Here is a 72,089-nt window from a genome sequence, read left to right on the forward strand (position 1 = left end):
CTGGATCAGAAACAGGTAATTTTCTACTTACAGCATATTTTATTGTCAATTATTCATGCCCATTTTACCTCAAATGTTGACCTGGTATGAATCAGTTGAGCTGTGCATGTTCAGGGTCAGTATGCTAAAAGATGATGCTGTGAAAGGGCTGCACTCAATATGCCAGAAAATCTGGAAAACTCAGCAGGGGCCATGGGAGTGGAAAAGGTGAGTTTTCATTCCAATCACAAAGAAAGGCAATGACAAAAATGTTCATACTACTGCACAATTGCACTCATCTCACACACTAGCAAAGACTAATGCTCAAAATTCTCCAAAACAGGCTTCAACAGTATGTGAACCGTGAACTTCCAGATGTTCAAGTTGGATTTAGAAGAAACAGGGAACCGGAGATCAAATTACCATCATCCACTGGATCATCAAAAAAGCAAGAGAGTTCCAGAAAAACACTTTTGCATTATTGACTTCACCAAAGCCTTTGACTGCGTGGCTCACAACAAACTGCAAAAAATTCTTCAAGAGATGGGACTATCAGACCACCTGACCTGCCTCCTGAGAAGTCTGAATGTAGGTCAAGAAACAATAGTTAAAACTGGTCATGAAAGAACAGACCGGCTCCAAATTGGGAAAGGAGTAGATCAGGGCTGCATATTGTCACCCTGCTTATTTAACTTATCTGCAGAGTACATCCTGTGAAATTCCAGGCTGGATGAAGCACAAGCTGGAATCAGGATTGCTGGGAGAAATATCAATAACTTCAGATACACAGATGGCACCACCCTTATGACAGAAAGCGAAGAAGAACTAAAGAGCCTCTTGATGAAAATGAAAGAGGAGTGTGAAAAAGTTGGTTTAAAAAACTGAACATTCAGAAATCTATGGTCGTGGCATCTGGTCCCATCAATCCATGGCAAATATATGGGGAAATAGTGGAAACAGTGTCAGACTTTATTTTTTGGGCTCCAAAATCACTGCAGATGATGACTGCAGCCATGAAATTAAAAGACTCTTACTCCTTGGAAGGAAAGTTATGACCAACCTAGATAGCATATTGAAAAGCAGAGACATTACTTTGCCAACAAAGGTCCATCTAGTCAAAGCTATGGTTTTTCCAGAAGTCACGTATGGATGTGAGATTTGGACTATATCTCAGAAAGCTGAGCGCCAAAGAATTGATGCTTTTGAATTGTGGTGTTGGAGAAGACTCTTGAGAGTCCCTTGGACTGCAAGGAGATCCAACCAGTCAATCCTAAAGGAAATAAGTCCTGAATATTCATTGGAAGCATTGTTGCTGAAGCTGAAACTCCAATACTTCGGCCACATGATGCGAAGAATCAACTCATTTGAAAAGACCCTGATGCTGGCAAAGATTGAAGGTGGGAGAAGAAGGAGACTATAGAAAATGAGATGGTTGGATGGCATCACCAAGATGGACATGAGTTTGAGTAGGCTCCTGCAGTTGGTCATGGACTGGGAAGCCTGGTGTGCTGCAGTCCATGCAGTCACAAAGAATCAGACACAACTGAGTGACTGAACTGAAAGCTGTATGGGAGAGGAACCTCAGTATTATGAAAGCTGAAGCTCATAATTCTGAATATATGACAGCTTGTACAGCTACACCTTCTCCCCTAAAGAGAAAAGGAGAGAGAAAGAGAGACTGAGAAAGAGTGAGCTTGCAAGGGATCATGGTCACTCATCTTTCCAAGATCTACAGGGTCTCTCTAAGAATAGGAAAGAAACACACACACACACACACACACACACACACACACACACAAGCTTTAATCAATTACCCTTTGAAATGTAAATAAATGGCTCCAGGGGAGATTAACCTGCAAATTTTTCTGACTTTATTCACTGTCTCTATTCCCCAAGGTTTATTTTCCCATTCAAGTGTCCTTTAAGCCATGTAGTCAGTAATTTTGCTCTGAAAGTTCTGACCATGAGAAGACTTGGAAGAATTTACATTGAACCTCAAGAGGTATAGCTATAGATTTGCTTTTAGATTTTCTTTTTACACAGAGCTTTATTTCTTCTATTTCAGTCTGACACTTTTAAAAGGATTTTTTCCCTTATTGCACTGCTTTAGACTTCCTGTATAATATTTTATAGAAGGGGCATAATTTTCTCATTTATCATCTGAGAAAAGTGTTTAATATTTCACCATATAGTATGATGCTTGCTGTAAGACTTTTAGAGTTATTTTTTCATGTGTTTTCATGAGGTACTTTTTATTTTTCATTTGTTAAGGATTTATATATCACAAATGAGAGGTGTGTGTGTGCTAAGTCTCTTCAGTTATGTCTGATGTTTGCGACCCTATGGACTGTAGATTGCCAGGTTCCTCTGTCCATGAGATTCTTCAGGCAAGGATACTGGAGTGAGTTGACATTCCCTGATTCAGGGGATCCTCCAGACCCATAGATTGAACCCTCATCTCCCATGGTTCCTGCACTATAGGGAGATTCTATACAGCTGAGCCAGCAAGGAAGGCCCAAATGAGTGTTAAATTTTGTTAAATTAAGTATATTTTTGGACTTCCTTGGTGTTCTAGTGGTAAAGAATCCAGATGCCAATGCACAGGACATAAGTTTGATCCCTGGTCCAGAAAGATTCAACATGCCATGGGATAACTAAGGCTATGCACCCTAATTTCTGAGCCCATGTTATACAGCCTGTGCTCTGCAAAAGAACCAGTGCAATGAGAAGCCCATACACCACAACTAGAGAGTAGACTTTGCTTGCCACAACTAGAGAACAACCAAAGTGCAGCAGTGAAGACCCAGCACAGCCAAAGTAAATAAAGAAACACAATGAATAAACTTTTAAAAAATCAAATATTTTTGTTTTCATCTTTAAATTCATATTGTTTCCAAATTTATTTGAGAATACAATAATTAATACTGTCCGTTAATATTTGAATGTTAACTACACTTGAATTTCTACAATAAACCCCCCTTGGTCAACATTATTTTATATATTGCCAGATTTAATGAGTTTATATTTTGTTTAAGATATCTATATGCAATCAATTAGAGACTCCAATTTTCTTTTCTTGTGACACTTTTGTGTATATTATTGTTATTGTCATTATTATTATTATTCAAGGATGTGATGGACTCTGAAGAGCATCTGGGAAATGTTGCTTCTGTTAATAGTTTCTGGATGAGTTCATGTAAGATTGATGCTATTCTCCACTAGAGAAGAGAATGACAAGCCACCTCAGTATTCTTTCCTTGAGAACCCCATGAACAGTAGGAAATGCCAAAACGATATGACACTGAAAGATGAACTCCCAAAATATGTAGGTGTCCAATATGCTACTGGAAACAATGGGAAATTTAGCTCCAGAAAGAATAAAGAGACAGACCCAAAGCAACAATAATGGTGATGGAAGTAAAATTCGATGCTGTAAAGAACAATATTGCCATAGTAACATGGAATATTAGGTCCATGAATCAAGATAAATTGGGAGTGGTCATACAGGAGATGAAAAGAGTGAACATGGACATTTTAGGAATCAGTGAACTCTAATGGACCAGAATGGGTGAATTTAATTCAGATGTTTGACATCTTCCAGATGTTCAAGCTGGATTTAGAAAAGGCAGAAGAACCAAAGACCAAATTGTCAACATCCATTGGATCATAGGAAAAGCAAGAGAAGTCCAGAAAAACATTTTCTTCTGCTTCACTGACTTTGCAAAACCTTTGACTATGTGGATCACAACAAAGTGTGGAGAATTCTTCAAGAGACGGGAATACCAAACCACCTGACCTACTTCCTGAGAAATCTGTATACAGGTCAAGAAGCAACCGTTTAAACCAGACATGGAGCAATGGATTAGTTCCAAATTGGGAAAGGAGTACATCAAGGCTGTATATTATCATCTTGCTTATTTAAATTATATGGAGAGTACACTCTGCAAAATGCCAGGGTGGATGAAACACAAGCTGGAATCAAGACTGCCAACAGAAATATTAGTAACTTCAGATATGCAGATGATATCACCCTTATGGCAGAAAGTGAAGAGGAACTGAAGAGTCTCTTGATGATAGCGAGAGAGGAGAGTGAAAAGTCCGGCTTAAAACTCAACATTCAAAAAATGAATATCATGGCATGCAGTCTTATCAATTCATGGCAGACAGATGGGTAAACAGTGACTGACTTTATATTTTTGGGCTCCAAAATCACTGCAGATGGTGACTGCAGTCATAAAATTAAAAGATGCTTGCTCCTTGGAAGAAAAAAACTATAACCAACCTAGATAGCATATTAAAAACCAGAGACATTATTGACAAAGATCCATCTAGTCAAAGCTATTGCTTTTCCAGTAGTCACGTATGGATGTGAAAGTTGGACTATAAAGAAAGCTGAGTGACAAAGAATTGATGCTTTTGAATTGAGAGTGAAACCAGTGAAAAAAGGTGAAACCATGGAAATCAGTCCTGAATATTCATTGGAAGGACTGATGCTAAAGCTGGAGCTCCAATATTCTGGCCACCTGATGTGAAGAACTGACTCCTTAGAAAAGATTCTGATGCTGGGAAAGATTGAAGGCAGGAGGAGAAGGGGACGACAGCAGATGAGATGGTTGGATGGCATCACTGACTCAGTGGACATGAGTTTGAACAAACTCCAGGATTTGTTGATCTATAGGGAAGCCTGGCAAGCTGCAGCTTATGGAGTCACAAAGATTCAGACACAACTGAGCAACTAAAGTGAGCTGAACTGATGTTATTCTTCCATAGATATTCAGAAGAAATTATTAGTGAAACTATGAAGATCTAGATAGTTTCTGCTGCTACTTTGATTTTGTTTATTTGAGTTTAAGGCTATCCTTTTTTTCAGGATATCTTTGAGATATAAATTAGTTCATTATATTTCAGTGTTTCTTTTTTATCCGTAATATTTAAAGCTATGCATTTCCTTGATGTTTAGCTATATTTGTCCAAGCTTTGATACTTTGCATCTTTAATCATGTTAAAATATTTTCTGATTGTTTTAAATACTTTTTTAATTACCTGATGGTTGAAAATTTTAGTTATCTTTTCAACATTTTTACTAGTTTAATTATACTACGTTTAGAGAGACTATCTGAAGTGATTTAAACTCATAAAATCTGTTGATGTTTTGTATCATTAGTGATTATTTGTGTATCAATACACAGGGTGTAGTTTTTTCTGTTTTGTATTTTTTTTCTTTATTATATTCAGTAATGGAGAACAAATCATAATGATCTGATTTATTATCAGAAAATATTGTCAGTGAATACCAATAACATATCTGATAGTTACTGATATAGAAAAATGAAAAAGAATTGAAAATCAAGAAGAAAAAAATTTTTAAAGTATCACTATTTGGAAGTGATACCAAAGTAGTCATTTATGAAAAATGCCTAAGCACTTTTTACCATAATACTTATTATTTAACGGGTTTTATATTACCATTGGGGCTTCCCAGTGGCACTAGTAAAGAACCTGCCTGCCAATGCAAGAACTGTAACAAGTGCGGGCTCAATCCTTGGGTCAGGAAGATCCCTTGGAGGAGGTCATGGCAACTCACTCCAGTATTCTTGCCTGAAGAATCCCATGTACAGAGTAGCCTGGACGGTTACAGTCCATAGGGTTGCAATGAGTCTGACACAGTTGAAGCGTCTTAGCACAGCACAGAACAGTGTATTATCATTATTGTAAGTTTGATGAGAATGAAAGTTATGTGTTCATTTGTTGTTTTTCACAAATCTTGTACTTTCATTCATGATTTTAAACATTATTATTATGATTATGATCTATATAATATGACAGTTCAATATAAGCTTTTATTTACTTACATTTTCAAAATACTTCAAAAAAATAACAATCAACACAGTTTATAACCTAAATAAAAGAAACATGAACATTAAAATTTGATGTTCTTAACCCAGGTTAAAAAAAGTTTCAAGAGAGTAACTGCCCCATTGGTAGAGTTTCTGTTGAGAATGTAGAAGAGAACAAATCTCTGAAACTCATTATTACTGAGGCATTCATTTTACTGCAAATTAATAATATCTTAAGGTTGTAATACTTTTCAATTCACAAAAATGGTTTTACTTGTATTTCTGGATTTTACTTAAGCTGCACAACAATACTCAGTTTGGAAAGGCTAGTTGGAAGAAGCTGGTGATTTCAGTATTTTCTTATAGTTCCTCACCTAAAAAGTGCTAGAGTTAGAATCTGATGAATATATCTGAAGTAAATGCATGTTCCAGTTTGCTATTCCTGCTTACTGCTGAATTGATATTCTGATGATTAATATTCAAGTTTATGTTCATTCACATCATGAATATTTATTAAATGCTGATTATGTGCATAAACAAAGTTTTAATATTAGTTACTGATCGTTATTTGTAACTTCATGAATGTGTATATGCACATTAAGAGCTGGCAGTTACTTCCACTTTACTAATTTTCATCATTTGGTTACATTTCCACATGTTAGTTTTGACTCAAACACATCTTATGTTGCTAATCCATGTTCATTGTAATATGATTAATAAGTTACTCATGTAATTTCTTCTTTGGTAGGATAGGAAATGTAAATGTTATTCTTGTCTTAAAAATGAAATTTCTATACATTTCCTTTTGGATTGTATCTGGGTTTTTTAGTGGGCCTGGAATAAGAATAAATTATCTGATTTTTACTTCACTTCCTTCCTTTGGAAAGATTTAGGGTAGTTTTTTGCTTGGGAAATAAGGATCACATGGCAGCAAGATTAGAGGCCAAAGAAAGGGAACCATTCTTTTTGGTACTGTCCTGGTCACTGAATTAAACTCGTGATTAAAAAAAAAAAAAAAGGCTAGCTTTAAGCTCCACACATTATTCAAATTATTTTACTAAGGATATAAAGGAAAGTTTCTAGAATGAAGCCAAACTAAGTAACAAAACAGGTTCCTTATCCTTAAATACAATTCTAATATTAAGTAGTTAGGAAATTAGGATTTGTAACAAGCTAAAATCTAGACTGATGGTTTCCAACCTGGCTCCACATTAAAATCATTGATCAGTTAGTTCTGGTCAGTCGCTCAGTTGTGTCTGACTCCTTGCAACCCCATGGACTGCAGCACACCAGGCCTCCCTGTCCATCACCAACTCCCAGAGTTTACTCAAATTCATGTCCATTGAGTCAGTGATGACATCCAACCACCTCATCTTCTGTTGTCCCCTTCTCCTCCTGCCTTCAATCTTTCCCAGCATTAGGGTCTTTTCAAAAGAGTCTGCTCTTCGCATCAGGTGGCCAAAGTATTGGAGTTTCAGCTTCAGCATCAGTCCTTCCAATGAATATTCTGCACTGAATTCCTTCAGGATGGACTGTTCTTCAACACCACAGTTCAAAAGCATCAATTATTTGGCATTCAGCTTTTTTATAGTCCAACTCCCACACCCATACAAGACTACTGGGAAAACCATAGCTTTGATTAGATGGACCTTTTTTGACAATGTAATGCCTCTGCTTTTTAATATGCTGTATAGGTTGATCATAACTTTTCTTCCAAGGAGAAAGTTTTTTTTTTTTTTTTTTTTAATTTCATGGCTACAGTCACCATCTGTGGTGATTTTGGAGCCCCCAAAAATAAAGCATTTCACTGTTTCCATTGCTTCCCCATCTATTTGCCATGAAGTGATAGGACCAGATGCCATGATCTTAGTTTTCTGAATATTGAGTTTTAAGCCAACTTCTTCATACTCCTCTTTTCACTTTCATCAAGAAGCTCTTTAGTTCTTCTTCCCTTTCTGCCATAAAGGTGGTGTCATCTGCATATCTGAGGTTCTTGATATTTCTCCCAGCAATCTTGATTCCAGCTTGTGGTTCATCCAGCCAGCATTTCTCATGGTGTTCTCTCCATATAAGTTAAATAAGCAGAATGACAATATACAGCCTTGGTGTACTCCGTTTCCTATTCGGAACCAGTCTGTTTTTCCATGTCCAGTTCTAACTGTTGCTTCCTGACCTCATACAGTTTTCTCAAGAGGCAGGTCTGGTGGTCTGGTATTCCCATCTCTTTCAGAATTTTCCAGTTCGTTGTGGTCCACACAGTCAACGGCTTTGGCATAGTCAATAAAGCAGAAATAGATGTTTTTCTGGAACTCTCTTGCTTTTTTGATGATCCAGTGGATGCTTTCAATTTGATCTCTGGTTCCTCTGCCTTTTCTAAATCCAGCTTGAACATCTGGAAATGCATGGTTCATGTGCTGTTGAAGCCTGGCTTGGAGAATTTTGAGCATTACTTTACAGCGTGTGAGATGAGTGCATCTGTGTGGTAGTTTGAACATCCTTTGGCATTGCCTTTCTTTGTGATTGGAATGAAAGCTCACCTTTTCCAGTCCTGTGGTCATTGTTGAGTTTTCCAAATTTGCTGGCATATTGAGTGCAGCACTTTAATATCATCATCTTTTTGGATTTTAAATAGTTCAACTGGAATTCCATCACCTCCACTAGGTTTGTTCATAGTGATGCTTCCTCAGGCCCACTTGTAGTGGTGCTTTCCTAAGGCCCAAATCATTGAGAATCTGTCTTAAAAATATTCTTTACCAATTCCTGAGTCCCCCCACAGACCAACCTAAACCAGCTTTCTGAGGATAGGGCCCAAGCAATTATGGTTTTTAGATGTTTCCCAAATGATAAAAATCACTATCCTACTCAATATATAAGAAAACACAGGGACCTCAAATCAGGTGCTCTATGACAACCTAGAGGGGTGAGAGAAGGTGGGAGGTGGGAGGGAGATTCAGGAGGGAGGGGACATATGTATACCTATGGCTGATTGATGTCGATGTATGGCAGAGACCAACACAATATTGTAAAACAATTATCCTCTAGTTAAAAATAAATAAATTTTTTAAAAAAGTTGAGCACTCTCCCACCCAACAAAAATAAAATCTAACAGTCTTGTGCACATGGCAACTCTAATACTAGCAGAAACAATGAAAATAAATAGGCTATTGGTTGAAGGCAGGGCATTTTGTGTGTGTGTGTGTGTGTGTGTGTATGCATATATTATATGCTTATAGAACAGCTCTGTACAATTACAGATAAACATTTATGGCCTTTCAAGATCAAAGGACATTGGTAGTTTAAAGAGGTTTAGTACTGTTGTAACACAAGTGTCAGGGTACTTCTCATATTTATTAGAAAAGCAAACAAAACAATGAAGCAATTCCTATGTATTTAAAAAAATTCAGTTTCTGTGAATTTTGCTTAGATGATTTTTAAAAGCAAAGAAAGGTGCTTTTCACTTGGAAAGACGCTCATTTATTCTATTTAGCTAAATGTCAGCTCAAAATACCTAATGGTTTTGAATGGGCCTAAATTGGCCTTTGAATTAAATATATGCATGAAGCTGTTTTTCTAATACAGAAAATCTAAGGAGAAATTTCTTTTATTCATCAAATGCTGTGCTATCTGCTTAACTACTTAAAAGTCAGAATGTGAGAAAAAACAGTTTAGTGACACAAGCTAGCAAGCTATTCAGAAATTTACTGTGATATCTGCAACTAAGTATATAAGAGACTATAGAATTTTCTTCTGTAAATGGAAAATAGAAAGAGAAATCAAGTTTTTTTTTGTTGTTTTTGTTGCTGTTGTTGTTGTTCCTATGATCTATAATTTAAAACAGCATGGGCTTTTTGATAGAACTTCTTAATCTAAAACTATCTAAAAGAATGAAACAAAGGATTTGCCAACCAACTGATGCTGTGACTTTGCCCCAGCAGTCTTTGAGAGATTTTGTAAAGAACTCCAGATTTTTTGACTAGCAGCATGATTTTCTAAACATTCATCATTTCCCATTTAGACTCTGGAAAATATTGTTTCAATGTATTTGGGAAACAGACAATTTTAGGTGATTAGATAACTTAAAATCTAAAATGGAAAAATGTATTACCATTTGCAGTCCTTAAAAATATTTAGTAACAACATAAAAGCATATTTGTAAAACAAAGCTATAAAACGGTCACCATGCTCATTTATATCCTGATGTACTATTAAGAAAAAGTTCATTCACTATTAATATTTCTATCAAAAGTATTTCTCTGAAATTCTTTCTGAAAGTTCAGATTCATTGAACTATGAAACTGAAGAATAAATTTGAATGATGTTTAATTCATGAGTTCACTTGTTTTACATGTATTACTGCCTTTCCTGTAATTTTAATTTTGTTAAAATGTATTTTTATATTTTTCCAGTATATTTTAAAGGATTATATGCAAAAAGCACATAAAGCTAAAAGATTTTTGAAGTCAATTTTCACATTTATCATAATAAATTAAATCAGGACCACCTGTACCCTTATGAAAGTGAAAAAGAAGTCGCTCAATCATGTCTGACTCTTTGCGAACCCATGGACTGTAGCCTACCAGGCTCCTCTGCCCATGGGATTTACCAGGAAAGTGTACTGGAGTGGGTTGCCATTTCCTTCTTCAGGGGCTCTTCGTGACCCAGGGATCAAACCTGAGTCTCCCTCATTGTAGACAGACTTTTTACCATATGAACCACCAGGGAAGTCCCTTGCCCCTATCCTCCTTCTTTAATATTTTCACTCAAATTATAAACAACTCTTTTTTCCTTGACTCTTTTTTCTTTGACTAGGGGTCTTCTCTTCCCTGGTGGATCAAATGGTAAAGTGTCTGCCTACTATGCGGGAGACCCAGGTTCAATCCCTGGGTTGGGAAGATCTCCTGAAGAAGGAGATGGCAACCCACTCCAGTACTCTTGCCTGGAAAATCCCATGGATGGAGGAAGCTGGTAGGCTACAGTCCATGGGATCGCAAAGAGTCGAACACGACTGAGGGACTTCACTTTCTTTCCTTTCTGTGTGTTGGCCATGCTGACTGAGGCAAATGTGTGGTGGTGTTTCATTGTCAGGTGAAAATCATCATCTAGTGGGAAATTCCACTATTTAGGTCACCGATATGTATTGGTACCAAGTGTGAGACTTGTTATACAACCAAATACAATGAAAAAGACTCTATGAACAAAAGAGGGAACATCAGATGTTTCAGTGTTAGGTTCATGGCAGAAATTTTTTTTAAATCTCCATTTCCTTAAATTCTAGAATTCTAATCCCAACCTTAGTGCTTCTGCCCTATCCAGGCAATACTCAGGATGTCCTAAATCTTGACCAAGGTAAAGGTCAATAAGAATAAAACAAAGTGTCTATTCTCAGATTTTGAATTGCAGCAGATATTTTCAGAGTTGAGACTTCCCATATGGCAGAGTGAGGATCTCAGCAAAACTTCTTCCCCCAAATTAACTATAAATTTAGACAAAGCTGTCAATAAGAACAATTTCAGGGCTCTGAAGTTGATGGAAAATTTACAGTGGTTGAGGCATGTTATTCTGAAAAATCTACTAAACGGTTGATCAGTGGGTGCTCACGGCATTCTTGGCTAAACATCCTCCCACAGTTTGGTGAGAGAAGCTAGAAAAACCAGCCACTTTGCTGATGGATGGAGTTTACTTGACTTAGATTGAAGAAGAATAGCCACCAAGATTTCAGTACCTAACAAACAGGGATGACAAGTGACTCAGCTAGCTTTAGGCTGGAATCTTGATACAAATACTTAAAAGTGAGGAAGTGAGAAATCCATCAAAGGCTGTGAGGAGGTCTCCACACCTTCCTGGCTTTCTGTGAACTCTAAAGACTTGTGCAGAGGAGATGTGAGTCATGCAGAAAACCAAATCTGGGAAAAACTTGAAAATTGCCTGAACTTTGAATCCACACCCCAATCCACACACACAGATCTGTTGGAGTGATAAAAATATTCTAATTTTTTATTGTGGTTTTTACTGTACTAATCAAAGTATTTACTAAAAGTCATAGACTTGCACACTTGCAATGGGTGAATATTATGGCATGTAAATATTTCTTTAATAAAAGCTATAAAATTTGGTGTGATAAAGAGAATGGGAAAAGAAAATATATCTAAACATTTTTTGTCCCTTTAATAAAGCAAACAGGCAAATTCCTTGTTTTACTGGAAATTGAGGTGGAAAAGCAGACACAAAAATGAATATGGTGTATCAATTAGAAAAAGATCCCTGTAGCAGATTTTGAAACTTCTCACAAACTCAAAAACTATATGGACTGCACAAGTGATTTCCAAAAAGTCATGGGTGAGTAGATGCCATAAAACCAGCAGAAATGAGTTATAATTACAAATACCATCAAACATAAACAAGTGGGTTATATACCAAGCATGAACAGTGGATTATAAAGTACTTTGTGTCGCTCACCAACATCTTGACCACATGTAATCCTCCCCAGAATTTAATAGAACTATAATCTAGGGGAAACACTTAATTAAGTTAACTAGTCAATGTATATTCAAATTGAATAATATTAATTTCCAACAATCATTGAAAAAGCACTTAGGTGAAAAATAAGTCCAGAAGTATGAAAGTAGAACATTTATATATCTTGTAGACATTACTTTTAGGCCAAAGATTTATACTGTCTCTATATTAATATGTACACAGGACAACGTTCAAGGAAACAAATAAGTACAGAAAGACCGTCTAGTGAATTAAAAATAGTTTTATGACTCTTCACCACCTCATATTAAATAAGAAAAAAAATGACTAAGCATCATCATCAGGAAATACTTCTGAAATTTTTTATTTTCACATTAATGTGTTTTGTTGAGTGTATAACAGTAAAGTTGTTGTTGTTGTTGCCATTTGCTATTGTCATTTTTTTTTTTTAATATTCAGTGTTGAAATGTCACCGATTTAAGTTAGAAGACTTAGGTTCCGAATGACATTCTGTTACTAACTAAACCTGAAAAAAACAATTAAAATCTCTGAGCCAATGTTTTGTTTTTTTTCCCTCAATTTTGCACATGAGACATGAAGCCAGATGATCTATAATCCTCCATTATGAAATTGTATTACTAGAATATAGGCTATATGCTGCTTCAAATACTTCATGTAGCAAGAATGGATATTTAATTAATTAATCAATTAATTAATCACTCAGCATTGTCAGAGATAACTAAACTGACACTGACAAATTCATAGCTTAATTGGAATGAATTGTTATTTATATTAAATTTATTATATGAATTAAAAGGTATTAATGATATTAAGAGACAATGACATTTTGTGACATGATTCATAATAGTTTAGTCAGGTGATAAGAATCTGAATGCAGGATATGTCACCTATTTTTCTGAATGAAAATATTTATGAGCAATAATCTTGTTAGTAGTTTGGCTTCTTCTAAAAATATTTGTACTCTCCATGAACAGTAAAAAATATGTATATACATTTAGCCTGATATCACCCTTATAAGTAATTTCTGAAAATGTAAAAGGGTCTTTTCCAAAGAAGTGCAAATAAATATGTTTAACAATTTCCAATTAAAAGAAACATTATTGACAGAGGTTACAAATGTGGCCTGAAGCTACTGAGACCACAACTACATTTAGTTATGTTCCAAACAATGAAACACAAATGAAATTAATCTAATGAGGAGACAATCGGATGACTAGGAGAAAGTTCCTAAAAACCTAGTGATTAAGTCTGCAAAAAAAGTATAATAAAATGCTACTCGTACTTACTGAAACACAAAAAGGCAATTATGCAAAAAGACATTTAAAAGCTGTGCTGCCAAGAATATAGTCCTAATCTTTCTTAATGATAATACCTCTTCCTTTCAAGTACAATATTCCCAAAATTTTCTTCATTTTAAATTCCTTTTAGAAATATATGTTATGTTCACTCTCAGGTAGCATTTATTGAATCAATTTTTCTGTCTACTGTAAAATTTAAATAATACTCCTTTCACTGCTCTAAAACTCATACTTGTTTCTTCTGAATAATTATTACTTTTTTTTTTACATATTCTTTCACCTTTTCCCTGTACAGGTACAGGATTTTAGGAATCCATAAAGCAGAAATAGCTGTTCTCTCTTTTAAATTCAATATTCTTGTGGAATTTTGGAAATTTGAAAATAAGGACCTTTCAGGATTCTATTTCATGTCTCACATCTTATTCATGTCTAATATCCATCACATATAATCAGGCCTAACATAAAATGCATGTGTAGGGGAGTATAACGTGCCACCCCTAGACATGTCTAATTTAGGCTGATTATTTTTTAAGAAATAAAACTCAGGAAGTTTTTCTTTTTCCTTCCCCCTTAACTGTCTAAAAGAATTTAGATAAAGGGCCTATTCTTGGAACAGAGCTAACACCAGAGATATGTATAAAGAATATGGGCTTCCCTGATAGCTCAGTAGTAAAGAATCTGCCTGCCAGTGCAGGAGATGCAGGAGACGTGCATTTGATCCCTGAGTTGGGAAGATCTCCTGAGGGAAGAAATGGTAACCCACTTCAGTATTCTTGCCTTGGAGAATATTATAGACAGAGGATCCTGGGAAGCTACAGGGCGTGGGGTCACAAAGCGTCAGACATGACTTAGCAACTAAACAACATGAGATCAGAGTCTATTACATTGTCTCTGCATGGCCCAACAAGCATTTGTTTACCAAATATTTGCTTTTCTGGGGTTTCCTAGGTGATGCTAGCAGTAAAAAACCTGCTTGCTAATGCAAATAAGAGTCACTGCTTCAATCCCAGGGTCAGAAATAACCCCTAGAGGAGGGAATTGTGACCCAATACTGTATTCTTGCCTGAAAAATCCCATAAACAGAGGAATCTGGCAGGCTACAGTCCACATAGTCACAGAATCAGACACGACTGAAGTAACTTAGCATGCATTGTATTTCTACTTCTATATGAATTGCCTTTTCACCTTTGAAGTCTCAACCACTACCTCCAACATTCTTTTTTTGTCTTTAGCTGAAGATGGTACTTAAGGTGAGGGTTTTGGCCATTTTTCAATTTACTCAATTTTCCTAGGTCTCTTCCATATAATCATGTGATTAAACATTTGATTTATGTTAATTTAGTTTGTAACCAGCCAGAACTTAAGAGGGTAGAAGAAAAATTCTTCCTCTCTAGCAAATGCAACCTTAGCATTTATTAATAACAGCTACAATTTTGTCTATTACAGCTTTATGTTAGTCACTAAGTCATGCCTGACTCTTTGCGATCCCATGCCCACCAGGCTCCACTGTCCATGGAATTCTCCAGGCAAGAATACTGAAGTGGGTAGCCATTCCATTCTCCAGAGGATCTTCCTGACTCAGGGACCAAACTCAGGACTTCCACATTAAAAGCAGATTCTTTACTGTTTGAGCCACCAGGGAAGCCCATAATAAATGTAACCAAATGAACACTGCCATAGACAAAACTGAAAGCCAAAGGATTTTACTGAAATGGAATATATTGCTGAGTATCTGAGGGCATCTCAAATGGTATGAGGATGCATAGAGTGAAACTAAGCAGGAACCTGTGGGGTTTCTGGGTATGAAAGCCTTTCTGTTCCCCATTTCTCGTTTGTGGGGATTAGACTCCAGCCTCCATGACCTTCCCTGAGTTTCAAAGAGTAGATAGGAACAGTTGCTAATGAAGGGACAACTGGCCAAGAGACAACCTGAGGCAAGATTAAAGGAGTGTGTCCTTGTAAACACTCCCATCTTTGAACCATAAAGCACCTCATTAAATCTTCCTGTGTTGGGACACATAGTTTTTTGGGAGCAGGAGGCTCTGTGTCCCTCTTTGCCTGTCAAAGCAATAAAGCTATTTTTTTCTACCTCAACCAAAGCTCTTTCAGAGATTTGAATCTGCACAGGCACACAAAGAAGGAGCTTTCAGTATCAAGTCCACTAATTTAAGAGGCCAATACACTGCATAAATCCAACTGGAAAGAAACATGTGCTCAGAGAGGAGAATCGATTTTAGCAATGAAGTATATCACAATTATAGCTTTGTAGCTGGTAGTGCACCTCATTATTTTTCAAATCATCAGCTCAGTAACTTGTTATTTACAGTTTGATTAGAATAACTTCCTTGTAACAAATTAGCAAATGTTTTATTATGTATATATAACATTTTTGATAGATGGTTTTCATTAACTTTGCCCTTGAATCTTTCTACTTGGTTGCTTGATTTACTCTCTTTTGAAGTTTTTAGTTCCTTCACTTAGTAAAGGTCTATCTATGTGGTTTAATAAATATTTTTAATTGTAATTTCCTCTGCCTAAACTTTCAAAAGTGATTATGAAATATAGTTGAATTTAATTAGGAAAAATATTACCTTTTCTTAACTACAATAATATATATTATTACTGATACTTTTGAAAAAACCATTTACCCACCCCTCTCTTATGGTATAAAATCTGTCTCTTATATGACAACTAATTGAGCACCTTATAAGTCTCAGTTTATTTTTTGTTTAATGACATGTTTTTGGGAATAATTATTTTATTCAGTTTTAATGCAGGTTGAGAAATAAGAAAAAAAGAAACATTTATCTCATAGTTTAGCTTTTTGTGAAAAGGAGTATAATGGGCACAAACTGAAGTTAAACTATAGTTTGAGTCTAGGTAAATTGGTTTCCAGCACTGTGACATTCAGGAAGTTACCCAACCTTTGTGTGCTTTAGTATTTACTTCCTTAAAATTGATCTAATAATAAAATTACTTCATATAGTTGTTAAGCTAAAATGGTATATAAAATACCTAAAAGTATCTGACACAGAGAAACTACTGTCAAGTTTCTCCTTACTTCAAATCTAGGTTAATAAAAATATATTTCAAGCTTGCAATGTGAAAAGATTAAAATGAATAAAAATTTGGAAATTTGAAAAACAAAGCTTAGAGTTAAAACAAACAAAAAAAAAGTGAACATGAGAAGATTTTCTCAGTCAGTCAGTACAGTCACTCAGTCCTGTCTGACTCTTTGCAACACCATGGAATGCAGTGTACCCGGCTTCCCTGTCCATCACCAACTCCTGGAGCTAACTCAAACTCATGTCCACTAAGTTGGTGATGATATCCAACCATCTCATCCTCTGTCATCCCCTTCTCTTCCTTCCTGCCTTCAGTCTTTCCCAGCATCAGGGTCTTTTCCAATGAGTCAGTTCTTCGCATCAGGTGGCCAAAGTATCGGAGTTTCAGCTTCAGCATCAGTCCTTCCAATTAATAATCTGGACTGATTTCATTTAACATGGATTGGTTGGTTTTCCTTGCAGTCCAAGGGACTCTCAAGAGTCTTCTCCAACCCCACAGTTCAAAAGCATCAATTCTCCAGTGGTAAGCTTTCTTTATAGTCCAACTCTCACATCCATACATGACTACTGGAAAAACCATAGTTTTGACTAGAAAGATCTTTGTTGGCAAAGTAATGTCTAGGCTCCTACAATTTGAAGAAGCCCAGAAATATTAGACGGAGAAGGCAATGGCACCCTACTCTAGTACTCTAACCTGGAAAATCCCAAGGATGGAGGAGCCTGGAAGGCTGCAGTTCATGGCTTCGCTGAGGGTCAGACACGACTGAGCGACTTCACTCTCACTTTTCACTTTCATGCATTGGAGAAGGAAATGGCAACCCACTCCAGTGTTCTTGCCTGGAGAATCCTAGGGACCGGGGATCCTGGTGGGCTGCCTTCTATGGGGTCACACAGAGTTGCACACGACTGAAGTGACTTAGCAGCAGCAGCAGCAGCAGAAGAAGAAATTTAGAAAACTGAAAAGGAGAAGAGCATGTAGGTGGTTTCTATTTAAAATAGAGAAAAATAGCAAAGATTAAAAATATAATGAGAAAGGAGGGCAAGACAAAGGATAACTACAAGAAGGAAGCAAATCAAGACCTGGATTTGAAACTGGAGAAATGCAGAGTCCAAGATAGAACAATAATAGGCTGATCAAAGAGGAATAGCCAAGTAGTGAACAGGAGATAAATAATGTAAGAAAATAGGAAGTTTACCCATTTCTATGTTCAAATTGCACTTGAAAAGAAAGGAAAAGCAGCCTATAGTGAAGTTTATTTAAAAAAAAATTAATTGTTAGAGTATTTAAGCAAGCTCAAAGATTATTATTAATGAAGGAAAGGAAAAACAAAACATTTAAAAGACTCCCAGATGGTGCAGTGGTAAAGAATTTCCCTGCCAGTGCAGGTGATGTAAGAGACACAGTTCCATCCCTGGGTCAGGAAGATCCCCTGGATAAGGAAATGGCAAACCACTTGAGTATTCTTGCCTGGAAAACTCCATAGACAGAGGAGCCTGACAGATTACAGTCCATGGGGTTGCAAATAGTGAGACATGAGTAAACACACATACACATGGCACACAGACAAGAATTATATAGGCTCTGCTCAAATGTTAAGCAAAAAAGATCAAAAAATAAAAATGCAAAAAAAAAAAGGAGTCCATCAGAGACTAGGTTATGAAAGACATGGAAAATAAAAGCTTTCTATTTGAGTTTTAGAAGATAGTCTCATAAGAATTATTCCCTGTAGGATTTTAAAATATTACCAATTCTGCTTTATTTTTCTTTTCCCTTTTTTACATAACATTTATATTCCATGGGATAATTTTTTTTAAAAGTTACATATAGTGATGAAAAATGTACATTCTTTCATTTGTGCATTTCAAATAGATCAAAATACCTATTCAGATAAAATAGATAATATATGAAAAAATGATAGGCAAGCTAATCAAAATGTTTAGGTGTCTTTTTGCTGATCATCATTTAAATTAAATTTAAAGCTATTTATGTATGCTTTCTTCAAGATAGTAATAAAAAATAAAAAGTCTACCATTTTCTGTGTGTTTATATATTGATTCATTCAATCATTCATTCATTCATCCATCCATGCATTCATTTCAGAAGTTCATAACCAAACACAGGAAAAGAAGCACAAGATAGAAATGGATACAGCATTTATCCTGAGCTGCTTATGATTCAGACATCTCTAGAGCTAAAATTTACCTTTCTCTCACCCTTAGAAAAACATTTAGAAATATATTATCAGAAACAAACCAACATATTTTCATTTGCTTATGTTAAGCTAAACACTCAACAAACACTATTATTAATAACTTATTTATCTGTTCCAGTTACACTCACTCCTGGAAGATAAGTCTGAGAGTAAAATCCCAGTTCCTAGCTTTAACTTTTAAGACTGTATAGTCTGACTCCCATTGATTTATACAATCTTATTTTTCTCTTTGCTCCTCTTTTCCTGTTTTCCATTCCTCAAAAAAGGCCAAATCCTTTACACTATTTTTCCCTACATGTAGAATATTTACCTACTTGTCTTCAATGAGTAATTGATTCATTTTCTATAGGACTCCACTCAAACATTGCTTGTGACTATTTCACTTAAAGTACCTTTTCCTGTATCTTTGTGGACTACATTTTTTAATTTCCTTTTATCAGATGATTTACAGTCTGTAATCATTGTCATTACTTATCTGTTTTGTCTGACCAAGCAGATACAATCTAATGCGTCAGAGATTTTGTCTCTTCTACTGTTTTGCATACAGCATCTACCACACTTGTATGTTATAAAGAATGGAGATCAATAAATATTTATTGAATAGGAGTAAGTGATTAATTGGTACATAATTACCAAGTAGCTCTCTTCCTGTTTTGTGAATTTGCCTGAATTGAATCAGGAGAAACTATATTCAGAGAATGAAGAAGTTTGGAAGTAACAGCACATTTCTTTTATCTTCAACATGTTCGAAATTATATGTGTTTTACATCTCATGCATGAACACATTTATAATCTAAAACTTCCTATAATGAATATGTCTATAGGTCAAAATATTAAAAATTTACTACTCACTCTCCTTATATTTCTTCCTCATTTATGAGTTAGCTTGATTTAAACATGTGACATACACTGTTGGAGTTCGTTGTTTTCATATATAAATATGTATATATACTCAACCATATTGTAAAAATAGCATAAAGCATAGTAAATACATTGTAATTAGTTTAATAAAATGGAAAGAAGATGTGTGTATATCTACCTTTTTGTTATTTATGACTTAGTAGAAATCTATACGAGAATGAAATGAGATTCTCTGTAATATTTCAAAGTCTACACCTTTAAAGAGATTTAGAATAATTATCGTTGTTGCTGCTATGTGTCTTCTTATAAATACTTTAAAAAAATATTACATAAGTTTCAGGTGTGCAACAATATAGTTCAACATTTGTATAAACTACAAAGTGGTTTATACATCCTCTCTGGTAACCCCTTATTTTTCACTATATCAATAAACTTTGTTATTTTTTCTCAAGATTGTTTTGGCTATTTTGGGATCTTTTGTGGATTTGTATGTTAAATATAAGAATTAGGCACAGATGTGTATTTTTTTTAAATTATTGGTTTTTTGTTGGTATGTTTTTGCTAGATTTCTACAAGAATAATTAGACTCTTACCATACTTTACTATTTTCACTTCAACAATAGGAATCTGAGAAGACCTATTTTCCAAAAATTTTGTCTAACATGATATAATATGTCCTATGAAATAGTGTTACTCTGAAAGGCAAGACATTGCTCATTGTACCTTTCTAGTTATAAGATTGCATATCACCTGCTACACATTGACCACCTATCAGTCTTATTTTCCTATGAGATTTGAGTGTTAACAATTTTGATCCAGTTTTTTCAATGTTTTTTTACTTTGGATATTCTCTCTATATTATGGATAATAATTATTTGTCATTGTTCCTTTAATGGGTCAGTGGTTTTATGCTTTGTGAAGTCTTTTTTTCTTTATTTTTAGATCTATGTCATTACTGTTTTAAGAGCACATGAAAATGATAACTTCTCTTCCTTATGCTTTTTCATCTTTAGATTTGACTTTCTGAAATATAACTGACATGCAACTTGTATAAATTTAAAGCATATGATGTGTAGATTTGAAACATTTACACATTAAAATATGATTCCCACCCATCATGGCATTAACTAACACATCTATCAGGTCACATAATTATTATGTTTTTGTGTGTGTGTTGGGAATAATTAAGATCTAGTATCTTATTGCTGTCTATGCTATGCAATAGATTTACAAAGACTTATTCATCTACTTGTTACAAGTGTAACTTTAAAATATATCTCCTCAGTTCCCTCAAACCTCACCCTCTGGTAATCATCATTTTACTGTTTTTATGTGTTAAGCTTTTTTACATCCCACATATAAATAAATGATATAGTACAGTATTTGTCTTTCTCTGCCTGACATTTCATTTAGCATATTATCACAATGGTCAATTTCTTGATCTTTCCCCTATTTGTAGTTCAGTCACTAGGTGTATCCTGCTATTTGCAACACCATGGACTGCAGCACACCAGGCTTTCTTGTCCATCACCAACTCCCAGACATTACTCAAACTCATGTCCATTGAGTCAGTGATGACATCCAACCATCTCATCCTCTGTCGTCCCTCTCTCCTGATGCCTTCAATCTTTCCCAGCAGCAGGGTCTTTTCCAATGAGTCAGTTCTTCACATCAGGTCACCAAAGTATTGGAGTTTCAGCTTCACTATCAGTCCTTCCAATGAATATTCAGGACTGATTTCCTATAGGATGGACTGGTTGGATCCCCTTGCAGTCCAGGGGACTCTCAAGAGTCTTCTCCAACACCACAGTTCAAAAGCATCAATTCTTTGGCGCTCAGCCTTCTTCACAGTCCAACTCTCACATCCATACATGACCATTGGAAAAACCATAGCTATGATTAGACAAACCTTTGTTGGCAAAGTAATGTCTCTGCTTTTTAATATGCTATCTAGGTTGGTCATAGCTTTTCTTCCAAGGAGCAAGCTTATTTTAATTTCATGACTGCAGGCACTATCTACAATGATTTTGTAGTAAGTGACTGAGCTACAAGTGAAGCCCAAATCTAGCTTATTATAATATAAATATATAGTCAGTGTCGCAGAGGTAAAGATTCTGTCTGCCAGTGGAAGAGAAGCAAGAGACGTGTATTCAGTCCTTGCATTGGGAGGATCTCCTGCAGTAGGAAATGACAACTCTCTCAGTGTTCTTGCCTGAACAGGCAGAGGAGCCTAGTGGGCTAAAGTAGTCCATAGGGTCGCAAAGAATCAAACATGACTGAGCAGTTCAGTTCAGTTCACTTCAGTTGCTCAGTTGTGTCCGACTCTTTGCGATCCCATGAATCACAGCACGCCAGGCCTCCCTGTCCATCACCAACTCCCAGAGTCCACCCAAACCCATGTCCATTAAGTCGATGATGCCATCCAACTATCTCATCCTCTGTTGTCCCCTTCTCTTCCTGACCTCAATCTTTCCCATCATTAGGGTCTTTTTCAAATCAGGTGGGCTAAGTATTGGAGTTTCAGCCTCAACATCAGTCCTTCCAATGAACACCCAGGACTGATCTCCTTTAGGATGGACTGGTTGGATCTCCTTGCAGTCCAAAGGACTCACAAGAGTCTTCTCCAACACCACAGTTCAAAAGCATCAATACTTTGGCACTCAGCTTTCTTTATAGTCCAACTGTCACATCCATACATGACTACTGGAAAAACCATAGCCTTGACTAGACAGACCTTTGTTGGCAAAGTAATGTTTCTGCTTTTTAATATGCTGTCTAGTTTGGTCATAACTTTCCTTCCAAGGAGTAAGTGTCTTTTAATTTCATGGATGCAGTCACCGTCTGTAGTGATTTTGGAGCCCAGAAAAATAAAGTCAGTCACTGTTTCGACTGTTTCTGCATCTATGTGCCATGAACTTTAGAGCAAAGTGTTCACCAATTTGCACTTGCTTGTTATCTTTTATATAGCTTATAAGCTTAAATAATGCATTGAAAATAACTTTCTTTGTAAATATGTTAAATTGAGAAGTAATTTTAGGACAATTAAAATTGAATTAAAAATCTGTCAGTGAATTTACTTTAAATAATTTCTGCATATTTATTCCTACATTTAATGGTTTTTTTTTTTTTTCTGGTAGCTTTGTACAGTTTGTGTGTTTTTTGACTGTTTATTACACAAAAGAATGCTGAGTCTTGTTAGATACTTATTTTAACAATATTGATCAGTATTTAAATATTTTTAGTTGTTATTTTTCCTAATTCATTCAGAATTTTCCACATCTTTGTTCATAGTTATAGACTAGTCAGTGCAATGATGTAATGAGAACAGGATCTCTGGGTAAGATGGCCTAGGTTTGAATCCTGGATTCTCCACCTATTAATTTGTCATGTTGAGTTGATAGTCATTCCACTGCACCATAGTTTTCTTGCCTAATAGGATCTATAGTTACTATCAAAAGAATCTGATGAGTATTAAATAGATTAATGCAGATATAATGGTTAGCAAAGGCCTCAAATATAGTAAGAATGCAAGAGATGCTAAGAACGATTGTTTAAATGGACTCTTAATTTTCTTTTCAACATTAATTTTTAAGTTTTTCTTATTAGTTTTTAATACTGGAAATTTTCAGTTTATTTCTTACAATGTTGCTTGTGTCTTTTAGTGTTAGGTCTGACTAATTGCTGATGCTTTTTCTCATTATTACATATCCTTGAGGAAAAATATGATAAAATATTATATTTGCTTGGGAACATTTACTTTATCCAGACATTTAAATACTTTCAGCATAAAGTAATTAATCAAATACACACTTGAATATACAGATTTGTCGCTTCATATAAATAATTTCCAAACCTTCTGGTGAAAACCACCATAGTCTGGTACATTTATGAAGAAAGGAGAAGAAATCACCTCTGGTATTGTGAAATTCTTAATATGATAAAAAGAGGGAGAAAAATTACCACCTTGCACTATGTAGGAAGGGCTTATTTAAGATTTTTCAGTATGGCAATGGTGCATGTGCTGATTACACTCAGGAAAACAATGAACAAAATATATCATTGTAGTGATAATGATAGATGTGAAAATTGCTAGTGCAAGCCAGCTCTGAAAGGAAAGAATTATATAAGGAAACAAACTTGAATCAGATAATAATATGACAGGTTGCAAGAACTACTTCAGAAAATCCATCATCAATCAACAGTCTTCCTGATGTACTAGAAGTCTTAAAGGGCTTCCCTGGTGGCTCAGATGGCAAAGCACCTGACTAAAATGCAGGAGACCTGGGTTCGATCCCTGGGTTGGGAAGATCCCTGGAGAAGGGAAAGGCTACTAACTCCAGTAGTCTGGCCTGGAGAATTCCATGGACTATATAATCCATGAGGTCACAAAGAGTCAGACACAACAGAGCGTTTTTCACAACACATCACACATCTTACTACATAAACTGGGATACACAAGTCTTGTCATGATAATTCATTTTATTAAAATCAAATTAAATCTGACTTTGCTTCTTATCTAATCAAAGTGCAAAAAGTTGTAGAATTAATCATTATTATGACCTTTTAATTTTCTCATGGCTTGTAACATATACCTGTGACATCAGGCAGAACAAGAAAAGTAACCCATACACATACCACACATACATTCTTTGGTTTAGTATGCTTTTTACTCTATGAGCACTTCCAAGTCACCACTGCTTTATGAAGGTCTATGACTTTCCTGGTAGCTCAGATAGTAAAGCATCTGTCTACAATGCGGGAGACCTGGGTTCGATCCCTGGGTAGGGAAGATTCCCTGGAGAAGGAAATGGAAACCCACTCCAGTACTCTTGCCTAAAAATCCCATGGACGGAGGAGCTTGGTGCAGGCTACTGTCCATGGGGTCTCAAAGACTCGGGCATGACTGAGTGACTTCACTTCACTTCACTTCATGACCTTCCAGGATATGCTGGTAACATAAAGCAATGCTTACCAAGTATAATGATTCTGGACTCATGCTTCTCTTGGTGTTTTTACTGCCAATAGTCACCTTTCTCCATTTATGTTTTGATGCTCAAGGTCTTACTCTTGGGGAACCAAGAACACATTTTTCACTTTGATAGAGAACCTGTCACCATGACTTCTCTGACTATTACTAGGGAAGGAGACCAAAAAGTCCCATTTCTTCTGGATACAATGGAATTCTCTGAATCTTAGAGTGTCTCTCTCTCTCTCTCTCTTTTTTTTTTTTTTTCTCCCTGTTTTACCTGTGTCTATTCTTAAGATCATAGTTCCTTAAATGTGATGCAGGTCTACCTCAATCTCCACCAAACTGAGAGGAAAACACATTGTTTTAGAAGAGTTTCTGTTTTGGGCCCTACAACCGAATCATCTTCTGAGGTACAAATGTCTAAGGGGCCTGGCTAATTTCTTTAATATGGCAAGATAACCTTGTTGGGGGGGGTAGGATATAGTGAAAACAAACAAAATATTTATGTAATTACCTGACTTTATATTTAATAAATAGTGTGGTAAATAAATACAAAATTTTAGACTCTAGGCCAGTAGTAATATGGAGAAAAATAGTGAGCTATATGAGAAGATATAAAAAAAAAAAAAAAAAATTCCTAGGCTCAACACAGCTGATTCAAGTTAGTTGATCAGTCGTGTTTGACTCTTTTCGACCCTATAGACTGTCAAGGCTCCTCTGTCCATGGGATTCTCAGGGCAAGAATGATGGAGTGCATATCTTTTGCCTTCTCCAGGGGAATCTTCTCAACACAGAGATCAGACTCAGGTCTCCCACTTTGCAGGCAGATTCTTTACCATCTGAGCTAGGGTGAGTACCAAAGGAAGTGATTGCTGTAAACATTTTACTTGAATTTACTTTAACAAAGTATTTCTAATATTAAATTTGACAAATACCATACAGACCCCATGAAATGAGATGATTAAAATTCAAGTAAGGAAAAGTTTTTTTGATATATTAATTCGATTTATCCACTCCCAAATTAACATGTGAATATATGATAGAAAATATCCTTTCCAGAGGATAACTCAGAAAATTGCCATAAACTGCTAGGACAAAAGCATACCCGTGTTGTCATTGCATCTTTATGATTTTCAGTTTTCACTGCAGTTCATCTTGAATGATGTACTGTGGTTTCTTTCTGTACTAAAGATTTGAGAAACTGTAAATGGTGAATATCTTACTGAAATGTATTTCATTCTTACTTTAATTTTAACACGTCAAGGAAAAATTGGTTCCTTGTTGTTGCTGTTCAGTCACTAAATCATGTCTGACTCTTTCTGACCCCATGGACTGCAGCATACCAAACTTCCCTGTCCTTCATGGAGTTTGCTCAAATTCATGTCAATTGAGTTGGTGATCTTGTCCAACCATCTCATCCTCTGCTGTTCTCCTCTTCTCCTGCCTTCAGTCTTTCCAAGCATCAGGGTCTTTTCTAATGAGTTATTTCTTCACATCATATGGACAAAGTATTGGAGCTTCAGCTTTAGCATCAGTCCTTCAAATAAGTATTCAAGGTTGATTTCCTTTAGGATTGACTGGTTTGATGTCCTTTCTGTCCAAGGGACTCTCAAGACTGTACTCCAGCACCAAAATTCTAAAGCATCAATTCTTAGGCACTCTTACTGTTGATTTTTTAGCCAGACAGTTAGAGAATAATAATGTTTACTTTTTATTCATGCTCCATTCATTTATAATTAGTAATATATTTTCTTATAAAATGAAAGAAATAAATATCCCCTATTGTCTGTTTCTTTATCTTTGTTCTATATACAAGGACACCTGAATTGTGTCCTTGTGTAAATTGTTCATTGATCAAAATGGAAAGTTGGTAATACAGATACTCAACATCATATTTACCATGGCTATCATCCAGTAAAACCATTAGCAAAATATAATAACATCATTCTAAAATATATTAAAAATATTAAAGAAATTTTATGTAACAGCAATAAATACAGTCATGAGAGAGACAATAGAGTCAGTAATATCATTAAAACAGTTTTGTTCAATGAGGGAAAGAAAAAAAATGAACATAATGAGAAAATTTGGTGATATAAAAATCAAACTGACTTCTGAATTGAAGTGTTTAACATATGAAATGAAAACTTGATTATGATTATGTAAGATAAAATAGATGAGAACACAACATAAAAACAGGCCTCCCGGTCCATCACCACCTCCCGGAGTTCGCTCAAACTCATGTCCATTGAGTCGGTGATGACATCCAGCCATCTCATCCTCTGTTGTCCCTTTCTCCTCCTGCCCTCAATCCCTCCCAGCATCAGAGTCTTTTCCAATGAATCAACTCTTCACATGAGGTGGCCAAAGTATTGGAGTTTCAGCTTTAACATCAGTCCTTCCAAAGAACACCCAGGACTGATCTCCTTTAGAATGGACTGGTTGGATCTCCTTGCAGTCCAAGGGAATCTCAAGAGTCTTCTCCAACACCACAGTTCAAAAGCATCAATTCTTTGGCGCTCAGCTTTCTTCACAGTCCAACTCTCACATCCCTACATGACCACAGGAAAAATCATAGCCTTGACTAGACAGACCTTTGTTGGCAAAATAATCTCTCTGATTTTGAATATGCTATCGAGGTTGGTCATAACTTTCTTTCCAAGGAGGAAGCGTCTTTTAATTTCACGGCTGCAGTCACCATCTGTAGTGATTTTGGAGCCCCAAAAAATAAAGTCTGACACTGTTTCCACTGTTTCCCCATCTATTTCCCATGAAGTGATGGGACCAGATGCCATGTCCTTAGTTTTCTGAATGCTGAGCTTTAAACCAAGTTTTTCACTCTCCTCTTTCACTTTCGTCAAGAGGCTTTTTAGTTCCTCTTCACTTTCTGCCATAAGGGTGGTGTTATCTGCATATCTGAGATTACTGATATTTCTCCCGGCAATCTTGATTCCAGCTTGTGCATCTTCCAGCCCAACATTTCTCATGATGTACTCTGCATATAAGTTAAATAAGCAGGGTGACAATATACAGCCTTGACATATTCCTTTTCCTATTTGGAACCAGTCTGTTGTTCCATGTCTAGTTCTAACTATTGCTTACTGTCCTGCATATAGGTTTCTCAAAAGACAGGTCAGGTGGTCTAGTATTCCCATCTCTTCCAGAATTTTCCACAGTTTATTGTGATCCACACAGTCAAAGGCATTGGCATAGTCAATAAAGCAGAAAGAGATGTTTTTCTGGAACTCTCTTACTTTTTTGATGATCCAGCGGATGTTGGCAATTTGATCTCTGGTTCCTCTGCCTTTTCTAAAACCAGCTTGAACATCTGGAAGTTCACGGTTCATGTATTGCCTAAGCCTGGCTTGGTGACTAATGAGCATTACTTTACTAGCATGTGAGATGACTGCAATTGTGCAGTCGTTTGAGCATCCTTTGGCATTGCCTTTCTTTGGGATTGGAATTAAAACTGACCTTTTCCAGTCCTGTGGCCACTTCTGAGTTTTCCAAATTTGCTGGCATATTAAGTGCAGCATTTTCACAGCATCATTTTCCAGGATTTGAAATAGCTCAATTCCTCCCAAATAAAGCTCATAATGCCATTAGGTTTTGTTTCAAAACTGACAAAAAAATTCTAAAATCTATGTAGAAACTCATAAAGACTTAGGAGCACCAAATGAAACTTGAATAATATTCAAATGGATGACTTAAATGGTTTACTTTTAGATTTCTATTTTCCATCAAAACAGTATGAAAATGGTATAAAAATGGACATGTAGGTAAATATAATAGTATTTTGTTCTCTGAATTCATGTGGAGTTACCTCTCTTCTGTCTCTTAATTTTCTTTACAATTATTGTTATGAATTTTGCTTCAATCATTAAATATCTTAATAACAATAAAATGTCTCTGTAAAGACAGAGACAAGAGAAACACAAGTCATCTTATGATAATCCTCCTCAAAGCTGTTCAGTTTTTCTCCAAGAAACAGAATAAAAAATATCATTAAAACAGAGGAAAATAAGGAAGGACGGAAGGAAAAAAGAAAGGGAAATATCAATAGATAGAAGATAAACACATAGGTAAATAGGAGAGAGGCCTATTGAGCATTTCAGTGATTTGGAACTTCTGTTGTCAACATTTTAGCTAAAAACACACATTATTTTCCAAAAGTTCAAATATCTATTTCAGAACAAATCATTAAAAAAATTAGGCAACACTATGTTTTAAAATCTCATTAAACTAGTTTCACCAGAGATTTCACTACTGGTTTTATAGTCACTACTTTAAAAATATAGCTCTTTTACAATATGTGATATTCCTTCTGTTATAGGTTATCATGTATACTTTGGCAAAATTTTATTACAAATGCTGATGTAATATGTTACTTTAAATTTCTCAAATGTCCAAGACTAAAGAGCAGGAAGAATATAAGGTAAAGAAACAGAATGAAGAGCACATAAAGAGGGTGATGTAGGAGGTTTAAAGTTACATGATTAATATCTCAGCATAAATAAAATATTCTGTAGCCTTATTTTCATAATGTAGCATTTCTGATGTAAATAGTTTGCCATAATAAATGTCAGATAACATCGGGTCTGTGTGGGATGGAGTTACACTTGGGTCTAAAATGAGATTTGTCTCTTATAATGAGGGACAGTGAGAAATACCGTATGTTTGTTGCCTTCAAATTAGTAGTTCCATCTGTTGAACTAGTCAGTTTCATCTGAAGAATGTGATATGTATGGTGATCTGCAAGGATTCTGGAATGTGATAAACACCTTCTTTTTCGTATGTGATAACTTCCAGGCCACTGAATCCAGAAAGGAGTTAATGCAAACTGAAGCTAAGGACATATACCATAGAATATACCATAAATCATAATATTTGAATACAAATTCTGACATACTAAATCATACATCAATAATTATGCCAAACATTATAGTCACAACTGTTTCAGTTGTGCTGCCTATTGCAAAATGAAAATAGTTGGCTCTGTATTCATTCTTATTAAAAATTTTAAGGCAGTGACACCAGAATGTCTAATCAAGACTGGGGCACTTTTACACATAGGGTCTTGTGTGACTACGTGTGCTTTGTGTCCAGGAAACCAACCTTGATAGTCCTGCATTTCAAATATGCTATTAAATGTAAGCTTTGACATCAAAACCAAGATGTGACATCAAAAGTAAACAACATTTCAGAGGTTAGTAAAAAGAAATAATAGCTATCGCTGATCCTGTTAGTGACACCAATTGTCTCGGTGTATTGCACTGTCTGTACTGTTCACTGAACCCATGATAGGCAAGGTGCCAGCTAAGAGGCTGGAAGAAAATGTGAGGAGCCTTAGGAACTGCAAACATATGCATTGTCTCCTGGTGGCACAGCAGCTGTAGCAGCAGGCATAACATAACACAACATAACCGCACACAACCCTTCAGGGCTTTTCCAGGTGGAGCTCATACAGGTATACCTCACAAAGTAACCCTTGACCAAGCCAATAACTCGTGACGCACATGCACAGTTCTGTAAGTGAGCTCAGCTGTTACATAATCATTATTTACAAAACATGGGGCAAGAGCTACAGGACATGGAGTGGGAGAGCCTGACCATGCCATCTTAGCTAATTTTCTCTTTACCTACAATGTCCCTCAGTATTCAATATAAAATTAAAATAAAAGAACAAGAATTATACAAATATTAAATGGGGAATTGTACAAAATGCCTCAAATTTAATTGAATGTGAAATTTAACGTAGTTTCTGAAATTTACTTATTAAACCTATCTACATAAAGTAGTAAGTTCTCCTCTTCCCTCTTTTTGCTTCCTTCTACTTACATTTTTTTGCTTTGTAAATCAGATCAAGGTCACATGTATGTTTGCAGAATTGTATCCCTTTATAAACTATTAAGTGGTAAAGAGCTTATTGATGGGACATTTCAAAATCTCATAGGAATATCTGCTAAGTTCCCTCAGGACTTTATGTGCCTTTAGAACATAAAAGGTCAATGCTCTGACCTTCTATTAATTGTTACACTTAGTGTATTCTAGAGTTACATGAAGTGTATTAGTTGCTCAGTTGTGTTCAACTCTCTGCGACCTCATGGAGGAGCTAGCCAGGATCCTCTGTTCATGGAATTTCCCTGGCAAGAATATTGGAGTGGGTTGCCTTTTCCTTCTCCAGGGGATCTTCCTGACTTAGGGATAAGACTTGGATTTCCTGCATTGCAGGTGAATTATTTACTGTCTGAGCCACCAGTAAAAGGAAAGAGTTAGATTGTTTGGATTTCAATCCTAACACAGTCAACATCTGTATCTTTGGATAAGCTACTTGTTACTATTACCATTATCATTTTAGTTGTAAACAATATAGTAAACAATACACTACTACTGGTAAGTGCAAATAACATGGTACTTTTATGCTTACTCATAGACTTCTGAAAATTAAGCAAATTTGTCTTTGTGAATCTATTTAATATCTGTTGAGTAAAGGTAGCTATTATTGTGAGATATAGTATTTTGTATTATTTGTGTGATACCCATAGACCACAAGGACTCACTCCCTTCCACTGTAAATAAAGGGAATAATTACAAAAGTCAATGGCAGTAGACATATGGATGGCAATGGGAAGGAGACAAATCATTGGTAATATTTTTTTTTCAAGAAATAGTGCAAGTTTGGGAAATTCTCACAGAGTAAATAAAGGTGCCATCTATCTTGAAGGATGTGTAAATATAGCTTACTGGGTACCTGAGAATGTTCCTGGCTAAAATATGCTTAGAAAAACTAAGATTTAGACTCTATTGTAACTTTTCTGCAAGAGTAAAATTTAATGAGTTGTAAAATATACAGGTAGGCCTTAGGAGTTGCAAGAGCAAATTGTATGTAATGTTATATCTTTTTTGTCAGAACGGGCTACTCTCCCATCTTCAATATAGCACCACTGCTCCTAACCAACCACCCTTTTCTGAGGGTAAAAATATTTGCAGGACTTCCCTGATAGCTCAGTTTGTAAAGAATTTGCTTGCAATGCAGGAGACCCTGGTTCAATTCTTGAGTTGAGAAGATCTCCTGGAGAAGGGATAGGCTACCCATTCCAGTATTCTTGGGCTTTCTTGGTGGCCCAGCTGGTAAAGAACCCACCTGCAATGCAGGAGACCTGGGTTTTATTCCTGGGTTGGGAAGATACCCTGGAGAAGGAAAAGGCTACCCACTCCAGTAATCTGGCCTGGAGAATTCCATGGACTGTAGAGTCCATGGGGTCACAAAGAGCTGGACACCACTGGGCAATTTTCACTTTCAAGAATATTTGCACTGTTCTGTGGCCCAACATTTTTTCCTTTTATTTCTACCAAGCTACATCTAGAAATAACAGACAATATGCTTTGAAAAAAAAAAAAGACTGCCTTTTTTAGGGACTGACATTAGGGAAATTCATTAGTCTTGTTGGCCGATCCCTGTAATTTCCAATGCTAATCCTTTTAAGTTTTATATACTCCTCATTTCCACATTTGATTAATCTATGCCTTAAGTTGTTCTCAACTAAAAGGATGTCTTCTCTTACCACTAACACTATTTTTAACTGTTGTCATCCTGTCCTTTATTATGCCTGACATAATTTTCTACTTTTCAATGGATTTTCCCTTCTCCCCTCAGGAGAACACATGTCTCCCCTAACACATGTCTATGTGTTAGGGGGCAGATCCTATGGGTCGTGTATTATGCAAATACAAACACATGGGCTTTATTTTCTTGGGCTCCAAAATCACTGCAGATGGTGACTTCAGCCATGAAATTTAAAAACGCTTGCTCCTTGGAAGAAAAGCTATGACCAACCTAGACAGCATGTTAAAAAGCAGAGACGTTAATTTGCCAACAAAGATCCATCTAGACAAAGCTAAGGTTTTCCCAGCAGTCACGTAGGGATGTGAGAGTTGGATCATAAAGCGGAGCACTGAAGAATTAGTGTCGGAGAAGACTCTTGAATGTCCTTTGGACTGTAAGGAGATCAAACCAGTCCATCCTAGAGGAAATCAGTCCTGAATATTCATTGGAAGGACTGATGCTGAAGCTGGAGCTCCAATACTTTGGCCACCTGATGTGAAGAACTGACTCTTTAGAAAAGACCCTGATGCTGGGAAAGATGGGAGGAAGGAGGAGAAGGGGATGACAGAGGATGAAATGGTTGGATGGCATTACCAACTCGATGAACATGAATTTTAGCAAGCTCCTGGACTTTGTGATAGACAGGGAAGCCTGCGTGCTTTGGTCCATGAGGTTGCAAAGAGTTGGACATAACTGAGAGACTGTACTAAACTGGGTTAGTCTGAATAGTTTATCAAAGTTTCAGGTTACTTTTTAACAGGAACAGGCCTCTGTTTTAGTTATCTATTTCTTAGTAACAAACCTCATGAAAACTTACTGGCTTAAAATAACAATAATTAATATTTCTCTTTGACCTTTAGATTGAATGAGTTTAGGAATAGGTCTAGCTTAATATCTCACAAGCAATTGAAGTCAGACAATGCCCAAAATTGCAGACATTGGAATTAGCCTCTAGGGTGGAATATACAATATAGTTTTTCATTCATGTGACTGGTACTTCGATACTTCTCCACCTCTCAACACATAGTGTTATAATCTCCAGTTGTGCTGCTAAGAGCTTGGTGATATCCATATAGTCTCATTTTTTACATGGCTGCTGAGTTCTAAAGAAAAGCATTACAAAACAGCTAGGAGGATAATGTGCAGCTAAGAAAAGAGGCAATCAATTTTGCTCAGGATGTAGAGAGATAAGAGAGAGCAATGGATATTTGCTTTTGAAAGTCATATAACGCATATGCCTACATCACAGTTATTTTAAGGCTCAAGTGATTTTTGTACAATAAAGTACTTTGTAAATTGTCACAAACGCTATACAACTTTCTGAATATAATCAGAATGGTCTTCATTAATCAAAATAAAATTTCATCAATGTCATCCTAAAAAATTTTCAAGCCAAATATAAGGTAAATATGTTCTGGGGATGTGATGAACAACATGGTAAATATAGTTAACACTGCTGTATTTTAATACAAAAGTTATTAAGAGAGTAAACTTTAAGAGTTCTCATCACAAGGAAAAATTTTTTTTCTATTTCTTTGATTATGTATCTATACAAGATGATGGATATTCACTAAGCTTAACTTGTGGTAACAATTTCATGATATACAGAAGCCAAATCATTATGCTGTATACCTTAAACTTATACACTTCTGAATGCCAATTCTGTATCTCAATAAATGTAGAAGGAAAAATAAAAAGAAGCAAAGAAAAGAAGAGAAAAGACAGCTTGGAGGAAAATACCAGTACTCACATTGGTGAATCCTAGAGAAGATTAGAGTCATTTCCACCATATATGATTTTTCAGAGCAAGCAATCACATGCCAGGCCAAATCAAAAGGGTGGAGAAATAGATGTCATCATTTGATGGCATGTGTATACTGAAGGAGTAAAAATAAATGGTAGCATGTTGGACACAGGGCTTCCTTCATGGATCAACTGGTAAAAAATCCACCTGCAATGTGGGAGACCTGGGTTCAATCCCTGGATTGAGACGATCCTCTGGAGAAGGTAACAGCTAACTAGTCCAGTATTTTGGCTTGGAGAATTCCATGGACTTATAGTCCCTGGGAATCACAAAGAGTCAGACACTTTCACTTCAACTTCATCATATTGGAAACAAGCTACCACAACTCTCATATGTAGTGACTGTAACTTTTTACTCTCCATCCATGCTTTTCTTTGTTCCATAAACATACATGGGAATACACTCTGTGCCCTCAAATGCATTTGGTATTTAACTCATTTCTTTCCATTTATTTATAACTAAAACTGAGCTACAATATAAACTAATTTTTTTTGTTTTTTCCATGTCATTAGCTATTTCCAGTTTCCATTAAAATTGTTACAGAAAATCACAATTGATGATGGTTCAACTCATATTTTTTTTTCAATTTTATGATGGTGCAAAAGCAATACATATTCAGGAGAAATTGTAATTTGAATTTTTGTCTTTCCTAGACTAGTGGTAAATGTGGCATGATGATATCTCATGATCCTGGATGGAATCAGGGAGCTGCATCTCCCAGCTAGCCATGTAACCATGAGGGTAAACAACCATTATGTTTCTCACTTTCAGTGCAATATTCAATAAAGTATGCAAGATATTCAGCACTTTGGTATAAAATAGGCTTTGTATGAGATAATTTTGAACAACTGTAGGCTAATGTAAGTGTTCTTAGAACCTCTAAAGTAGTCTAGGCTAAGATATGATGTTCAGTGGGTCAGCTGTATTAAATATATTTTCAACTTATGACATTTTCAACTTACATTTGGTTTTTGGGGAGATAATCCACCTCATGGTAAGTCAAAAAAGATATATATTTTTCTGTGTATACTTTAATACTAAAAAAAAAAAGCACAAATTACGTTTACCAATAAGTAATATATTGAACAAAAAATAATTTGTTTTACTACATATGCATATAATGTTATTTTTCACTCCTTATAATTCTTCTGTTTTTCTGTTGCTATTGTTCAGTTGCTAATTCCTGTCTGCCCCTTTGTGACCCCATGGATTGTAACATACCAGGAAACTTTGTTCTTCACCATCTCCTGGAGCTTGGTCAAACTCCAATCCATTGATTCAGTGATTCCATCCAACCATCTAAACCTCTAATGCCCCCTTCTCCTTTTGCCTTCAATATTTTCCAGCATCAGGGTCTTTTCCAATGAGTCAGCTGTTTACATCAGATGACCAAAGAATTGGAGCTTCAGCCTTAGCATCAGTTCTTCAATCTTAGCATCAGATTAACTGTTTTGATCTCCTTGCAGTCCAAGGGACTCTCAAGAGTCTTAAACAGAACCACAATATGAAAACATCAGTTCTTTGTTGCTCAGTCTTCTTTATGGTCCAGCTCTCACATCCATATATGACTACTGGACAAACCATAGTTTTGACTAGATGGACCTTTGTTGGCAAAGTAATGTCTCTTCTTTTTAATATCCTGTCTAGGTTGGTCGGAGGAGCCTGGTAGGCTGCAGTCCATGGGGTCACACAGAGTTGGACATGACTGAAGTGACTTAGCAGCAGCAGCAGCAGCTAGGTTGGTCATAGCTTTTCTTCCAAGAAGCAAATGTCTTTTCATTTCATGGTTGCAGTCACCATCCACAGTGATTTTGGGGCACAAGAAAATAAAATCTGTCACTGTTTCCATTGCTTCCCCATCTATTTGCCATGAAGTGATGGCACAAGATGCCATGATCTTAGTTTTTTGAAAGTTGAGTTTTAAACCAGATCTTTCATTCTCTTCTTTCCTTCTCCTCAAGAGGCTCTTTAGTTTCTCTTCACCTTCTGTCATTAGAATAGTATCATCTGCATATCTGAAGCTGATACTTCTCTCAGCCTTCTTGATTACAGCTTGTGATTCCTCCACCCCAGAATTTCACATGATGTACTCTGCATATAAGTTAAATAAGCATGGTGACAATATACAACCTTGTCATACTCCTTTCTCAATTTTGTACCAGTCTGTTGTTCCATGTCCTGTTCTAACTGTTGTTTCTTGATCCTATAGAGGTTTCTCAGGAAACAGATAAGATGTTCTGTTACTCACATCTCTTTAAGAATTTTTGACAGTTTGTTGTTTTTCTGAATTTTATGTAAAATTATTAGCAAAAGACTTTAAATAATCTATTTAGTGTTTTGTTTCCTAGCACAATGTTCAATACATTTCTACCAAATTAGTAATTCTAAAAAAGAATGTGTGCTGAAAACTTAAACATAATTTTCTTGGTTTGTTTTTTACTTTCCTATAAGCACTTATGATTAATGTTTGAGCAAATATGCTTTTGAATTTGCAAATACAAAAATTTCTACTTTAGAAGTAAGATATTCAAGGACAAGTTCTACCAGCATATCATTGCTAACAAATAATATTTACATATTTGGAATCTTGAGAATTTTTTTAGAATTAATCACATCATGATTGTAAATCACCTTGAAAACAGATAGAGCTACGTTAAAATTAAAATAAGGCTAATAATCTATTATGTCTCTACTAAAATGTTTGCTCCTATGATAATGGGTGCCAGTATTTTCTGACAGCTCTTCCAGAAATTATTGTTTTTTCTCCATCTTTTTTGTTCTTTTAGAATCCTGCTATATATACCTCAAACTATTTTCTCACTCATCAGCAAAAATATTTAAATACAAAGAGTAGAAATGCTAATGTAAGCAGTGGAAAAATTTGACTGTTTTCTTCTCAAATCTCTATGATTTAATATGAAGTTTACAGTATGTGGTTATAATTCTTCCTCTCATACAAGCTTTCATAAATAAAAAAAGGTATATTTTCCTTTGATCTGAAAAAGGAAAAATAAGAAATGGTTTATCTTCTTGAACAGACTTTTTTTCCTCCAAGAAATTAACATAGCTGTGGATTTGCTTCAGTTGAATAACCTGCTTTTAATGCACAAAATCAGACATGGAAGGTATTAGGCACTTACGTTTGTGAGGAGAAAAGTTTTGAGATGTTTTAGATTTTTCTGAAGGGAAATATTGAGGTATATATATATATAATTGCTGTAGAAAGATGCATAAACTAAGTTTTCAGCTATTTTCATACAACTTAACATCATATATTTGCAATATTTATTAATAGGTTCAAAAGTAAAATATTAAAAATATATATAAAATTTATTGGAAACCTGATTTAAAGAAGTGAAATTGTTGATTGAGAAAAATTTTATTAAAATTACTTCTCTACTGCTGCTAAGTTGCTTCAGTCGTGTCCGACTCTGTGCGACCCCAGAGAGGATAGCCCACCAGGCTCTCCCATCCCTGGGATTCTCCAGGCAAGAACACTGGAGTGGGTTGCCATTTCCTCCTCCAATGATATATGTATTATATACATATATGTATATAATATCAGATCAGATCAGTCGCTCGGTCGTGTCTGACTCCTTGCAATCCCATGAATCGCAGCACGCCAGGCCTCCCTGTCCATCACCAACTCCTGGAGTTCACTCAGACTCACGTCCATCGAGTCAGTGATGCCATCCAGCCATCTCATCCTCTGTCGTCCCCTTCTCCTCCTGCCCTCAATCTCTCCCAGCATCAGAGTCTTTACCAATGAGTCAACACTTCGCATGAGGTGGCCAAAGTACTGGAGTTTCAGCTTTAGCATCATTCCTTCCAAAAAATCCCAGGGCTGATCTCCTTCAGAATGGACTGGTTGGATCTCCTTGCAGTCTAAGGGACTCTCAAGAGTCTTCTCCAACACCACAGTTCAAAAGCATCAATTCTTCCGCACTCAGCCTTCTTCACAGTCCAACTCTCACATCCATACATGACCACAGGAAAAACCATAGCCTTGACTAGATGAAACTTTGTTGGCACAGTAATGTCTCTGCTTTTCAATATGCTATCGAGGTTGGACATAACTTTCCTTCCAAGGAGTAAGCATCTTTTAATTTCATGGCTGCAATCACCATCTGCAGTGATTTTGGAGCCCAGAAAAATACAGTCTGACACTGTTTCCACTGTTTCCCCATCTATTTCCCATGAAGTGATGGGACCAGATGCCATGATCTTCGTTTTCTGAATGTTGAGCTTTAAGCCAACTTTTTCACTCTCCACTTTCACTTTCATCAAGAGGTTTTTTAGTTCCTCTTCACTTTCTGCCATAAGGGTGGTGTCATCTGCATATCTGAGGTTATAGATATTTCTCCCAGCAATCTTGATTCCAGCTCGTGTTTCTTCCAGTCCAGCGTTTCTCATTATGTATTCTGCATATAAATTAAATAAGCAGGATCACAATATACAGCCTTGATGTACTCCTTTTTCTATTTTGAACCAGTCTGTTATTCCATGTCCAGTTCTAACTGTTGCTTCCTGACCTGCACACAGATTTCTCTAAAGGCAGGTCAGGTGGTCTGGTATTCCCATCTCTTTCAGAATTTCCCACAGTTTATGTATATTTATAATAGCCTTCCTAAAATGTATGCAGAGATAGCTCATTACAGTTTTTACTTATTTTTCCTGATGACTAGTAATGTTGAACATCTTTTATGTTTTCACCTCCCTGTTGGCCATTTGGTCTTCTTTCAATAAATATATATGCAAGTGTGCAGTCTATTTGTTGACTGGGTCATTTTCTTTAATTTTTTTTTATTTTAGATTGGAGTATGTGGGTGCTTAGTCACTTAGTCATGTCCTACTCTTTGTGACCCCATAGACTGTATCCCACTAGGCTCCTCTGTCCATGGGGATTCTCTAGGCAAGAATATTTGAGTGGCTTGCCATGCCCTCTTCCAGGGGATCTTCCCAATCCAGGGATCAAACTCAGGACTCTTACACTGCAGATGGGTACTTTACTACCTGAGCCATCAGAGATTGGAATATAGCAGAGTAACAATGTTATGATAGTTTCAGGTGTACAGCAAAGCAACTCAGCCATATATAGGCATATATCCATTTTCCCCCATTCTATCTCCTCTCATCCAGGCTACCATACAACACTGAAATTTCCTGTGCCACACAGTAGGCCCTTGTTGATTATCCATTTTAAATATAGCAGTGTGTATATGTCAATCCCAAACTCCCTAATTCTCCCTTCCCCACACCCTTATGCCCTGGTAACCATAAATTTGTTCTCTAAGTCTGGGAGTCTGTTTCTGTTTTATAAATAAGTTAATTTGTATGATTTCTTTTTAGATTTGGCTTATAAGTGATATCATATGATATATCTCTTTGACTCCCCTCACTTAGTATGACAATCTCTAGATCCATCCATGTTGGTGCAAATGGCATTGTTTTATTTTCTAATGGTGGACAAATATTCCATTGTATACATGTATCACATCTTCTTTATCTATTCCTCTCTTGATGGACATTTAGGTTGCTTTCATGTCATGGCTATTTGTAAGCAGTACTGTAGTGAACACTGGGGTTCATTTATCCTTTAGGAGCATGTTTTTCTCTGGGTATATGCCCAGAAGTGGGATTACAGGATCATATGACAGTCACTGTGGAGAACAGTTTGGAAGTTTTTAACTGGATTATTATTATTTGGTATTGAATTGCATGTGCTTTTTAAAAATATATATTTTAGATAATAACTTTTTAAAAATATATGTCTAGCAAATAATTTCTTCTTTTACTTAGATTACATTTTCACTCCATTGATTCCCTTTGCTGTGCAGAGCTTTTTAATTTGATACAATCTCATTTTGCTTTTGTTGCTTATGCTTTTGTATCATATTCAAAGGATTATTGCTAAGCCTGATGTCATGAAGCTTTCCCTCTGAGTTGTCTTCTAGGAGTTTTACAGTTTCAGATAGTTACATTTTATAGTTACATTTAAATATTTAATACTTTTAAAGTTTATTTTTGGGTATGGTGTAAAATAGGAATTCAATTTTGTTCTTTGCCATGTCGCTATTGAGTTTTCCCAGTACTATTTATTGAAGAGATCATTTTTCCCTCATTATATATTCTTGGCTCACTTATTGATGAGCCACTAGTCATATATTCATGAGTATTTCAGGGCTATATTCTGTCCTATTGGTCTATATGTCTGCTTTTAATGCAATGCCATATACTGTTTTAATTACTACACCTTTATAGTATGATATGAAATCAGAAAGCTTGATATTTCCAGCTTTGTTCTTCTTTCTCAAGATTATTTTACTGTAGCAAGCTCTCCTATTCCCTTTTCTTTGTTCCTAGACATCCAAGGAATTCATATCAAACTTTTTTTTTTTTTTTGAGAAGGAAATGGCAACCCACTCCAGTGTTCTTGCCTGGAGAATCCCAGGGACAGGGGAGCCTGGTGGGCTGCCGTCTATGGGGTCGCACAGAGTTGGACATGACTGAAGCGAGTTAGGATAGCATAGCATAGCATAGATAGAGGCCAACACATTAGGGAGCTCACTGAAAGACAGGGGACTTTAGTTCTTCACTCCATAGGTATTAATATAGTTTATTAACTGAATTCTGGAACTTTCATAAAGTGTTTTAGCCCCTTGACTTGTACTTGTGTTTGGAAATAAGAGCTGAAACTTCCTATTCTGTCATTTTGCTGATGACACTTTCCGCAAAATTTTAGCCATCATCTACTCATTATTCTGAGGACTCAGTTTAATGGAAGTTTTGCAAAGGTTTTTTGTAAATGCAAAGAACTTTGTGTGCAGAGTTAAAAACATGGCTGCTAATTCCTTGACACCTCTCTATGAAAATATAGGATCCATACTTTCCTTGAAACTGGACACATCTGGCAGTGTTTCGAGTAGTCAAATACACTGAGAACGAAGATAATGTTTCTGTCTTGGATTCAAAACAACATTTTCTCTTGAACTCCTAAGATGTCATGTCAGAAGTGTTACCATCCTAAGGTCTAAATACTCTGAGAAGCTCAAGTTTCTTGGTAGACTTCATGTAGACATTCTAATCTACAGTTTATATATGCCTAACCTTCTAGACATCCCAGTTCAGGTGCTAGTTTTGTGTGTGAAAAACCCTGTAAATAATTTCATTCCCTTTCTATTTAGGCAACCCCAAGCAGTTAAAGTCTTTTGAGCAAAGTCCCCAGACATTGTAGAGTAGATACAAGGCATCCCTGCTGTGTCCTATCTGAATTTCTTACTAGTTGTTTTCATTCCACCAAGCTTTGTAGCAGTTTGTAACTTAGTAACTGATGATTGAGATGGTATAAAACTAAAATTAACTCTTCCTAATACAATAATAGGGATTTTTTAAAAGTATTCTTATTTTTTTTAATTTTCAGAATTGAGAGCAGAAAGACAGCTTAGAGTAATTTAGTTTGAGTTGCTTAAAATTTAATATTCCTATGAATAATCTGAAGATCTTATAAAATGCTACCTTTGATTCAGTAGTTCAAATGCGGTGATAAAATGGGACATAAAACAAATGTCCATATAATGCCAAGGCTGTTGGTCCCTGGGCCATCCTTTGAATTGTGTACCTCTACTTCACTCCCCTCATTTTGAATTTGACAAAATTTAGATCTAGCGTGATTAAATAGTTGTCTCAAATTGACAGATATATGATAACAAGCCATGTTGTATTACTCAGGAGAATCCATGGCCCTGGGTTGTGGGTCATCAAGAGGGAATTATAAATAATAGAGAAGAACTTTATTATTTGGTGATATCCCATATTCTAGTTACTATGTTTTATATATAGATAGAGCAATAGAGAGATATAGGTGATATAGATATAAATACAATCTTACTTTTTCTTCACTATAATACTTCAAGGCAGATAATTTTATACTCAAACTGGAGAAGATAAATTTAATGTCTAGAGAGATCACTGACCTTTTAGAAAAGTTAGATGAAACAGGGTTTGAATCCAAGGATTTTGTGTCTTGAAATTTGCATTCTGCTTATGGGCACTGAGGGATGAATTTCTCATTGTGGCCATGTTTTAGAAAAAGGAAGTGTCATAGAAAACAAAGGGATAAAGAAACATATAATTTCATGTTTTATAGTTCTATCAGAAACCATCTATACTATAATAATGTTATTTAAGAACACTCTTAAGCTTGAATACAATGTGCATTTTTAGCTTTAATCTAGCTACAAATATTAATATTTATTTATCTCTGAATTTATACATTCAATTAATATTTATTGAATAAAGATGAAATTTCACACTCAGTTCTATTGTTCTTGCCTGGAGAATCCCAGGGATTGGGGGGCCTGGTGGGCTGCCGTCGATGGCGTCGCACAGAGTCGGACACGACTGAAGTGACTTAGCATAGCATAGCATATATATATATGTGTGTGTGTGTGTATATATATATATATATATATATATATATATATATATGAATAAGAAATATAAAGTTCCTCTAGGGGAAAATAGTCATGTGCTTTCATTTTTGTTAAAGGATAATTTTCAAAGCTGAAAAACATCATCACATAAACATACAATGAATGTGTGTCAAAAAGTTTATTCAACTAATTAGTGAGGAAACCAGTCAAATATTAAAGTTGGTTCAGAGATCATATGAAGTGCTAAGAATGCATTGGTAACTAATAAAAAGTGGTAGAGTAAGGCAGCTAGGTTAAATACAAAGCTGGTTATTATTCTACAAGGTAGTAAGACCAAATCTTATTGGTTAATTTTTTTTTTTTTTCCCACTGAATGACTATAGACATATAAATCCAACAAAAGTCTGAAAGTAATAAGGAACTTTACCAAATCTGGGCACTTAAATAAGCAACAGTCAGAACTGGACATGGAACAACAGACTGGTTCCAAATAGGAAAAGGAGTACGTCAAGGCTGTATATTATCACCCTGTTCATTTAACTTATATGCAGAGTACATCATGAGAAACGCTGGACTGGAAGAAACACAAGCTGGAATCAAGATGCCGGGAGAAATATCAATAACCTCAGATATGCAGATGACACCACCCTTATGGCAGAAAGTGAAGAGGAACTGAAAAGCCTCTTGACGAAAGTGAAAGTGGAGAGTGAAAAAGTTGGCTTAAAGCTCAACATTCAGAAAACGAAGATCATGGCATCCGGTCCCATCACTTCATGGGAAATAGATGGGGAAACAGTGGAAACAGTGTCAGACTTTATTTTTCTGGGCTCCAAAATCACTGCAGATGGTGATTGCAGCCATGAAATTAAAAGACGCTTACTCCTTGGAAGGAAAGTTATGACCAACCTCGATAGCATATTGAAAAGCAGAGATATTACTGTGCCAACAAAGGTTCATCTAGTCAAGGCTATGGTTTTTCCTGTGGTCATGTATGGATGTGAGAGTTGGACTGTGAAGAAGGCTGAGTGCAGAAGAATTGATGCTTTTGAACTGTGGTGTTGGAGAAGACTCTTGAGAGTCCCTTGGACTGCAAGGAGATCCAACCAGTCTATTCTGAAGGAGATCAGCCCTGGGATTTTTTGGAAGGAATGATGCTAAAGCTGAAACTCCAATACTTTGGCCACCTCATGTGAAGAGTTGACTCATTGGAAAAGACTCTGATGCTGGGAGGGATTGGGGGCAAGAGGAGAAGGGGACGACAGAGGGTGAGATGGCTGGATGGCATCACTGACTCGATGGACGTGAGTCTGAGTGAACTCCAGGAGTTGATGATGGACAGGGAGGCCTGGCGTGCTGCAATTCATGGGGTTGCAAAGAGTCAGACATGACTGAGCGACTGATCTGATCTGATCTAAAACAAATTACCTTAATTTTCCTTTCCATGGTGACTATAAAAAGTCTCCAAAATTCATTTTTAATTGCAAAAAGGATCAGTTTTTTTATGTTTAGTCTGATATTTACATAGATGCAGCATGTTAAAGATATCCTTGAATCTGCACTACAAATTTAGAGCCATATAAATCTGAAAGATGAGGGAAGGGGGCAAGGCACAATGATTTAAAGAATAACTTGGTTATAGGACATGACAAAAACTGGTTAAAAACAACTAGGCAGAAGATTTGACTTCCAGTAGACCTTGAACCTTGTAATATACTCATTGTAATATATTTGGAGGCTAAATGACACACCCACCAATGCCTTGACAGTTCTGAGGCCAACCTTCAAAGGTAAAAAAGTGGATAGTGGTCCAATTCTCCAAATTAATTCAAATAATCCTCCCACTGATTAACCTATGAAATTATTTAGTCCATGAAAAATAATCAGGTTTTCTCTCATCTTCTGAGATGGCCCAAACTGTCTGCAGAGTGTATTTTTCTCTAAATAAATCTACTTCTTATCTATGACGTTGTCTCACTGAATTCTTTCTGTGATGAGACATCAAGAACCTCCAATTCACCAGAAACACAGCTATCCCAGCCTTCACCAACCATGGCCCTGATTGGTCAGTCATCAACATGAAGGCAAGACCAGAAAAAGGATTTTGACTCACTGAAGCTTTAGATTATGTTGTCAGGGAGGAACAGATTTCCTCTACAATTCTAGGTTTTCATGACTGTTAATTAAGTTAATATGAGACAGAGTAAAAAGAGAAAATCAAACAAAATTGCAATAACAGGTATACGTGGGAGAGACCTAGGAAAACTAAATGACTTGTCAAAATAGTCAAAACCCTGAGTTTAAATATCATCATCAATTAAAGACAAAGGAAAATGTTGGGGATAGTGGTTTAGGACTTCAAAAGGCAGAAGACAATTCACACTGGAGAAGGAAAAGCTAGTGTTTTATACACAAATATTTGTTGGGCATGCAGAGACACATGCAGACACAGAGTGGACTCTGATCTCTAAGCCTCAATGAGTTTTCTTCCACCACAGCTTGCATGTATTTTTTTGTAGATATCTCTGACTATAGCTCTATTTAGGGAAAAGATCCTTTGTCTAAATTATTTAGGCTGCCAATATGCTGAATGTATTCAAAGGCTCAGTTGTGTCTGACTCTTTATGACTCCATGGACTGTAGCCCATCAGGCTCTTCTGTCCATGGAATTCTCCTAGCAAGGATTCTGGAGTGGATTGCTATTTCCTCCTCCAGGGCATCTTTCCAACCTGGAGATTGAACTTCCATGTCTTGGGAATTAGGGTGAAGGTCTCTTTCTTCTGTAACTGTTAGGGGAAGCACAATGATTGAAACCGCCAACCCTGGCCAGGCACCATAGTAACCATTTGCATGAGTTATTTTATGACAGGAGATCCTGATAAGGAATATGAAACTAATAAGCCACCACCAACCAGAAGAGTTCAGGAAAGGTCAAAAGGAGACACAGCGTGTCCATCCACTTCCCAGAATCCTTGTCACCGGCATCCATCTTGGCTGAGTGATGTGTGCACCACCATGAAAGACCCTGAATTAGAATGATTGGCCAAAAACCACCCAGAAACTAATTCCATCACCATAAAACCTGAGACTGTGAGCCACATGGCAGAGCAGTCCTCCTGGGTTCCCTTACACCACTGCTCTTCACCCGGGTGCCCTTTCCCAATAAAATCTCTTGCTTTGTCAGCACATGTACCTCCTCAGACAATTCATTTCTGAGTATTAGACAAAAGCCCAGTTTCGGGCCCTGGAAGGGGTCCCCTTTCCTGCAACAAATGGCGACTCTGGTGGGACTCTTCTTTGCTGAGATTGACATCCTGACCACTCGGGGTACTCAGGGGCCAGCTTGCCTGCCAATGGACCAGACCCAGCGGCCGAAACTGGGACCCTTTTGTCCCTGGTCTCCTCCTGATGTGAACAACTGGTGAGAGTGCTCTGACCAATAAGGAACAAGAGACTTTATTGACCTCTCTCCCCTTCCCTCTCTCTTTCCTCTTCTTAACCCTTCCTATTCTTCCCCGTTTTTCTAGTCCCCCAGTCCTGGACTCAGGAATCTGGTCGAAGGGCCTCAGCCTGAGCTGAGGATTGGAGACTGATCACCTCCTCTTGGCAGAGAACTCGAATTCTGGTTCTGTTCTGGTAGGGCCGAGTCCCAGTCCTCCATTCTCTGAAGGCCCAGGGTTAGTCCCATAACGCCTGGGTATCTGCAGTTGGCAGGAGATGTCTGTAAGGCCACCCCTTTCCCCCCCTTCTCCCTCCTCCTCCCCCTTTTTCTTTCAACCTGGCTTCCTTTCCTCTCTTTGAAATGTTTGATTTAAGGGAGTGTCTGATGAGGACTGCAAGGTCTATATGTGTGTTTTAACTCTGTGTTCTGTGTTGTGATTTTTGATGACCATTTTGCTTTGTCTGGCTAACATTTGGTTTAGACCTGCTGCCATTTTGTTAGAACTTGATTTTCTTTCCCTGTGCCTTGAGACCAGATCTCTGGCTCTGTTCTCAGGAACAATTATCTAGACCATCTCTAACCCCTGAGACTAAGGAAAAATGGGAAAAATACTTTAAAAGTTTTATTTATTCCAACTGTTTTTTATAAATTAGTAAATTTTATATTGTAATATCTAATTCATGACTAAACTTAGAAAATGAAGCTAGATCTTGCACTGTGTCTGTCTAAATATGTCTTGGTATGTCTTTGTCTCTGGGTAATATTTTTGAGGTTAATTTATAAATGAGCTCTATTTATTTGGCTTAAAAAAAGGGGAAGCTCTTACAAATCAAATAATTCTAAATTAAACAATAAATTCCTTTCATGTGAACCAGGAAATATTGAGTACTAAATACCTGATATTAATGTTTGTTTGTTGACCTATCTAATATAGACATATCTTAGAGTAATTAACATTAAGTAGAATATTTTCATTGTACCTAGGTTTAATATAACTTAAATATTATATCTGTTACAAGTTTGTCAACAAGGAAATTACCTCGAGTGAAGAAACTTCTAAAACATGTAAATGAGATATGAGCTTTAATACAAACTCTATTAAGAATACTTATTCTTTAGAAATATCTGTCTAAAATAGTCTCTCCAAATTGGTATAACTTAAATTTCTAAGGGTTGTGCCAAGTGTGCTAAGTGTTAGAAATCTATTGAATAGTTTGGTCATTTCCAAATAAAATAAGGTTTTGAAACATTTACTACTAAACACTAATTTCCTTTTACAGAGAAACAAAGAGATTTGGGACTAGAAGTGAATAATGTTTGGTGCCATCCTAAAATGTTCTAAGAAAGCAAGGGTTTTAGAAATTATCACTGGTATTTATGCTCACCAATCTATAAAATGCTAATATAAAATTTAGTTCTCAGTTGCTACAGGAAAAGAGGAAGTGTGTTTTCAGTTAAAAAACAAAAATGTATGAAAAATACTAAAAAGAGTTATGCATGATCAGCATTTTATAAAATTGGATTACAATTAGTTAGATAAATGGATTTTGTTAGGAATGATACAGCCATAAGAAAACTGGTTAGAGCCAATTAGGTCCAAGATGGCGGAGCTGACTTTCACTAGACCTTGAGCATTGATATTTATGCCCATTGTGACATATCAACAAACTAAATGATACACCCATCAACGTTGGCTATATCTGACCAAATGTTCTAAACTCTTTTAATTGATCTTTTCAATAAAACTTCCTAATCGAATTCTTTTGAAGTTCTTTTGACCTCTAGCTAAATTTGGCTTGCTTCAGAGGGCCCTTGAAACATCCCAAAGAGAGATATTAAACTGTGTTTATTTGGTTGGTTAAATTACATGAAAATGATTATCAAATGAGTAATAAATATGCTCATGTTATAATGTATGGTAAAATTACTAATACAGATATCCTAGAAATAATATGGAGTTCTTAACATTCTGATATGTCCTGGTATTCTAATGGAAAACCTGATGACTTCACAAAAGTTAACAAAAGGACTGAATGAACCAGTGAATATGCTTATAACTTCTATGGTTTCTGTCTGAAAAATTAAGGATTTGAATCTTATGTTTTCCAGAAGTAGGGAAAACCTTCCTCTCAAACTAATTATGGCAATATTTTGGTAAAATTATACATTATAAATAAAACAATTATATTTTCTTTCTGACTCCTCTAGAAATTGGAAACTCTTAGGTGTCCAGTAAGTTTATCAAATGAATTAGGAAGGTTATCTCACTAACAGGTACAAAAATCTCAAGGAATTTTTGAGACCTTAAAAAGGAAAGAATTCACTTAGATTTGTTAGGCAAAATCTGTGATAAGCCTTTGGTGTGAGTTTCCCAGCCATGTTTTATTTTAAAATTCAGTCTAAGACTCTATAAATGTTTCAGCAAAATAAAAAGTCTATGATCAATTATGGTTATATAAATCATCAGACCAAAATTAGTGAGAACAGACTTATTTTGCAAACAAACTGGCCTTAATTTGGTTATATTTGATAACAATGAGGGTAATATTAGGGAGAAAAAGATGCTTCAATAAATGTTAAATCCCAGTTTGTTGATGGAGGTCTGCATGTAGTGAGACTCGTTTCTTGGATAGTTCTTTGTTGTTATGTGATATTAGTGTAAAATTTAATTGAATTCTTAAAGAACACCCTAAGTTTGTTTCTGAAGCTTATCTCAGTAATCTGTCTTTGGATTAAGATCAGATGCCTCATGACCTGCAATCAGGACTGGAAAAAGACATAATTTAAGGGACTGTCTCCAACCTGGATGGAAGGACTTTTTTATCAGGAGAAACTACACTACACCAGGATGAGAAGACGATGATATCAGAGGTAGATAGCTTGCCCAAGATGCTGGACCTGATGTGTATGATCATTTATAATGTTTTCTTGACTTTTTAGACCTTTGCATATAAATCAAATGCTTTTCTATCATAGGCTTGATCCTATGCTAGTTTTAGAAATCAACTCAGTTGTTGGGTTTGTGGCCAATTACCTGTGTCTAGTGCTGGGTTACCTTGGTAAATTTCTCTACTACAAGATTCTAAATGGTTGGCTTTGAAAAAAATTTACTTAAAAAAAATTATAGTCATATTCGGGTCACTATGATATTACTAGATGAGATCCCCTCACCAGGCCAATTAATAATGCCTGCTCTGACTCTGGCCATAAATTTGAGCTTCTATCTATTACTAAAGCTCAATCAGAGCAACAAGAAAAGTTTCAGCAAAGGAGGAAAAACTCTCCCACAATTATAGGATGGATTTATATAGATAACACCAGGCTATGGTAATTTAGGTTTAAAGTCTCCTCTGTGTTGGAAACAATTGAATCATACTAAGGATAATCAGTCTAGTAATACTAGAAAATTGGGCTATGTGCCTTATAGACGGTGGTGCCAATGTATAATTTCCCCAGAAGATAAAGATTCTACAGAGTAGACTAAATCAGATGACCTGAGATATACTGGGCTACATCTAATGGAAGCTCTTAAGTCTTACTTATGACTGTACTAATACTGCTGGCTATGTTATTTGTATTTCACCTGTTTTACAAAATTGCTGTTTCTTACACTGTCAAATGTGTGTCTGAGGCCTCTAATAGAATAATATATAGTACCATATGAGATCAATGATGGTAACAGTGTAACTCTAGATATGGGAAGAAGCAACAAGAGGGAATATTTTCCTGGGCCAAGAGGCTAGTAAGACAGGTGGTCCAGAGAATTTTGGATACTGTTTTATGGCCGAGTCCAGTAACAGCACATTGAGTGGCCTGTCAACAAAATCTTTGCCAAACCTGATAATGGACATTCTCAGCACCATGGGATAAAATGGTCATGAAATGCCCCTCCTCAAAATCATGGTCAAGTTTATGAGCACAAAGAGGCTCTGCCAACTGAAGACTGACACTTGCCATCTACATCTACAAAGATTAAATCATGGCCGCTGCAACTGCTGACTTTCAATGCTCCTGAAAGGAGTTCAGGGTGAAAATCAGTAATGAGGAACTCTGTGCTCTGGGAAAAACTGGCAGAACAGGCCTTCAGATAGTTAGATCTTTTCAGGAGAAGATGTTATGAGTCCCAATTCTTGCATCTTCTCATATCTAGAGAAACACTGACGTCATTAACGGTGAAATCTGCTTTGGCTATTATGGACAAGTTTACAATTAAAAGTCAAAATAGAGTAGCTATGGTTCAGATATCCTGGGAAATAACTAGGTGGTGCTATGGTGTACTTTCAGATTAGACCTTGTATTGTTAAACACTTGAGTTTCTGAATTGTGTCAGGCTTGGATGCAACCATTCTCTAAACTATGTCTACTGGAAGCTAGTAACTGTGACCTTACTTTTTATAAAACTAGGCAACTGGCTACCTGGCTACAAGTCTCCCTGAATTGCCAGGTCCAGATTGGGTTTCAGGCCTATTCTTCCAAAAAGAAATGAGATTTATTTTGTCTACTAAATTCCAGTTATCACTCCTCCAACTACTTCTAATTGGGTCTATTACACCAAAATGGCAGACCAAGGGATTGAGATTTTAATCACAAAGGCTCAGATCTAGGACTTGGAACTCAGGAATACTTCTGAAGAAGAGAAGAAGTGTCTCTTCTCCAAGCTGAGGCAGTCCTATGCTCCATTTTGACAGGAAGTTATCACAGTCATAGTTGCTTAGTTCCCTAAATTAAAGTTGAGTAGAACTCTGTGGGGCTCTGGAGTAGAGATCTGTTCTGTGTTCTCCACTTCTTGTCTGTAGGATATAGGCTTCATTCAGCCTCCTTGACCTTCCCTGGGTTCCCAAGGGTGTATTCAAACAATTGTTAATCAAGGAAGGGAGGGAATACAGAAACAGGGGAGAAACAATCAAAAGGTGGTACAGCCTTGAGACAGGGTCCTGGTTCCTACTCTAAGAAATATGCATAACAATGTCTTTGAGGTCTACTGGAGCCCCCATCCAGGTGGAGGATGATAACTTCAGACTGAACACAAGATTCCTGGAGCATAGCTCTATTGCTTCACCACCAACCAAAAAAAAAAAAAAAAGTCACAAACCCTGCAGCCCTCACTCCAAATGTTGCAGCCTGTTTCCGGGGGCCAGTGATGACCATCCTGTTAGGTCTCCTGTTTGGCCCCTTTCTATTTCATTTCTGAGAGGAGCCAACAGTTTGAAACTAAACTGCTGTTAGTACAAGTGTGGAAACTGGTTTCAAATGTGGAACACCCCAACTTAGATCAGGTAGACAGAGACTTCTACTCTGCTAGGCAGGCCTATGCACATGCACAGCAGGAAGAAGTTACAGAAGAAGGAGACCTCCGCCCCAATTCCCAAGATTATCTTGAGTATGAAGTCTCTCAGGGGGGAGTTGTTAGGGGAAGCACACTGATTGAAACCGCCCACCCTGGCCAGGCACCATAGTCAGAACTAACAAGCCACCACCAAACGGAAGAGTTCAGGAAAGGTCGAAAGGACACACCACGTGTCCGTCCACTTTCCAGAATTACTCTCACCAGCATCCATCTTGGCTGAGCAATGCGTGGGCCACCAGGAAAGACTCTGAATTAGAATGATTGGCCAAAGACCACCCGGAAACTAATCCCATCACCATAAAACCCGAGACTTCGAGCCACACGGCAGAGCAGTCCTCCTGGGTTCCCTTACCCTACTACTCTCCACCCGGGTGCCCTTTCCCAATAAAATCTCTTGCTTTGTCAGCATATATGTCTCCTCAGATGATTCATTTCTGAGTGTTAGATAAGAGTCCAGTTTTGGGCCCTGGAAGGGGTCGCCTTTCCTGCAACATAACTACTTCCTGCTGAGGTGGTTTTAGTACTGCCTAGTAGAGTAGTCTAGGAGAAGGCAATGGCAACCCACTCCAGTACTCTTGCCTGGAAAATCCCATGGACAGAGGAGCCTGGAAGGCTGCAGTCCATGGGGTCGCTAAGAGTTGGACACGACTGAGTGATTTCACTTTCACTTTTCCTTTCATTCATTGGAGAAGGAAATGGCAACCCACTCCAGTGTTCTTGCCTGGAGAATCCCAGGGACGGTGGAGCCTGGTGGGCTGCCATCTATGGGGTCGCACAGAGTTGGACATGACTGAAGCGACTTAGCAGCAGCAACAGTAGAGTAGTCTTGCCTGGAAAATCCCATGGACGGAGGAGCCTGGTAGGTGCAGTCCATGGGGTCGCTAAGAGTCGGACATGACCGAGCAACTTCACTTTCACTTTTCACTTTCATGCATTGGAGAAGGAAATGGCAACCCACTCCAGTGTTCTTGCCTGGAGAATCCCAGGGACGGGGGAGACTGGTGGGCTGCCATCTATGGGGTCACACAGAGTCAGACACGACTGAAGCGACTTAGCAGCAGTAGCAGTAGAGTAGTAGTCTCTCTCTGCTTGATCTAAATTAAGGTATTCTGTTCCTGAAACCAGCATTTACCCAGGTAATAAAAACAATTTAGTCTGAAACTGCTAGACTTGGTCAATGATGAACCTTGTAAGCAGTTGAAACTGACAGAGGCCATATGGGAGGCCCAACAGGATGGTCATCACCAGACCCAGAAAAGGAAACAAACTTTGAGGTAAGGGCTGCAAGATGTATGACTTTCTTTTGATTGATTAGTAGAGAGGTAACAGAGTTGTACTGCAGAGATAATGGTCTCAGCCTGAAGTTATCATCCTCCATCTGGGTGGCTGCCAACGTTTTGTAGAAGAACTCAAATATATTGTTATGCATTTACTCCTTGAAAAGGAATCAAGACTCTGCCCCAAGCCTGCATCATCATCTGATTGCTCCTTCCCTGCTTCTGTATTCTTTCCCTTAGCAACCACTTGAATCTTCCCTTTAGAAAGGATGAAGGTCAAGGAGTTTGAATGAAGCCTACATTCCACAAAAAAAGAGAGAACAAAGAAAGGGTTTGTATTCCAGGGTCCCACAAAGTCTTGCTCTGTTGATGACTCTAAAGGCATGTCTATCTGAATTAGATCAACTAGCAAAGATTGTAGAGTCAAAGCTGTGTTTTTCCAGTGTTCATGTACAGATGCGAGAATTGGACCATAAAGAAGACTGTGCACGGAAGAATTGATGATTTTGAACTGCAGTACTGAGAAGACTTTTGAGAGTTCCTTGGACACCAAAGAGATAAAACCAGTCAATCCTAGAGGAAATAAACCCTGAAAATTCATTAGAATATGAAGCTGAAGCTCTCATACTTTGGTCGTCTGATGCAAGGAGCCAACACATGGGAAAAGACCTTGATGCTAGGAAACATTGAAGGCAAAAGGAGAAGAGGGCAGCAGAGGATGAGATGGCTAGATAACATTACCAACTCAATGCACATGAATTTGAGCAAACTCCAGGAGATAGTGAAGGACAGGGGAGCCTGGTGTGCTTTAGTCCATAGGGTCACAAATAGACGAAACTTAGTCACTGAACAACAACAACACCAACAACAATTAATTTAGTACGTAATGTTTCCCAGTTCACATGAACCTGAAAATACAGGCTAGTTGTCGTCTGTTTTTCAGAAGTTATATAAGAACTTAGTTTTATTTAAGTCAATTAAGTAGAACTCATTGACAATTTTTATTAATTAACAGATAAAAACAAAGATAAAGCACATATAAACATAAACAAACACAAAGAGAGATCCGATAAACTCATTTTCTAAAATTAGTCATGCATCAGGGGTTAACATATAAAACTCAGTAGCTTATAAATAATAGTTGGAATACATAAAATTTAGAAGCCTTCTTCACCACCACCACCCTCTGTTTTTTTTTTTTTTTTTCCTCTCTCAGTCTCAGGAGTTAGAGATGGTGTGGATAAGACATATGATCCTGAAAGCCCTGGTCTCAAGTCACAGGAAAAGAAAATCAAGTCCTCCTAGTAAAACTTGTTCCTTTAGGACAAGAATTCTGGGAAAAAAAATATTTTATCATGCTAGTTTTTACTAAATGTATATGCAAAAGAGCCAGTTTGGAATTTTCAAGAGAAATTATTACGAAAGGGCAACTGGTTGGACAGCAGCTAGATAAGGGAATACAGTAGAACTACTCTGTCATATGGCTCTCAGTCTCATGTTTTATGGTAATAGGGTTAAGTTCTGGTTGTCTCTGGCCAATCCCTCTGATCCAGTGCCCTTCCTGGTGGCACATGCATTCATGATGGTATCTTTCAGCAAAGAAGGACTCAGCAAACCAGCTGTCTCTACTCCCTAGAGAGGGAGCACCCCATAATCTGACTCCAGATAACACTCATAGGGCCCTGAGCTTGAGCTCTGGCCCCAGCCAGGAGCTGGACTGGGCGTTCTGGGTGTGTCGTATCATTCTATCCCCATAACAGACCTAAAAGGGATTATAATCACCCCACTTTGCAGGTGAGAAAACCGAGGTTGCAAAGGAGCGGCCAGGACTGGGATCTAGGTCTGAAAGATTCTGGGAGTCCGTAGCAAATATGGACTGACATCTTCTCTCACTTTTTGACTTTTCCCAAATTCTTCCAATTGGTGGTAGCTTGTTAGTTCCATGTTCCTTAACAGAACCTCCTGTTGTTAGATAACTCATGCAAAATGTTACTACTTTGCCTTGTCAGAATGGGTGGTTTCAGTCAGTGATTCTCCTAACAATGCTCCTGCACACTTAATAGACTACACTACGGCATAAGCATAGCTTTTACATGCACTTGGAAACCAAAAGCATTGTGTGATTCACTTTATTGCAATGGTTGCTTTATTGTGGAGGTCTGGAACAAAACTCACAATATCTCTGAGATATGCCTATAGATTCATTATTGCTACTACACACACACATACACACAAATGCACACATACATACATATAAACACATATATAAAACATTTATTCCTATTATGCATTTAAAGCAGGTTTTTAAAAATAATTTGGCCGTTTATTTTTTAATATTATTTATTTATTTTTGGCTGTGCTGGGTCTTCATTTCTAAGTGTTTGTTGTCACCCTGTTTATTTAACTTATATGCAGAGCACATCATGTGAAATGCCAAGCTGGATACATTACAAGCTGGAATTAAGAGTGCCTGGAGAAATGTCAACAACTTCAGATATGTGGAAGATACCACTCTAATGACAGAAACCAAAAAGGAACCGAAGACCCTCTTGATGAGGATGAAGGAGGAGAGTGAAAAAGCCGGGTAAAACCCAATATTAAAAAACAAAAACAAAAAACTAAGATAATGGCATCTGATGCTATCACTTCATGGCAAATAGAATGGGAAAAGGTGGAAGCAGTGACAGATTTCCTCTTCTTGGGCTTTAAAATCAAGGTGGATGGTAACTGCAGCCATGAAATTAGAAGACAATTGCTTCTTGGTAGGAAAGTTATGACAAACCTAGACAGTGTGTTTAAAAGCAAAGACATCACATTGCTGACAAATTCCACATAGTCAAGGCTATGATCTTTCCAGTGGTCATGTATGAATGTGAGAGCTGGAGAGTAAAGAAAGCAGAGCTCCCAAGAATCGATGCTTTCTAACTGTGGTGCTGGAGAGAAGACTCTTCAGAGTACCTTGGAAACCAAGCAGATCAAACCAGCCAATCTTAAAGGAAATCAACCCTGAATACACTTTGGAAGTACTGATGCTGAAGCTGAAACTCCAATACTTTGGTTATGGATGCAAACAGCTGACTCATCAGAAAAGACCATGATACTGAGAAAGATTGAAGGTAGAAGGAGAAGAGGGCAGCAGAGGATGAGATGATTGGATGGCATCACTGATGCAATAGACATGAACTTGGGCAGACTCCAGGAGATGATGTGGGACAGGGAAGCCTGATGTGCTGCAGTCCATGGTGTCATGAAGAGTCAGACACGACTTGGTGACTGAACAACACCAACAAGTCCATGGACTTCTCATTGTGGTGGCTTCTCTTGTTGAGGAGCATAGGCTCTAGGGTTCCAGGGCTTCAGTACTTGCAGCACATGGGCTCAGTAGTTGCAGTTCCTGGGCTCTAGTGCACAGGCTCAATAGTTGTGGTGCTTGGGCTTAAGTCACATGTGGGGTGCTTCTAGACAAGCTGTTTAACCCTTGTTCCCTACACTTTCAGGCAGATTCCTCACCACTGAGCCACCTGCTGCTGCTGCTAAGTCGCTTCCATCGTGTCGGACTCTGTGCGACCCCATAGACGGCAGCCCATCAGGCTCCCCCGTCCCTGGGATTCTCCAGGCAAGAACACTGGAGTGGGTTGCCATTTCCTTCTCCAATGCATGAAAGTGAAAAGTGAAAGTGAAGTCGTTCAGTTGTGTCCGACTCCTAGAGACCCCATGGACTGCAGCCCATCAGGCTCCTCCATCCATGGGATTTTCCAGGCAAGAGTACTGGAGTGGGGTGCCATTGCCTTCTCCGACTGAGCCACCAAGAAGGACCTTAAAATGTTTATATCGTGTAATTTTACCCAAAAGTCAGAAACAGGACCATCTTGTGAGTCATCAAGAATCTTGTTTTAGATTGATATGTTGAGATAAAACCGTGGACATTTCTTAGGTCCTTGTGAAACAACATGTGGAGGGACATGGGGATTAGTAAGACAAATGTGAAAAGATTATGTTTTAAGAGGGGGTTTCCAGAAGTCAAGCCAAAGATGAGAGTTTGTGAGAAAGTAATTTATTAAGGAAATCCTTTCAGGTAACTGAAAAGGAGTTGGAAAACCTGAATAGTGAGATGTAAGCCAACCAAGAGTGAAATATCAATCAGAATCCTTAAGATAGTAGCTATATGTTGAGTGTAAATTATTTCTCAGTATTCTCCTGACCTGTGCCAAGGAATTTGGGCCTTTTGTAAAACCACATCTGTTAGTCTTTGGTTGGTGGCCACCCCAAAACAACACAAATTGCCAGGCATGTCTGAGATTTTGGGCTTGTGGGCAAAGCAAGCTTCAGTAGCTGTAAGTGCTGGCTATGGGAAACAAAAGCACTCTGAAGTCTCATTATACTCAAACACATGGTAATACAAAGGGGTGGAGGCATAAGACATGAGTGACACTATTTCATTGGCTGCTACATATAATAAATATAAAACAGTAGACTACCTAGATCTCTTAGGTCAGAAACCAATAAGCAATTTAGTATTCTAAGTTCAAAGTAAACTACAAGCAAATAGACAACCTATGTCATATAGATCAGAAAATTAAGAAAAAGAAGAATCAAAAAGCCTCTAACTGCTCCCTATTCATCCCTGCTCATTATTTGGAGGGGAACCAGTTAACTGTTGATGCTTTAATTTTCTGTCTTTTACATTAACTATTATAGGATCTGGCTAAGATCACTAGAATCAGTGGTCACTGCTGTTAATCTCTGGGTTGGCAGTAACTGTGTTCCACACTGATGCTTTCCAACCCTCTTCCATGAAGCCAATCCTATGTGCTCAGTCACTTCAGTCGTGTCTGACTCTTTGAGACCCTATGGACTGTAGTCCACTGGGCTCCTCTCTCCATCAGATTCTCCAGGCAAGAATACCGGAGTGGGTTGCCATGTCTTCCCCCAGGGGATCTTCCCAACCCAGAGATCAAACCCCTGTCTCACATGTCTCCTGTATTTGCAGGAAAGTTATTTACCATAGGTATTCTCAAATTCATAATATTTGAGTCTGAACTCTGTCTCATATCACAAAAAAATTTCCTTTCCCTAGGTCTCTGATGTCACTGATTTGAACCATTAAACACCTAGTCATTCAAGGGAGAAACCAAAGTACCATTCCTGAAATTGTCCCAATGATCTATCTGCTAAATGTGGTCTCCTTTTATCCAGTGTTGCTTCCTATCAACTTTCTTCATGACATCAATATAATTTGTCTTTTTCTTTTCTTTTCTTTAAGTATACATCAGATATCACCTTCTAACTAAAAATGTTAATTGGCTTCCTACTGATTCTAGACTCCTTACTCCTTCTCCTAAGATCCTGTTGAACTCCCACATCTCTATTTTTGGAAAATTTATCTTCTATCCTTATATTGTAGCATTCGAAACAATTTTCAGTGTACTGATTTCATAAGTCTCTCTGGCTCCTTTGATCTTTGTACATGTTATACCAGCTGGAAATAACTCTTCTGTCCTTTCTCCCTGTCCTTACAAACTAACTCCTTTATACCATCCTATCATTTAAATAACTCTTCCACTGGGAACTTCTAGCCATTAAGATATGTTGAGTCCTCTCTCATATGTATGCCCTTTCTTACTCTAATCACACTATTATTTTATATTACACTCAACTCTGTACTTTCTGGTCTTCATAACCACATTTAAAACCCTTGAGGCCAGGGGAAGTGATTGATTCATCACTGAATCTCTACGTAATATAGTGTCTGACACAGATTAATCAGTGAGTCTTCAAATTAATTTAAATTAATTGATATAAACATAAAAAGTTTTCTCTAGTTTGACTTATTTTAAAATGTTAGTGTGATATCCTTTTAATTTTTTCTTTTTTTTTTCTTTTAATTGGACTGTCATCAATGATAGCTTCTGGAGAAATCTAGTATCAAAGAATAATCTTAAATTTAATTCTGCTATATCAGCCTCTGCCTAGAGTAAAATAAATTATAGAAAAGATCATCAGAGTTCTTAATAGATGTGAACACTTCTCTAGATAGTTCACAGCTTGACAGGCATTTGTCATAATCAACAGCAGATTCTTCTGTGCTCATAATTACTTTAAAACACATCAGATAATCTGATTGTCCAACGATGTGAGGAAATGCAAGTGACAACAACAAAGTACTCACATTAAGTTTTGGGTGTTTATAAAGCTGCAAAAACTGTTGATGGATGAATTTTTTCATATGATTCCTCTGTCTCTATACACATAAATTCTCTCAAAGTCAAGCAAAGATAAATTATATATGCAGGGATAGGAAAGGTGATCACTATTCTCTTTCAGGAACGCAATGGGCTATTAAGAAGTTTACTTCTTCTTAATTGTTCTTACTAACCGTTCCACTTCCCCAAGCACACACCACACACACAACTTCTCTACATAATATTTTGCTGTAATGGAAGATAGAATGACCCTGCAGCTGAAGATAATAAACTACTATAAACAGTTCACATAAAAGAACAGAGATTTCTGAAATTCCTTTGCAATATAAGTATATTTATATCATTCTTCCTTTAGTTAAAGAAAAAGAAAAAGGCTACACGTAGTACTAGGTGAGCTCACATCCTCGACAATTGCGACAGGAAATGCTGCAGACAGTTTTGTTTTATTCAGACTCCATTTCATGGAGGCCTCAGAGACTCCATACATAAAACCCTATGTCCTTGGATTGGGAAATGTAGTGCCTGATCATCATATTTTGCCAAGCCTCCTGCAACACAGTGGGGTCCTAATGTCAATTACAATAGTTTAGTACAGATTCTTGGAGAAGGCAATGGCAACCCACTCCAGTACTCTTGCCTGGGAAGTCCCATGGACGCAGGGGCCTAGTAGGCTACAGTCCATAGGGTCGAGAAGAGTCAGACAAGACTGAGCGACTTCACTTTCACTTTTCACTTTCATACACTGGAGAGGGAAATGGCAATCCACTCCAGTATTCTTGCCTGGAGAATCCCAGAGACAGGAGCCTAGTAGGTTGCTGTCTATGGGGTCACACAGAGTCAGACACAACTGACGTGACTTAGCAGCAGCAGCAGTACAGATTTTAGTCACTGATCTTTCTGCAAAACAGAAAAACCCCACAAATACATTTACCATGTACATTCACATTTTCACACCAGATTCTCGATGCTAGTTCCAACAGAGGCCCTCATTTCAGTTAAAGAGACTGATCTATTATCTTAGAATTTCAGATATTATCATAATCATTCTAGATTTAATCCCCACCCCCAGCAAAAAGATCCCTTATGAGATTAGTTTCAGAGAATATAAGGGAATGTAGGATAGTTTATACATCAACTCTTTCCCTCCTCTGATACACAAAGGCCCCGTACCCAACTCTGGTTCAAGAAGGGTTACATGTAGGACATGTGACTTTCCACCTGGTTGTTTCCCTCTCTCTTATAGAGATAATGTTCCCTTTGCACATCTATGCTTTTCCATTTTTGCTGCCATGTTGATACCGAGATGAAGGCATTCGTTATACTGTCCTCTGTCAGCACTCTCACTGCTTCCCAGGCATCGAAGGAAAGGGTAGAGGACTCCACAACATCCCTTTCCCTCACCAACACAGACTAGGAGCTCCTCCAACACAGACCTGGTATCTTCTCCTTTTCCTTTATTAGGGAGAATGGAGAGGGTATATGAAAGCAATATAGAGAAGTTTAGACATAGACTTCTATTACCAACAATAAAGATCAAATTTTGGAGAAATAAAAACATCTGTCTATTCCAGCATGAATTAGATACGTATATGTTAAACCATGACTGTGTTGTTTTTTGTTTTTGTCTTTTTTACTTATCTTGTGAGAATAAAGTACTGATGCTTCAGATGTATTCAATTTGATTGAAAGTGAACACAACATGCAATTTTATTCTCATTTTTTTATGCTAAATTTAAAGAATTCTATTATCAAGTTTCTTTATTATTCATTAGCAAAGTCCTTGCCACTGTTCTCACACTGTTTTCTTGATAAAGATCAAAGTTTACCTAGTGGACCCAAACTCAAGTACTGCATTTCCTGATATTCTAACTTATGCAGGAATTTGGTTTGTCTTAGAATTCAAAGTACCAGAATGCATAAAAATACACTGGCCAAAAATCAGTTTGGGGTATGCTCTAGGAGAGAGAACAGAGAGTTCTGAAATCCATATAGAGAAATGAAAGCAAAAAACATTCTCTAGAGCTCATGTTTTATTTAACTGGTAATATTTTAGGAGAAAGAGAAATAGTTACTATAAGTTACTTTGTATCAATGAAAAATAAATATTTTATTTTGACAGTGCTACATGACATATAAATGTAAAAAATCACCTTTATCCTCATTATATTTGGGTCAAAGTTTCTGACTTTTTAAGCATAGCTTAAAATACATTTATTTCAGAAAGCATACAATCTCTGGTACTAGTTAACATTTCCTATTTTATGTGTTTTACTTGTTCAAAATTAATTCTTATGATTATTAAATCACTTAAATTTCAAAATAAAGTAGAACAGTAGAAAGATATAGCCATCAATCACCTCTATTGAAGGTCAAAAAAAGTAAATGGCTGTATTAAAAAAAAATAAGTAAAAGCAATCATCAGCACAGGAAAATTATATTTTACATTTATATGAAAGTGAAAGTCACTCAGTCATGTCCAACTCTTTGTGACCCCATGGACTATACAGTCCATGGAATTCTTCAGGGCAGAATACTGGAGTGGGTAGAATTTCTCTTATCCAGGGGATCTTCCCAACCCAGGGATTGAACCCAGGTCTCCCTCACTGCAGGCAGATTCTTTACCAGCTGAGCCACAAGGGAAGCTTATCTATTTATGTAATAGATCTTATCTATTTATATAATAAAATATAATTTTATTTATATAAATTATAAATTTATATAATTTACTAATAGTCACACAATTCACAATTAAGTTTTGATCCTAATTCAGGACCTTTGATATCTAGTTTACATTGTTTTCAGTTTTCCAGTGGAAATTCATCCTGGTCTTAAAGAATTATTTGGGACTCTTGTAAAAAATATAGATCTTGAAATTCCCTTGAATTATTGATTCAGTATTCTAAAAGAATACATTCTGGTGTTTCACTCACCATATTATAAAATTATACTAAAATATAAAACTCCTATCATATATTATATTTATGCTCATATTAAGCTAAGCAGTGTCTCATTAAGCTGGAATGGTAATGCACTGTTGGACACTAGGATTGTCAGGGCAGAAACTGAGCCAATGACAGCAGAAAGATGAGGGGATGCTGAGGAGCACACCCCATCAAAATCCAGATGCTCTCATGCCTAGATCTAGTCCAAATTCAATTTTTCAAACAAGGACAAGGAGAATAATTCATAAAGGAAACAACTGGAAGCATTTTTTTTAGTTTTTAAATACAGAAATTTCCTCGAGACTTTTTCTTACCAAATCACATCAGAACTTTTTCTCATCAAAAATGAAAGCAAGATCTTATGTAAAGTGAAAAACAGTAATTTCAGAATAAAGTAAATCAAATATGTCAGTGTGAATTATAAATACATTAAATACTGTATACAAAGTACACTTAGATAAGGCAAGTCCTTGCCAAAGAATACCATAAAACTAGTAATGTGGATGTTATGAAATAATTGTAATTCTGCATAACATAAAGGGAAAATAAAATGATGCATATTTTCATACTGTAAACTTATTGTCTTTAGGAAGGGCCTTGCTTTTCTTGGCTATTATACAATTGAGATCAGGCCTAGTGTGACTTGTTTCATTTTCATCTGGTGTGAGTGGAAAATTTATCAAGGTCAAAAGAAGACTCTATTGACCAGTGGTTCATCCAAAGAATGATTAGAGATTTGTTGATACTGTTAATCATTTGAGATGTTTTTCCCAATGCCTTTAAAACTACACAGCAATAAAAAGTGAAATTTAAGAATAGCTAATGCTATAAACCTAAGTAAAAATTAATTATCATTTGTATTTCTATCAGGGTTTGAATTAACACTTTCTTAAATATGTTTGATATTTCTTTTTTTTTTTTTTTTTTCCTTTGGGTTGCCATTTCCTCCTCCCGGGGATATTCCCCCACCCAGGGATTGAAACTGTATCTCTTCTGTCTCCTGCATTGGCAGGGTTCTTTACTACTATTGCCACCTGGGAAGCCCATTATGACCAGAAACATAAGACAATAGAAAGAATTTTCTCTTGATTTTCTTTGAAGTTAAAGATTACCTTGTTTCCCAAGTGACTGCAATAGTTAAAGATTCCATCTGCAACAGAAGAGATACAAGAGACATGGGTTTAATCCCTAGATCAGGAAGATCTCCTGGAGCAGGAAATGCCAACCCATTTTTGTATTCTTTCCTGGAAAATTCCATGGACAGAGGAGCCTGAAAGGCTACAGTTCATGCGGTCACAAAGAGTCGCTGGTAACAACAGACTTGGTGATATGTGCTTAGTCACTCAGTCATGTCTGACTCTTTGTGACCCCAGGGACTGTAGCTCTCTAGGCTCCTCTGCCCATGGGATTTCCCAGGCAAGAATAGTGGAGTAAGTTGTCATTTCCTTCTCCACGACCTGGGTGGTACTATAAGTTAATATTAAAATAAAGTAAAAATTTTCTGCTTAAGTTAAAAAAGATTAGGATGTAATAATTATTATCCAGAGATACTGCTCTACTGCAAGGAAAACTATAGGCATAAATATGGAGTAATCAAATTTCGTATGCTTTGTTCAGTTCATTTACAGCTTTCTATTGGAATGAGGCACAGAGGTGGTCCCACCAGCACTTCCCTGGTAGCTCAGATGGTAAAGAATTCACCCATAATGCAGGAGACCCAGGTTCGATTCCTGGGTGGGGAAGATCCACTGGAGAAGGGATAGGCCACCCACTCCAGTATTCCTGGGCTTTCCTGGTGGCTCAGATGATAAAGAATCCACATGCAATGTGGGAGACCTGAGTTAGATCCCTGGGTTGGGGAGATCCTCTGGAGGAGGGCATGGCAATCCACTCCAGTATTCTTGTCTGAAGAATCCCATGGACAAAGGAGCCTGATGGCCTACAGTCCATGGGGTCACAAAGTGTCGGACACGACTGAGTGATTAAGCACAGCACAGCACATGAGAATGTGCTGCTGTGCAACTACATAGGATGTAGTACATCTAGGTTCTAGAACCAAATCTGGGTTTTAGTAATAGATTGGCTTCTATAAACCCATTACAATCTGTATACATTTGTATCCTGTTCTGTTAAATAAGAGATGGGTAATTGGAAGACTGCAGCATTGCAAAGAACTATACATTTATAAATTATTGAACTTGAAATTTACAAATACATATATTGGAAGATTCATTGCAGAAATGGCCCCAATTATCCACTTCTTTGCAATGGGACTTTATACTCCTTATTTAAAGGATAAAACTGTGCCTCCATTCTTGAATGCAGATGGATGGGATCCAAGCTTTCAGACACACTGAGTACTTATTCAAATGGATCCCAAAGAAAAGAGGGAAGGAAATCTGTTCCTGTTGAGAGATCATGGGAAGCAAAAATGAATTGTGACCACTGAGGGTGTTCCAGACCAGCCAGCCATCAGTTGATTTGCCAAATCATTACAGATATGAGTGAACCCAGACATGATGAGGTAATCCCCATCCACATCGACAGCAAAATCCAGATGACTAAACTCTGAGCAAGAACAATGGCTTGTTGCTTTAACTGGCTGTGTTTTTTAGTAATTTGATACCTACTATTATTGTATCAATAGATAATGAATATCTAAAATAAATATATTATTAGTCCTCTCTCGTTTTTATAAATTAGAAAGCTAGAACTGATAAAAGTCAACTAATTTGCTCAAGATTAATAAGTAAAAATGTTGTGATTCCAGCCCATACACTTTCCACTACAGAAGAGTATATTTACATTTCTATGAACTCATAATCATGTGTCTCACTCAAATTATTATAAGGCACAAATATTGTCCCAAAATTATGAAAATATATAAATTATCACAATTTTTACAATCTTAAACATACTCTATCAACGATGCTTACATATGTAAAGAGCTTTTAAAAGCTGAGAGGCACTGTTTGATATATTCTTTCAGTTCCAAAGGATGTAAATACATGTTCTTTTAGCTTTTTCTCCTTAAAGTGCATATCTATTTGCATTATGGGAACAATATAATGATATATAACGCGTGTGTGAGATGGGCTGCAGAGCAATATGAGTACAAATTCATTTCTCTGTGCTCTGAATGTGAAAGATTTATGACATCTTCAATACTTAACTTTCCTCAAGAACTCATCGTATAAGTCTTTGTATTAAGTATCTGTGAATGTGTGATATTAAAATTTAGACTAAAGAAAATCTTGTGGCAGAAAAATACATTGATAAATGATTTCAACGAGAATCTGTCCTATAGTCATGTTGAGTTCAGTTCAGTCGCTCAGTCATGTCCAACTCTGCAACCCCATAGACCACAGCACACCAGGCCTCCCTGTCCATCACCAACTCCCAGAGTTTACCCAAACTCATGTCCATTGAATCGGTGATGCCATCCAACCATCTCATCCTCTGTCATCCACTTCTCCTCCTGCCTTCAATCTTTCCTAACATCAGGGTCTTTTCAAATGAGTCAGCTCTTCGCATCAGGTGGCCAAAGTATTGGAGTTTCAGCTTCTGCATCAGTCCTTCCAATGAGCACTCAGGACTGATCTCCTTTAGGATGGACTGGTTGGATCTCCTTGCAGTTCAAGGGACTCTCAAGAGTCTTCTCCAACATCACAGCTCAAAAGCATCAATTCTTCAGTGTTCAGCTTTCTTTATAGTTCAACTCTCACATCCATACATGATTTCTGGAAAAACCATAGCCTTGACTAGATGGACCTTTGTTGGTAAAGCAATTTCTCTGCTTTTTAATATACTGTCTAAGTTGGTCATAATTTTCCTTCCAAGAAGTAAGCGTCTTTTAATTTCATGGCTGCAGTCACCATCTGCAGTGATTTTGGAACCCCAAAAAATGAAATCAGTTACTGTTTTCACAAGGAATAAAGATACATAACAGGATGTTATTACATTAAGGCACTTCCACACAAATAGGAAACTTAGGCATTAAAATTACATAAGTCGTAACATGTTTAAGTATGGGACTCCAGACTTTATTACCTATTCCTGGGAGTTTGCCTTGTTTTTGTTTTGTTTTTTTTTTTTTTTTTTAGGTTAATTGAGGCTATTCTTTCTGGAATTTAACTAGATAAAACGAAGTGTGGGAATCTGACATTTATTATACTCTGAGACCAGGAAGGCCAGAGGGAACCCTTTTTTTCTGGCAGGAAAAATAAAATTAATTATGATAGATTGCAGTTAAACTAAAACAAATTTCATTAATTCATTTCCATTTTGCAACAAGTATTTGTTAGTCAAATAATGTGTGTCATATATTGCTTGCTCCCTTATTCACTTCAGTTGTGTCCGACTCTTTGTGACCCTATAGAGTGTAGCCCATCAGGCTCCTCTGTTCATAGGATTCTCCAGGCAAGAATACTGGAGTGGGTTGCCATATCCTTTTCCAGGGGATTTTCCCAATCCAGGGATTGAAATATATGTGGCATATATGATGATCTAAAGTTATTAAAAATTGGCACTTAAATAATTTAAACTTTAGGGAAGAGATGATACTTATAATTAATATGAAATTTCCCTAAACCATTATAAAAAATGTATATTTTCTTGTTTCAATTATTTAGATAATTTCAGGTGAAAGTATTTAGTTTTATTTTATGTTTTTGACATACCGCAAGTGAGGGAACTTGGGATTTATCTCTTATCATCCTCACTATGATTTGTTTCATTATCATAATTTGGTTAATAATACTATGTATGCATATACTGAATAGCAAGGTTTGGCCAGAAGAGAATTGGAAGATATAAATAAGGAGTTGTAAAATAATACACAATATTCAATATATTCTTAGAGCTTCTGAATTCTGACCCCATACAGTCCATGGGGTTGCAAAGAATTGGACATGCCTGAGTGACTTTCACTTTTCTTTCACTTTCTGAATATATGTTATAAAATATTTGACTTTGTTCAGAATCATGTCAAATAAACTCAAACTTGAAAATATGTCTCCTCTATTAAAATAATCATTTAATCCTAAAAGGATGCTTCCTATTAAGGAATTCCCCAGTGGGTTACTTGTTATAGAACTTTATTTGCCCTTAGTGTCTTTTTGTTATTGTTCAGTTGCTAAGTCATGTCTGACGCTTTGTGACCCCATAGACTGTAGCACACCATGCTCCTTTGTCCTCTACCATCTCCCAGAATTTGTACAAATTCATGTCCATTGAGTTGGTGATGCTATCTATCTATCTCTTCCTCTGCTATCCCCTTCTCCTTTAGCTTCAATCTTTCCCAGCATCAGGCTCTTTTACAATGAATCAACTCTTCACATCAGGTGGCCAAAGTATTGGAGCTTCCCCTTCCCATCAGTCCTTCCAATGTATATTCGGAACTGATTTTCTTTAGAATTGTCTGGTTTGATCTCCTTGCTGTCCAAGGGACTCTCAAGAGTCTTCCCCAGCACCACAATTCAAATGTGGAAAAATAGTGGCAAAATTGAAATTTCCTCCTTCCTAGAGTAAATCAACAGATGGAAGACATCCATGGCTTTCTAGAAAGTTGATCCCCATAAATTGTGTAAGTGGGCAGCGTGTTTACCTAGTGTTAATATATAGTGATTTTCTTTTTTCCATAACACTTGGTGGGGTAAAAAATAACTCCTCTAGTTATCATTTCTCCTCTCATATTTGTGACATCCCATCATCAGTGACATGACATTAGTGTTTAGGGTGTCCAACATGGGAAAATATGTTATTCATTTATATTATGAATGAACTTTTAAAACAAAAATGTCATAGATTGGTTGTAGGAACTGAAGAATATATATCTAATTATACAAGGAAGCACCAACTGATATATAATGTCATCTTTCACATTTTTCACACATGACTTATTATTGCATGTGCAATTTTGTTTTAAAACAGGTAGTTTTTAACATAAGGGACAATATAGACACATACACAGATCAATGAACATTTACACACACAAGCTATTTATTATTAAAACAATATCTTCCGTAGTGATGTTTTGATAATGATAATAAAGAACATCTGAAAGGTGCTAGATAATAAAGAGCATCTGAAAGGTGCTTTTGACATCTTGCCTGAATATCGTCTTTCTGGTTTGATAGTGACAAGTTTAAGTAGCTGATTTCCAAATTGTGATAGAAGTATTTCTGAGATGTAATAGAATCCTGATGATAAGTATACTCTATGCTCTAAGGATACAGAATGTAAGTCTTCCTGAATAAGTTATTTAATTTTTAATCTTTTTCCTTCCCCAAACTTTTAATTTTAATAAGAATGTATTGTTTTTTTATCAGATGTGATCTTATAGAATGCATACATATATTTATCAGATAGCCAAAGCATATATAATGTATTTAAATATTTTAATAATAATGTTAACTCCTATGTACTCACTATCAGTTTAAGAATTAAAACCAAAACAGGAAAAGTTAGAAAATAGTGCCTGAGAGTCTTAATGAAAGTGCCTCATAATGTTTTAAGATAGCCTAAAGAAAACAGAGAACTTCTCTTGTGGCTCAGTTGGTAAAGAATCCACCTGAAATGTGGAAGACCTGGGTTCTATCCCTGGGTTGGCAATATCCTCTAGAGAAGGAAAAGGCTACCCATGCCAGTATTCTGTCTTGCAGAATTCTATGGGACACAGTCCCTGGGGTCACAAAGAGTCAGACACAACTGCGTGACTTTTACTTTCAAAGAAAACAGAAGCTGAGGTACCCTGAATAACAGGTAGTTTGACTGAACTTCATTAAGTTTGATAGGTGTCATAATTTTCCAACTTCATAAGTTTCCAAAATTTAGGCTACTCCTCTTAACTTCTTTAAGGATTTCTATGTAGATTGTTTTTAAAAAAATTACCACAAAGCTAAATAATGGTAGAAGTGATGATCTTTGCTTTTTTTCATCTCAACTTATGTTAGGTGGGGAGCATCATCACGAAGTACCAAGTATAGTGGAAAGTGTAAATAAACCAGATTACTCCTAGAATCCAAAGGGCATTAAATCAAGGTTTGATGTAGAGTTTACTCTTTTTGCCTGGCAGTCAGTGCCCTTTATCATATTTCTTTATCATCCTTATCCTAAAGTTTCAATCTAAATGTCATCTCCACCATAAAGCTGGTTTTTATCCTCTTAGAAGCTATTAGTTCCTGGACATGAGGAATGAAGTCAGATCCATCACTGTGTTTCTTTCTCCCTTACCCAACGATGAATTGTTCATTTGCTGTAGGGTTTTTATATATGTGCTCCTAGCAGCCTAGGTTTTCAACTTCTAGAACATATATAGAGTATTAGCACTCTGTTTCAATGTGGAATCCATCTATATTTTCTTGCTTTTTTAGCTCATAATTGATAATTGTATGCATGTTTGTTTGCTGCCTGTCTTGTCCACTACTCTGCCATTTCCATGATATTAGTAACCATGTTGCTTTGATAACCATTGTATATCCCTCGCCTGACACAACATCTTGCTTATTAAGGCATGATAAATATCATGTTTATTAAATGAGTAAACTTAGGTTCAAGATGATGATATCTTGCAAAGACAGAAGGAGAAAAACAATCTCTCATTGATCAAAATACTTAAAAAAATTAATGAGATGTATGTTTGTATGTAACCAGTTTCTATCATATCTAATTGTTCTCCAAGCAGATAGCTAAGTCCTTTGCAAATCTTTTGTTAGGGAATTTACTTCCCTTGTGGCTCAGATGGTAAAGTGTCTGTCTACAATGTGGGAGATCTGGGTTCGATCCCTGGGTCGGGAAGATCCCCTGGAGAAGGAAATGGCAATCCACTCCAGTACTATTGCCTGGAAAATCCCATGGACAGAGAAGCCTGGTAGGCTACAGTCCATGGGGTCGCAAAGAGTTGGACACGACTGAGTGACTTCACTTTATTTTTTCAAGGCTAAAAGTCAAAGTAGCTTGAAATCAAGGAACCTTGGAACTCTTCCAAACTTATATAAATGCTAAGTCCATAGATATGCATCTTAACTATCTAGGACCTGTATCCAAAGCACAGAATGCTTCCTGTTTTTCTCCATCTTGAATTCACGTAAGGGTGGTGGAGGGGAGGTGGCTGTAATGACTGATGGCTTGACCCTTGTAGAACTGGAAAGGCAGACAACACTCTTTGTTTATTAGAATGGCAAGCAACATTCCCTTTCCATAGTAGCCTCAGATTCGAAGGCCTTGAGAGAGACATCTTGAACCAAAAGCATATCAACATCCTCTCCTGACTTTCCAACTTAAATTCTTGTTTTTTTTTTTTAGTTGATCATGCTCGTACTGACCAACAAGAACCCTGTGAGTTTCCCAGGTCAGGCAGGGAAAGCTATATTGTTCAACATAAGCAATACCATCAAAAATAGTACCATCTGTAGCTGAAACACAGAGTATTATGTCTTTACAAGTATCGCCTAAACACAGTAAATTACCATTTCAATTAATTTTAAAGTTCTTTCATCTTAAAAGCTCCACTGCTTCCAATGAGAAGTTTTGCTTCAAAATATTTATTTTGAAATTTATTTTCATTAACATCAATTATGACATGTATTCTTGTATTAAAGTTTAAATTTAAAACTGTGATCTTTCTTTGGATCTCAGTTTATGTTCTAGCTATTTTATTGAAACTTTAATGGAAATTACAAAAATATTTTGTTTGCCTGAGTATATGAATATCTCTTCATACATGTGTATAGGAAGGCCTTACATGAACTGCAACCTGAAAAAAATCACTATTAAAATAAAAATTCCAGTAGAAAAATTATTCACACTCAGCTCAATTTTCTTGTCTTTAGATAACTTATTTGACTGTATGAAATCCTCATATGTTTATTCGATTCCATACAATATTTTATTTTATTTAAAACTTCTGTTAAGTCATGAACAACTTCTGTACTGGATAGGCTCTTTTGCCCTTCAGAATCCCCTCTTCTGTCTGTGACCCCAAGGTTTTTACTCTACATGCTTTTTCATGAACCATCTGGGAAATTTTCCAAGAGTATTGAATCACAGCCAGGAAGCTGAGGAAATGTTGAAGAGAGCTGGAGAAAGACTGCTGGGAGGGTCAGAAGAATGTCAGAGAAGGTCAGGGAACATCAAACCTAGAATGACTCTAAACACATGCCCTGAGGTCAATATCATGCCAGAGCCAAACTTCAAAAATATCAAGGTTGGAAAAGCTACTTTGTATCACTTTTTTATCCCTCTTCCATAGCTTTTTTTTTTTTTTTTTTTAACATTTACTATTTAGTAGATAAACAGTACAGTGATATAAATATATTAGCAATAATCTACAGTTCAGATAACAATAACCACTTAATAAGGAGCTTAAAGCTATAAATTATTGAGACTTATCTTTGATAAGTTTTACACTGATCACTGCACATATATAAGCTCTCATGATCACCATAAAAATTTTATGGTGTTATTATCTCATTTTGCTGATGCAGATTCTGAGATTCAAAGAACTTATGTTTAATAAATTTACTCAGCCACTAAGTGAAATTCAGAGCCAGATGTACTTGACTTCAGAGTTCATTTAATTGTGCTAAGGCAATGATTTTTGCAGTTGCCTAAATGCTGTCAGTGTATACAATTACTAAATTAACTGTAAGTATAATTTTATTTCTCTTTGCTTTTATAATCCAAACTTAGGGAAAAAACAGATTTAACTTATTCTGACTTATAGAAAGGTTAAATATACATAATATTTTTAATCCAAAATATATCATCTTATAAAAAGTCTCTGTATAGTCTCTTCACCAAAATTGCATGTATATTTCAAGTTTGCCAGAATAAAACAGGATTATCTTGAAAATAATCTTAAATTATGCTGTTTGAAATTTAAAAATTGGAATTTTCTTCTTATAATTATTATAAAAATATTCAACTGGTATCATCAATTGCTAACAAACAGGACTCATGAGATTTGTATGATAGAACAAAGAGGCCATGCTACTATAGATTCATGAATGTTAGAGTTCATAGAAATTGACATAAACAGAAACAAAGCTGTGCCTTTGAGCTATGGAATTTATTGATTTTAGAAAAGGTCCTATTCTGACCTTTAATATTGTACTTATGTTGCTGAAGTAGCATGTGATCACATTTATACTAGTTGCATTTGATTAATGAAGCATAAATTTAAATTTATAAACCATTATTTCCTATATGCAGATGACACCACATTTATGGCAGAAAGTGAAGAACTAAAGAGCCTTTGATGAAAGTGAAAGAGGAGAGTGAAAAAGTTGGCTTAAAGCTTAACACTCAGAAAACTAAGATCA

Source organism: Bos indicus, chromosome 12 (assembly GCF_029378745.1).
Source record: "Bos indicus isolate NIAB-ARS_2022 breed Sahiwal x Tharparkar chromosome 12, NIAB-ARS_B.indTharparkar_mat_pri_1.0, whole genome shotgun sequence".
Taxonomy (NCBI): Eukaryota; Metazoa; Chordata; class Mammalia; order Artiodactyla; family Bovidae; genus Bos; species Bos indicus.